General features: G+C 43.2%; 1 protein-coding gene across 2 annotated transcripts; it reads left to right on the top strand.

Moving 5' to 3' along the window:
• Positions 1 to 332: 332 nt before the first annotated feature.
• Positions 333 to 58425, top strand: CORO1C (coronin 1C). Of its 2 annotated transcripts, none has more exons than XM_069961401.1 (11): positions 333 to 519; positions 30395 to 30594; positions 43242 to 43364; positions 43660 to 43789; positions 44361 to 44542; positions 46189 to 46308; positions 49684 to 49788; positions 53320 to 53465; positions 54670 to 54727; positions 55050 to 55295; positions 55930 to 58425. In XM_069961401.1, the coding sequence occupies exons 2-11, from the start codon at positions 30400 to 30402 to the stop codon at positions 56065 to 56067; spliced, it is 1443 nt and encodes a 480-aa protein (XP_069817502.1). In that variant the 5' UTR covers positions 333 to 519; positions 30395 to 30399; the 3' UTR covers positions 56068 to 58425. The 2 variants fall into 2 exon arrangements, with proteins under 2 accessions (XP_069817502.1, XP_069817503.1); XM_069961402.1 differs by lacking the exon at positions 333 to 519 and adding an exon at positions 14620 to 14822.
• Positions 58426 to 72089: the final 13664 nt, after the last annotated feature.

The following is a 72089-nucleotide window of genomic DNA, read 5'->3' on the forward strand; positions in this document are numbered from 1 at the left end:
ACAGCACTGACCACCTACTGGAAGGTGTGGGGCAGATGGTAAGTAGTGTCCATGCCCTAATGTGCACCAGCATTCAGCTCCAAGCTCAGGAGATCACCAAAAATAGCAATGAGAAGGAGAATGAGCCCCTGGTGAGGAGCAGGGGGCCTCCCAAGCGCATATACCAGCTGGGTGCCTCCTGTAAGGAGAACCTGAGTGACACAGAGGATGGCACCCTGGATATACAGGAGGATAATGGACTCCATGCAGCTGTGGAGGAGGTGACTTTATGGAACATAGGAGCTGCTGCTCACAATGCAAAGCCCCCACAAGACACTCCTCCCAGTCCCTGTACTGAGGGGGCTAAGGGGGTCTTCTCAGAGGAAACCTACTCCCAGCAAAGCAACTCTTCAGAGGAGAGCAAGTCCAAGCAGAGTGGTGGAGAAGAAGACAAGGTCCTCTCTGTAGCAGATGCCAGGAGAGCCTTTGAGGCTTCAAGTTCTTCCAAACGCAGAACAGTAGCTTGTCACTCCAAAAGGGGTAAGTGCCTAATGTCTTATAGGGGGAGATGATGTGCTGGGGGTCAGACCCATACATGACACTGGGGTATACTGTCAGGGCTGTATTAACAGCTGCTGCTGCCCTAGGCACTAAACTTAAAGGCGCCCCATCTTGGGGAGCGTGGGGGACAGTGGTTTTGCCACATGCATTTCTCTACATGTAGGACCATTGTCTGAATTGTGTTTTTCATGGTTTTTAACTGCTTAAAACAAACAAATTTCCACATTGAATCAATGATTAGAGCAGTCTGCATACTGTCTGAAGGAATTCTCACCACAGTATTGGTAGCTCCAGCTCCAGACCTGACCAATGCCACCATACCCCCCCCCCCCCCCCCCCCCCTTAAAAAAACACCAGATTTACTGACAAGTATGAACGGGAGGTGGGAAACTAAAAAGATAAAAACAAAAAATAAGTTGTTACCTTCACCCTGCTCCCTGGTGCTGCCCCCCTGCAAGGTGCTGCCCTAGGCACCGGACCACGGGTGCCTAGTGGTAAATACGGCCCTGTATACTGTACTTTTGTTGCATGCAGGTTGTCTTATTGATGACTGAGGGCAAGTCCAGAAGAAAATCTCACCTATCTCCAGACATACAGGCAGGCAGGCATGTATACACAAGAACTTTATAATGCACCTCTTCAATATCATATTGAAGGAGAAACTTGCCATTTGTGGTAATGGATGTCTGTGCCAGATACACACATAAAAGGATGCAAGAGACAATGCTGCAATTGTAAAGAAATCTCAGGAAGAGACTTTGTAGTTTTACTCAACTAGTACTGAAGTTTGAAATCCATACAAATTTTTTTTACTTTTTATGAAACTTATAGTCATTGCCTCTGGTGGAGATCTATAATGAGAAAAGGCAACTCCTTTAAGTGAGGGTTCTAAAATCACTTATATTAGCTTATAAAGTGCGTAGCTGTAAGATGCCTTTAAAGGGTTAATGTGGTGTTAAGTCAAAGAAAGCTTGGGATAGTCGTTTGGACAGCTCCATCCATATTGAGGAGGTTACCCTCCTGATAAATATATAGGCTTCTAAAATGGCCACGTCAATATGGTTGTCAAATAGATGGCCACTCTATATACAGTGGTACCTCGGTTCTCAAACTTAATTGGTTCTGGAAGGCAGTCCGACAACCGAGCAGTCTGACAACCGAGCAGTGTTTTCATATAGGAAATAATGTAAATGTGTTAAATTGGTTCCAGCACCCACCAATAATTACCTACAGTACACATATATTACATTAATAAGTGCCCAGAGTAATCACAACTGTACACTACAGAGCAGCACTATATACTGTACAGTACATTACAGAGCAGCACTATATACTGTACAGGACATTACAGAGCAGCATATATACTGTACAGGACATTGCAGAGCAGCACTATATACTGTACATTACAGAGCAGCACTATATACTGTACAGGACATTGCAGAGTAGCATATTTACTGTACAGGACATTATACACAAGAAACCAACAAGAACAAAACCAACAATTACAGTACAGTAGTCACTAACTCCTCACTCATCCTTTACTGTATAGATGGTGGTGCACTGACTGTACTACTACTGTACTGTATATGCACTCCTGCAATCTTACACAGTACAGTACAGGATGAGAGATGGTGGTGCACTGACTGTACTACTACTACTACTGTACTGTATATGCACTACAGCAGTCTTATACAGTACAGGATGGGAGATGGCGGTGCACTGACTATACTACTGTACTGTATATGCACTCCAGCAGTCTTATACAGTACAGGATGGGAGATGGTGGTGCACTGCCTGTACTACTACTGTACTGTATATGCACTCCAGCAGTCTTATACAGTACAGAATGGGAGATTGTGGTGCACTGACTGTACTACTACTGTACTGTATATGCACTCCAGCAGTCTTCTACAGTACTGTACAGGATGGGAGATGGTGGTGCACTGACTGTACTACTACTGTACTGTATATGCTCTCCAGCAGTCTTATACAGTACAGGATGGGAGATGGTGGTGCACTGCCTGTACTACTACTGTACTGTATATGCTGTCCAGCAGCCTTATACAGTACAGGATGGGAGATGGTGGGGCACTGACTGTACTACTACTGTACTGTATATGCTCTCCACCAGTCTTATACAGTACAGGATGGGAGATGGTGGTGCACTGCCTGTACTACTACTGTACTGTATATGCACTCCAGCAGTCTTATACAGTACAGGATGGGAGATGGTGGTGCACTGACTGTGCTACTACTGTACTGTATATGCACTCCAGCAGTCTTATACAGTACAGGATGGGAGATGGTGGTGCACTGACTGTAGTACTACTGTACTGTATATACACTCCAGCAATCTTATACAGTGCTATACAGGATGGGAGATGGTGGTGCACTGACTGTGCTACTACTCTACTGTATATGTACTCTAGCAGTCTTATACAGTACAGGATGGGAGATGGCGGTGCACTAACTGTACTACTACTGTACTGTATATGCACTCCAGCAGTCTTATACAGTACAGAATGGGAGATTGTGGTGCACTGACTGTACTACTACTGTACTGTATATGCGCTCCAGCAGTCTTCTACAGTACTATACAGGATGGGAGATGGTGGTGTACTGACTGTACTACTACTTACTGTATATGCACTCCAGCAGTCTTATACAGTACAGGATGGAAGATAGTGGTATACTGACTGTAGTACTACTGTACTGTATATACACTCCAGCAATCTTATACAGTGCTATACAGGATGGGAAATGGTGGTGCACTGACTGTACTACTACTGTACTATATATACACTCCAGCAGTCTTATACAGCACTGTACAGGATGGGAGATGGTGGTGCACTGACTGTACTACTACTGTACTGTATATGCACTCCAGCAGTCTTATACAGCACTGTACAGGATGGGAGATGGTGCACTGACTGTATTACTACTGTACTGTATATGCACTCCAGCAGTCTTATACAGTACAGGATGAGAGATGGTGCACTGACTGTACTACTACTGTACTGTATATGCACTCCAGCAGTCTTATACAGTACAGGATGGGAGATGGTGGTTCACTGACTATACTACTACTGTACTGTATATGCACTCCAGCAGTCTTATACAGTACTGTACAGGATGGGAGATGGTGGGGCACTGACTGTACTACTACTGTGCTGTATATGCGCTCCAGCAGTCTTATACAGTACAGCATGGGAGATGGTGGTGCACTGCCTGTACTACCACTGTACTGTATATGCACTCCAGCAATCTTATACAGTGCTGTACAATATGTGAATCCTCACCAGTGCTAAACTCACCAGGAACAACCCACCATCCACACTTGCAAAAACGTTCAGATACCGAGAAAAGTTTGAATTCTGAATGTTACTTCCAGGTAAATTTTCATTTGAATACCGCGGTATTACTGTACATCAAGACTGGGGGCCAGAAAAGTGTTTGAAAACTGAGCAAGAGTTTGAGAACCGAAGCAAACTTTAAAGGGGTTGTCCGGCGAAAAAAAATTATTCACAGAATAACACACATTACAAAGTTATACAACTTTGTAATGTATGTTATGTCTGTGAATGGCCCCCTTCCCCGTGTTTCCCCCCACCCACGCTAGACCCGGAAGTGTGGTGCATTATACTCACCGCATGTCGTGTCGTCCACGGTCTCCGATCCTCAGCAGTGACGTCTTCTTCGGGAGCTTGGCGGATCTTCCCGAGTGCCGGCCACCCTCTGCAGCGTCATCCGAAGCTCAGCCGCGATTGGCTGAGCATAACTGTGCTCAGCCAATCAAGGCTGAGCGGCTGATGACGCGGCCACGTCATCAGCTGCTCAGCCGCGATTGGCTGAGCACAGTTATGCTCAGCCAATCGCGGCTGAGCTTCGGATGACGCTGCAGAGGGCGGCCGGCACTCGGGAAGATCCGCCAAGCTCCCGAAGAAGACGTCACTGCTGACGATCGGAGACCGTGGTCGGCACGCGACAGGTAATGTATAGCGCACCACACTTCCGGGTACACGGGTGGGGGTGGTGGGACACGGGGAAGGGGGCCATTCACAGACATAACATACATTACAAAGTTGTATAACTTTGTAATGTGTGTTATTCTGTGAATAATTTTTTTTCGCCGGACAACCCCTTTAAATGAAAATACTGTTTGAGTTCCGAGCAGTTTGAGAACCGAGGGACCACTGTACATGATTTTGGGTAATGCTGAAACCGTGAGAGCATACTGTATGTGGTTCATTGCTTTTTTCTTTATTGTTTATAGCATAAGAAATCCTACATGCGTTGTACATTCTGCTCATATGCCTTCTTGTATATGGGTACAGCTTACTATTATATGAATGCATTAGAGTTTTCCTTAGGAGGCTCCTGTGTAGGTTCTGCCTAAAATATCAGACATAATAAGGTAGCAATACTATCCTAACAATCCTGTCCAGTAATATAGAGTGCAGCAGATCCAGCACCACCATTTTATTTGTCGTTCTGCTCCTCTGGTGATGTAAATGGAGTCTGACCCGTCTCCACAGTACAGTGGCGTTACCCATAGGGCAGGCCTGTGTAATGTATCCATGGGCTGTGTAATGCATCCATGGGCTTAAGGTATAGGAATACAAAGGCGTTATATGACTGATGTCCCAGATCAACACACACAGACAGTGATAGAAAAACTTACTGGTGCATTATGATTATTAATAACAATAATAATAATAAGTATCATGATTTTGGTAATTGCAACAACTACTTCATGTGCATGTTACCTGCTTATTTCTAAGTGATGTTGTTGTCTTCATGTTATTATTAAAGTTAACCCCTTAAGGTCAAAGCCAATTTTCGTTATTGCGCTTTTGCTTTTTCCACTTTATGTTTAAAAGTCCATAGCGCTTGCATTTTTTCACCTAGAGACATATATGAGCGTTTACTTTTTGCGGAACCAATTGTCAGGCATTATTTTTCCATAACATATGCTGCGAAACCGGAAAAAAATCATTTGTGCTGTCAAATTGAAAAAAAAAAGGAATTTGTTTTGATTTCGGTGAGTTTTGTATTTTTGCCGTTCGCCCTATGGTAAAACTGACTTGTTATGCACGTTCCTCAAGTCGTTACGATTACAACTATATGTAACATGTATAACTTTTATATTATCTGATGGCCTGTAAAAAATTCAAACCATTGTTATCAAATATATGTTCCTTAAAATCGCTCTATTCCCAGGCTTATAGCGCTTTTATCCTTTGGTCTATGGTGCGTCATTTTTTGCACCATGATGTGTTCTTTCTATCGGTACCTTGATTGCTCATATATAAATTTTCTGGATTTGATGCGTCCAAAAATGTGCAATTTTGCACTTTGGCATTTTTTTGCGCTGACGCCGTTTACCGTGCGAGATGAAATTTATATTTATGAAATGGGAAAAGGGGGGTGATTTGGACTTTTATTAGGGGAGAGGATTTTTTATTAATAAAAACACTTTTTTACTTTTTTTTTATATGAACTAGAAGTCCCCCGGGGGTGTATATACACAGCAAAGATCCATTTGATCGGTGATAGATTGCTTTGGCCTGCTGCAGGCCACAGCAATATATTGCCGAGCCGGGATCAGCGTCATTGCAATGCTAAGGCCCGGCACGGGCAGAAGAACGGATCTCCCCCCCCGATCGCATCGCGGGGGGGAGATCTGTCCCACTAGACACCAGGGATATGAAGTGTAAAGCACTTCAGTGCAGCTGTCAGATTTGCTGATAGAGGCGCTCCCTGGCTTCAGATCACAGCCAGGAGCTGCGCCGTTCAGAGCGGCGTCCCGGCGGGGCCCCTCTCTGAACTCCCCCCGCGGCACCATGACGTCCAAATACGTCGTTGGTCGCTAAGGGGTTAAAGGTAACCAATCACTACAAAATTGCCCCCCGCAGATATAAATGCATGATTTTACAGCCCCTAGGACTGTTTTGAACCATGTAATGTAAGTATTTGTTGTGGGCGTAACTTATATGGCCCATAGGTAAATTTTACCTATGTAGTCCTGGGGGTGGTCCTATGTAGACCTATGTAGTCATGGGGGCGGTCCTATGTAGACCTATGTAGTCTTGGGGTGGTCCTATGTAGACCTATGTAATCATGGAGCGGTCCTCAGCTGCTGATTATTGACTACTGGCAGGAAAACGCTCAGGTAATCATGCGTCGGCACTCAGGGACAACTTCTCTGTGATGCTGCAGGCTTCTATACTCCAACGCTCCCATGTGTTACTGTAGTTACAAAAAACTTTTGACAAGTCATAGAGACATAAAAATAAAGGAATCCTACAGCATCCAGGAGTAGGAGTTAGGTGTGTTTATTCACACATCAGGATACAAATACAGCAGCGACGTTTCGACCTAATAGTCTTTATCAAGAATGCTTGATAAAGACTATTAGATCGAAAAGTCGCTGCTCTATTTGTATCCTGATGTGTGAACAAAAACACACATGAATAAACCTCTGTTCTCAAACCTAATTGGTTCTGGAAAGCAGTTTGAGAACCAAGCAGTCTAAGGGGCCTATTCCACGGAGCGATAATCGGCTTGAATCGGCCAGATTCGGACGATTATAGCTCTGTGGAATAGAGACAACGATCAGCCGATGATCGTGTCATCGGCTGATCGTTTATTTAGGTTCAAACCTAAAATCATCGGGCACCGTCCACGCATCGCTGCATGGAATAGGGATGCGCGGCGGGTGACTGACATATTTCAAAAGAACCATACTTTACCTAAACATGTTGCAGGGCTTCTCCTGCGCTCCTTCTTCCTCCCCGTCCCACGCGCAGCAGCAGCTCTGGTGCGGCCTGTCTGAGCTGACAGACCGCTCAGCCAATCACTGGCTGCGGCAGTCCTGGCCAGTGATTGGCTGAGTGGTCTGTTAGCTCAGATAGGCTGCACCGAAGCTGCTGCTGCATGCTGGACGGGGAGGAAGAAGGAGCGCAGGAGAAGCCCTGCAACATGTTTAGGTAAAGTATGGTGTTTAAACAAGGGCTGCAAGGACATCGGTAACGATGTCCCTGCAGCCCTTGATAAACGATTATCGGGCCGTGGAATAGGTTGATCTGCTAGATCGGCGCTCATTTACATTATTGATCGGGCCCCTATCGGCCCATGGAATAGGACCCTAAGAGCCGAGCAGTGTTTTCCCATAGAAAATAATATAAATGTGTTTAATTGGTTCCAGTACCAACCAATAATTAGCAATAATACTACAGCACTCATTTATACCATTAAAACGCGCTCCAGAAATCTTATACAGTCTTGCACTGTACTGCATGTTATGGCTCACCAGTGCTAAACTCACCCACGTCCATGTCTGGAAAAACGACACTTCAGCCACACTTCAGGGGGGTGGGGAGACACTAGAGGAGGACAGGAGGAGTCAGGATAACAGAAGGAGGAAGGGAAAGACAAGTGCATGTAAAGGGCCTATTACACGGGCCGTCTAGAGGAGCAAACAAGCACTCTCAGCGCTCGTTTGCTCCTCGTTCCCCGCTCGCTGCCGCCGCTATTCAAAGCTGCTGCTGCGAGCGGGTGAGTGCGGGAGGGGCGGCGGGGAGCTGCGGGGGGGCTGCCCGGGTGATCGCTAGATCGTCCGGGCAGCCCATAGGATATAGCAGCGTCTGCTGCCGACGCTCCTATTCAACGGAGCGACGGCAGCAGATCGCTGCTATATCAGTCGCTTGTTTTTCAACATGTTGAAAAACAAGCGACTGCAACGATCAGCCAACATGAACGATGTCGGCTGATCGTTGCACTCTACTCCATAGGACGATTATCGTCCGTAGCGGCCAATATCGGCTGAATACGGACGATAATCGTTCCATGGAATAGGGCCTTAAAATTGTGCAATGCTGCAAATGCATGGGTTGAAACTAATGATGAGCAAACTTGCCAAACGTTCGGGTTCAGCAACGTTCTTCCGGGCCCAAATGTTCGACACGTTCGCTCCTCAATAGCATGAGACACCAGCACCTACACTTGGATACCGAGCAAAGTTCAAGTTCGGAACATAACTTAAATTTTTGTTCGAATATCGAACCATTAGAACTTGGAAGCTTTTGAAAACTGAGGTACCACTGTACATATAAAATAATATTTAAGAATAAGAATTTATGCTTAGCTCTCCGCACACCAGCGTCCTCCTACAACTCATCTCGGGGGGATTGCCCACTCAGCTGCGCTGAGCTGATAACTCCATTAAAGGGGTATTCCCCTGCAAATTATTTTTGCATTAATACGTTGCCCACCCATAGCTTTCCATCTTTCCAATATCAATTTATTATGGATTCTGCACAGTTTTGCTGTTATATAGGTGCATTCACCCCCACCAAACACCCCTGACACCACTCCCTGCTCCTGGTCCCCGCCCTCCGTGTCAGGATCATGTCTCCTCCGTCTCTTCAATGGGCTGGGTAATCGATTCTAAAGGCCCTATTACACGGGTCGTCTAGGCTATTCAATGCGGCTGCAGCGAGCGGGTGAGTGCTGGAGGGGCGGCGGGGAGCTGCAGAGGGGGGGGGGCTGCCCGAGTGATCGCTGATCATCCGGGCAGCCCATAGGATACAGCAGCGTCTGCTGCCGATGCTCCTATTCAACGGAGCGGCAGCAGCAGATCGCTGCTATATCAGTCGCTTGTTTTTCAACATGTTGAAAAACAAGCAACTGCAACGATCAGCCGACATAAACTATGTCGGCTGATCGTTGCACTCTATTCCACGGGACAATTACCGTTCGTAGCGTCTGATATTGGCCGAATACGAACAATATTCGTTCTGTGGAATAGGGCCTTAACCCAGCCCATTGAAGTGAGGGAGGACACTGACAGCTGCTGCTGATCAGTATCTCCCTCTCCCTAGGTCACCTGCGTGCCCCCCTGCCCCTGAGCTCACCTGCGGCCCCCCACACTGTGCCCCAGCCCCCCACACCCGTGGCCCCCCACACTGTGCCCCAGCTCACCCGCGGCCTCTTCCCCCCGCCCGTGCAGCTCACCCGCGGCCTAGCCCCCCTCCCCCCAGAACTCACCCGGAACTCACCCCCCAAATTCCGCTATGTCGCTGCCTCAACTCTACCCCAACACTACCCCAACTCAACTCTGCTATGTCAGTACCTCAACCTCGCTATATCACTACCTCACCTCAACTCTGCTATATCTTGTGGCTATAAGCTCTGCTACATCATGAACCAATCAGGCATAAGCATTGCATGATGGGAGATGTAGTTTTCTGGCCGGCGCCATGTTGGATATAGATCGGCTTTAAAAAAAAAACAAAAACTTGTAACTATGAAACGGAAGCAGCTAGAAAGTTATGTTACAGTGGAATACCCCTTTAGATGTGTAGGGTAGGGTACCTAACTGTGTCCCCTTCTCTCCCAGCATACTGTATATAAGTGTTTCATGTCATATAGAATTAGAAACCTGGTGTAATTTATATTTTACATCCAAAATTCATCTCTTGGCCACAGCAGCTCTGCCTCTGTATGTGAAGGGCCCCTCAGGCAGTCATTATTGGATTAAAGGCGTCCATATGAGCTGCTGTCTCAAGAGGCCACAAGACCAAACTGCTGGCTAACTGTAATATCCGAAACACAGTACAGATCATCTGTGTATGGATTTACCTCCACGTTAGTGGCAGAAATACCTTTAAAGGGGTAGTGCGGCGCTAAACATTTATTCACTAAATAACACACATTACAAAGTTATACAACTTTATAATGTGTGTTATGTAAGTGAATGTCCCCCTTCCCCTTGTTCCCCCCCACCCCTGAAGTGTGGTGCATTATACTCACCGCATTACTGTCGACCCCCGGCCGCCATCTTGGGACAATGACGATTGGCTGAGCACAGTTATGCTAAGCCAATCGCAGCTGAGCAGCTGATGACGCGGCAGAGGGGGGCCAGCATGAGGGATGGCTGGAGCGGTTTGGCCGGCCTCCCGAAGATGTCGTCATTGTCTTAAGATGGCGGCCAGGGGTCGACAGTAATGCAGTGTGTATAATGCACCACACTTCCGGGGGTGGGGGGGAACACGGGAAAGGGGGCCATTCACTTACATAACACACATTACAAAGTTGTATAACTTTGTAATGTGTGTTATTTTTTGAATAAATGTTTAGCGCCGCACTACCCCTTTAAGGGTTAAAAAAGAAGTAATCATTATAATACAGTTTTATTTGCAATATTCTAGAAGACATTGGATAATATGTTGTTAAAGAGGGCCTGTCACCCCCCTGTGCCGGGGTGACAGGCTCCCGACCCCCCGTTAGAGCCTCTATACTTACCTCATTGCGCTGTGTCCCCCTTTCTGAGCCGGTCGGGTGACTGAAATTTCAGCGCCCGAAGAGTCCGATGCCCATAGAGAATGACGGAGCATAGGACTCACCATTCATTCTCTTTGAGCATTGGACTCTCCTGTGAGCGCGCCGCCGGGCTTCGGGCGCTGAAATCTCAGTCACCCGACCGGCTCAGGAAGCGGGACCCGGCACAATGAGGTAAGTATAGGGGGCTCTAACGGGGGTCGGGAGCCGGTCACCCCGGCACGGGGGGTGACAGGTTTCCTTTAATCCTAATAACCTGTACAATCTATGTATAATATTATTCGTGATGAGGGGGAATTGTGGGATAAAATGGACTATGGCAGGTATTTATTTTCTGCATTTCCCATAGTATAAATTAAGGGCGCCCTCACACATTTTTTTTGTGTGGCATTTTTCAGGGCTTCATGCATTTGTGTTTTTTTCTGACATTTTTTCTAGTGTTTTTTGGCTTTATGTGTGAATGATCTTTTTTGTGGTTTCTGCATTTTTTGTGTGCTGAACTTTTTTTTATCCTCTCCCATTACATGACCTGCATGCTGGACCACAAAATGTGACAAAAACGCCATAAAAAAAACGCACAGCAATGGCGTTTTTTACACAATCAGAACAATCCCATTGAAATCTATGGTAGAATTTTTTCCCCCCAAAAAACGCAAGACAGAAGAGAAAAACTCCCCCTCCCCCTAAAAAAAAACAAAAAAACGCCATGGGGGAGATTTATCAAATATGGTGAAAAGTGAAACTGGCTCAGTTGCCCCTAGCAACCAATCAGATTCCACCTTTCATTTTCCAAAGAGCCTGTGAGGGAATTAGAGCTGGAATCTGAATGGTTGCTAGGGGCAACTGAGCCAGTTTCACCTTACACCATGTTTGATAAATCTCCCCCCATGTGTGTAAGTAATATCATAAACTTCCATTAACTTCCAGCTAACATCTGGCCATGGTGTTTTTGCAAAAAAAGAAAGAAAAAAAAACAACGCGATGTGCAAATAACGGCCGTTGTTATGAAATACGGCCATTGTTTTAGTGTGAACCTAGCCTAAAGGTTAATGCAAGTTATTGCCCAAAGAAAATAATAAGGGTATGTTCACACTGAGTAAATCAGGCGGAATCCCACCTGCCTCAGTGTGACACTGCTTCTCTATGGCAAAGCACGCGCTCCTCTGCTGCTGCCGCCCTTCGCTCAAAGCGGGGAGCGGCGGCAGAGGAGGAACGCGCGCTCTACCATAGACACTGAGACAGGCGGGATTCCTCCTGATTTACTCAGTGTGAACATACCCTAAGTGTGGGTTGCTGTTGCGCTTTCTGTTTTTCCCCCCAAAGAAAGTAAGTAAAATTCTAATTTCCTGGGTTCTTAAAGGCCTTTTACACTGGGCGATTATCGTGCAAAAAATCGTTAAATCTTTCGAATTTAAGTAATACTCTTCTAGTGTAAATGGGTCAACAATCAAACTACTAATGAAAATTTGTAATATGTGGTTGTTCGGATCTTTTCAACTGACCTCAAAATCTTTGTTAATCATTCTCCTCTTTCATAGTTCACAATGTATAGATGCGAACGCAATCACGACTGCTCATAGCGATTTATTTTTTTGTCTAAATTCCTTTCGGTTAAAAGGAAAAAAAATCATTGCTTGTCATTCGCTAAACGAGCGCCTAAGGCTGGGTTCACACTGCGTTTTTGCAATCTGTTCAACGTATCCGTTTTTTAATTTGTTACTTTTAACGGACAGAAAAACGTAGTCAAAACTGCTTTTGTGTCTGTTAAAAAAGACCGCATCCGTTTCGATCCTTTTTTTTAATAATGGAAGTCAATGGAAAAACGGATCCAAACGGATGACACACAATTGCATCCGTTTTTTTTGCATCCGCTTTTTCCATAAAACATATACGTTAAACGGATTGCAAAAACGCAGTGTGAACCCAGCCTAAGCGGTTTATCTGTACGTGTAAAAGGACCCTTACTGTCACCTGTTAGGTGATTTTAATTAAGCCGCCCAGGATGGAAATTGACTTCTGTGGTATATAGATTTTATATGACTTGAAGCAAATTTTCTTAATAATCCTGTTTACCCGCCCACATGGGCCAATTGACAATTTTTAGGGTAAGCTGGACTCTTTAAGTGAATCTGTCATTCCCTGAATGCCTACCAAGCTGGTAGCACCGCTAGATAGCACTGTCATAATTTTCACAAAAAAAAAAAAATCTCAAGTCTTCCAGTATTTATCAGTTGCTGTATGTCCTGCAGGAAGTGGTGTATTCTTTGGTGCTCTCTGCTGCTGCCACCTCTGTCCATGTTAGGAACTGTCCAGAGTAGTAGCAAATCCCCATAGGAAACCTCTCCTGCTCTGCAGACTGGAAAGAATGCACCACTTCCTGCAGGACATACAGCATCTGATAAGTACAGAAAGACTAGAGATTTTTTAATAGAAGTAAATTACAAATTTCAGGCACTTTCTGGCACCAGTTAGTTTGAAAGATTTTTTTTTTGGGGTGATCTACCCCTTTAAGGATAGAATGGAGGGGAGCAAGGCCCCGTTCCCACTGAGGAAAGGTAGCGGAATTCCGCGACGGAATTGTCCGCCGCGGAATGCCGTTAGCCTCCCGCTCATAATGGGAGGCGCGCGCTCCTGCCCTGTCTGCGCTGAAGAATGAACATGTTCATTCTTCAGCGCGGACAGGGCAGGAGCGCGCGCCTCCCATAGACTCCCATTATGAGCGGGAGGCTAACGGCATTCCTCAGTGGGAACGGAGCCCAAGAGTGTTAGATGGAAGGCAAGAGAGGAGGATGTTACAGTAATCCAAGTGGGAGATAATGAGGGCATGTACCTGCAGATTAGTTGCATCAGGGTTGGGAAAAGAGACGATTCGGGCAGTGTTTTTGAGGTGGAGAAGGCAGGGGGTGGTCAGGGCCTTAAAGGGGTTATCCAACGCTACAAAAACATGGCCACTTTTTCCTCTCTCTTGTCTCCAGATTGGGTGGGGTTTGGAACTCCGTTCCATTCAAGTAAATAGAGCTTAAAGGGGTTATCCAGCGCTACAAAAACATGGCCACTTTCCCCTACTGTTGTCTCCAGTTTGGGTGCAGGTTTTGAAACTCCATTTCCATTGAAGTAAATGGAGCTTAATTGCAGATCACACCTGAACTGGAGACAACAGTAGGGGGAAAAGTGGCCATGTTTTTATAGCGCTGGATAACCCCTTTAAGGTGCGGTATAAGTGTAGTTGTTTCTATGAATCTCATTCAAATCAATGGGACGGTCGCAAAAATTCCTGCTCAGTGTGAATAAAACCCTAATGGGGGGCTTGGTGGGCACTGCTATGGGTAAACCCTGGTGTTTCTGTGAGACATTGTGACTATATGAGGTTATGGCCCACACACTATATATATATATATATATATATATATATATATATATATATATATATATATATATATATACTGAGGGCTGTGCACACAACTGGAAATTTCCATTGAAACTTTTCTTCAATGAAAAACTATGATTCATCCAATTGGTTCCTATTTCGCAGAGTCCCCCTTACATACGGGCCATCCCCGCCTGTCATTGCGTCTGAGGCGTCACCTCTACCGCACCAGCATGAGAACAACTGGGACTATATTACGTTACCTCCCCAACGGGCGGCTCACCGCGCGGAGGATAACAGCGCTGTAGATCCGGCTGGGGTCGCGCCCGTCCGTCCGTTCTCGGCCTCTGATTGGCTGTGCGCTCTGCCTGTTCGGAGAGGCGGGAGGGGGTGTCGTGTGAGCTGCGTTTCCGGTTGCGAGGACTGCTCGGTGCGATAGCGCTAGGGAGGAGGAAGAGTGCGGGGAAAGCCGAGGCTTCAGCTGCTGACACACCGGTCACCACTACCCCAGTATACAGATCAGTGCAGGCAGCGCCTCACAGAAACGCTTCGAAGACGGAAGACGGACAGATAGGTAAGACCCCCGGGATGAGGGAGCTCGTGTGCGGGCTGTGTGCGCCCACCGCCGTGATCAATCACTGGCAGCCACTGTCCTGTGCGTATCCGCAGTGTGTGTACGGGGCGCTGCGGGCGGCAATGCGGGCTCCAGATGTGTCCGGCTGTGCGGCTTCCACGTATCCCATAGATCACAGTGATAGATCGGGAGGTGGGCGAGGAGCACCTCATGGCGTCACCCGCAGCGGCTGGGGGGAGGCACTCTGGGGCCAGTGTATGTGTGTGTGTATATATATATATATATATATATAGATATATATATATATATATATATATATATATATATATATATATATAATATGTGTATATAGCGGCTGGGGGGAGGCACTCTGGGACCAGTGTGTGTGTATATATATATATAGCTTCTGGGGGGAGGCACTGCTGGGGCCAGTGTGTATGTATATGTATATATATATATATATATATGTGTGTGTGTCTGGGGGGAGGCACTGCTGGGGCCAGTGGGTATATATATATATATATATATATATATATATATATATATATATATATATATATATATATATGTAGCGTCTGGGGGGAGGCACTGCTGGGACCAGTGTGTGTATGTGTATATATATATATATATATATATATATATATATGTGTGTGTGTCTGGGGGGAGGCACTGCTGGGGCCAGTGGGTATATATATATATAATATATATATATATATATAGCGTCTGGGGGGAGGCACTGCTGGGGCCAGTGTGTGTGTGTGTATATATATATATTTGGGAACTCCATCCTGCTTGCAGTCCTGGGGGCAGCGGCTGCAGGGTGCCTGGGTGGGGGGCAGTGGCTGCAGGGTGGGGGAGGGCCGCACCATTTAGGATCTGTTCACACAGGGTTGAAATGCTGCAGATTTATTGCAGGCTGTGACCTTCCAAATACCTCATATGTGAGATCCACCACATACCTGCAGCATTTCAGTCCGGTGTGAACATAACCCTTATACTATGGCTGATCAGTTAGGATTGTACTGCTTAGTGATGTGTAATATTTATATACTGTATGGCTGCCTACTACAACTCCCAGCATTCCCTTCCCGGAGTGCTGTAGTCTTCCAGTAGCTGCACTGCTGTAGGGAGTAGCTGTACATGCTTCTGGTCAGAGTCTATGCTGACAATTGTCCGATGTGCTAAGACTATGGGTGAAACACGTTGTGCACCTTGTAAGACGGCTGGGCGTGTTATAGGGCTGACTGCTATGATGTTAACCCCTTGGAGCATCGGTGATTGTTAGAAGGGTGTGGGTGCCCGGGAGGGCGTGGGCTCCATGTGACTGTATACTGTCCACTTCTACACACAGGGCACTCCTGTAAGTGTCTATGGGGCGGCAGGTAATGCCCAGTATCTGGGTCTGTGCCCGCACCCTTTGACCTCACTTGCAGATGGTTGTAAATACTTTGTGTTTTGTGTAGGATGACTCTGCTTTTCTGCACAGTTCACAATATAACATTCAGGGCAGTAATAATAATACACCAGCTTTTCTAGCTCTCGCCTATTGTATATACAGGGCTGACCTTCTGTTGGATATGACGTCCCCCGTGTGCATTCTTTGTGTTACGTTCAGTTTGTTCCCTGGGGAAGAAGCCTTATGCACAGTGGGGGACTCAGGGAAACTTGTGCAGAGGAACTGTTGCTCACAGCAGCCAATTGGATTCCAGCTTTCATTTTTGAAATGAAAGGCGCAATTTAATTGGTTGCTGTAGGTGACAGCTCCTCTGCGCAAGGTTTGATAAATCTCCCCCAGTGTTCTTAGTCTCTCCACATTGGCCTTAGGCCTCTTACTCACTAGCCCCTGTGTATTACTGAGGGATATAAACTCCCAAAATGGCTGTCTACCGATGTGTAACACTTCCTTTCTCTATATACAATCCCCAGTCATGTTTCAAGGCTCTTCATGAATTGAACATTGATTTGATCGGCTGCTACCACCAATAGGTGGCAGTGAGGAGTAAGCTTTTTCCCTTTTTGAAGGAGAAATAGTGTGCACTTCTTTTCCCATGGAGCGTAAGACCCCCTTATGCTAGTTTGGTGGTCTCCTCAGTACCACTTTACCACACCCATAGATTTGAATGGAAAAAAATAATCAAAAAAGCCCTGCGCCCTGCTTTATCTAAGTTGTCATTACAGAGGTATTCCAGGAAAAATCACAGGATAGGGGAGAGTAGGAGACTGCAAGAGGTGACCTCTGCCCCCCCCCCCCCCCCCCCCCACCTCGGCTTCTGTATTATGAAGAGCTGTAGGTACGGCCCAAGTCATTCCTATGGAGCCAATGGAAAGAGCCGAGTAACATTGCTCTTCCTGCGTACTCGCCTCTTTCCATCGCTCCATAGGAATGAATAGAGCAATGGGTCACATGCTCTACCTGCCGTACGTGCTATGCTCTTAATAATACAGGAGTCGGGGCCTGTACAGGGATGGGGGGGGGGGGGGGTTACAGAGGTCTGGAAAAATTTGTTTTTTTTTCCTGCGATACCCCTTTAAGTTTCATGATGATCTGTTATGTATCAATTTTGATTTACTTAAAATCTGACTGGAACCCTGACATACAGAATTAAGGTGTTCCCTCTGCCCATAGGGATCAGGCTGCTGTGTCACTACTTTTCCCACATGAAGGTGTCATATTGTCAGGGCGTCCTGTCTATAATGATGTGCCCAGTCAGAATGCCATGATGCCCTCCACGTCCTGGATCTTTGATACTTACATCTCTAGCTGCTCCCGCTCTTCTTTCCTGCTTCCTCTCCAGAATCCTTCTCTTTTTGTGACCTGTTAGAGTATACAGAGAATAATTTCCCTAAAATCTTTTTTTTTTCCTTTTGAGAGCAGGTCACAATGGCCAGCCCCATACTGTGGATGATATATAAAGAGGGTTATCCTATGTATCTTTCAGGTATTTTCAGATATTTATATAGAAAACCCTCCCTCCGCTTCATATGATGACCCAGAAAATGTAATTCCCAAAGCTGCCTGTAGATTCTACACATTGGTCATTGAATCCTTCCAGTAATGTTATGTATGTGGGGTAGACGTGGGTCAGACCTGCCCGCTCCTATTGTTTCCATGGTGTCTGACATATGTTCATCATAGCATTGTATTGCTATGGGGAGGGGGTGCCTGACCTGATAATTCATCTTAAATCTATGGTCACGGTAAGCAATGGGCAGTGTATGCAAAAAGTGGAGCAGCCCTAGCATCCGGAAATGATGGGTATGAAAGGAGACTGCTCGCATGTATTCACTGAGCCTGAAAATGTGTGCGGGGCGTTTGGCTACCCAGAGCCAGGGCATCTGTTCCTTTTATTCTGGCTCATCTGTGAGCGAACCTTGTCTGTACTAGCAGAGGAGGAGGAAGACTATGGGGGTGACGCTGCTGATGTCTTATTTTATAGATTTCTGTATATTTGTATTTCTACAGAATGGTTTCAGTAAAGCTTTGTAGCATGGTCTGGTGGAAGACCTCATAAATCCTGGTAATGGGGGAGGCGATTTCACCATTTGTGACGTAGCTGGCCACCTGTATCTGGTTACTTGGGGTGGTGATCCAGTAGTCAGATTCCCCAAAAGATTTAAGGGTGGGCTCGCACGTAATGGCATTGCAATGGATTTCACGTTGCGAATTCGCAGCAAAATCTGCTGCGATTCCCTTACCGTCCGTTTCAACAGGTTCACAGACTTGCAGCATTTCCATTTCGCTGTGAGTATGTAAACGCCGTCTCCTTTAACTTACATACTTTACCGATCCACGCTTCTGGGGCTCCTGGCTCCCTGACATCCCGCTTAGCCAGTCAGTGGCTGCAGCAGAACCGGGCACGGATTGGCTGAACAGGATGCAGGAAGTCAGGAGCCCTAGAAGCAGGCCGGAGCGCGGATTCACTGCGCCCTCACAGGTTAAGGGGGCAACATTACATACAGCGGACTGGAAATCCTGCTGCACATAGGTATACCTGTTGAAACTGACAGTGCCGGGAATTGTAAGGGATTTCTCTGCGAACTCGCACCGTGAAATCTGTGCATCTTGGAGGGGACTCTCTCAGGGGCCCAATAACAGCAGTAAAATCACCCTGTCACCACTCTAAAGAGCTAATGTGCGAACACCATGCAGGTTTGTAAGCATCTTTAGAGACAACAGGTACGCTTTAGGGTTTTAAAGAAAATGTTGTCTAACCAGTGTGCACACTACAGAGGTATCTAACCTGCTGATATCTCCCTATAGCGCTGAGGCTGAAGGTGAGTTTTTCTGCTCCATCCTCAACGCTGTTTTCATGTAGTTTATTCATATGCTAATACAGCGTTTTGGTGCACAATCCGCCCCAGCTGGCCCATCCCCTCTAATGAATATTAGTGGTGGCGTAGCTTCTGTGCTCATTAGTTGCACTCTGGATGTATATTCATCAGGAGGGAGGAGCCGGCTGGGGCGGACTGGTGCAGTAGCCCCACCCACAAGGCACCAAACCGCATCATTAGCATATAGATGGAACTATAAAGTACACAAAACAGTGCTGAGGATGAAGATAAGAAACTTGCCTTCATCCTCAGCGCCCCTTTCGCTATAGGGACATATCGGCAGGTTAGATGTAACAGATGATGGCATACCATATTAGTGGCAGTACATTGTGGATAGTGGTGGCGCTCCTTCATACATAGCCTGAGCATGCATGTGTCTTCAGTAGGAAGAAGCAGTGGGGTCTCATGGTCCTCATTCACATTTGATGGGGGATGGATTAAGCCCACTTTCATTGAGTGTGTACGGGAACCTGTACTGTAGGCCGGTTACTCTATGTGCTGCTTGCGTTTTTAAAAACTCAGTGCGATATTCCATGGGAAACAATACAACATATTGGCACAGCCACAGCTTTCTAGGATGGATTTGTTTACCTGGCTGCTCGCAGTTTTCTTGCTGTGTTCTAAGCATTTACTTTCCTGTAAGATGCTTAAAGGTTCACACCCCAGTGTGATTTCTGAGCCACCACATATGTATCTTCCTAAGACCTTTATTGGGATTGACCGGCACGACTCTGCATCCTTCATTGTAGTCCCTAAAATGACCCATTTGGTAAGTTTATCATTTGCTTCATAAGTCACATGATCCAGTCATAGACATAGTGTACCCTGTAAGGACTTGTGGAATTTTACACATGGAAAATGCTGGTATTCTGACAGTCATCTGGTTTCAATCCCGTCGCTTGCTGGCTGAGTAAAACCAAGGCGGGTGGGACTCTTCAGGACAGTCACTCTTGTCTAATAACATGGGAGGATGTAGCACCTGTCTGGTGTCGTCCTGTCTAGGATGGTTTTATACCAAGATCAGAGGATCAGGGGGATGTTCAGCATTTGCCTTTTTGCACGGCCGCTGTTATGCCTGTAAGTAATGTGCTGCAGGGCAACCAATTTATCATACAGTTGCACAATGTTTAGTGAATTGGTTGTTTGTATGAGTTAGTATATTCTTCAAACATACCCGTCGCTACATCACCGGGGAACGGCCATTCCTAAATGCTTAGTAACTTCCCGAGTTTAGCTCCACTTTGGAATAGCTTGACTTCTTACCTGTTATGTAATAAACCATAACTTTATAGAGGTCCTATCACCACTGCTCCCTGTCTTAGTAAATGTTTGCTTCCGTCTTCATGGAATTACAATTCTGGAGCATTTTTCCCGTAACTTGCTATTGTTTCCTGTTCATTCATATTTATTTTCACCTGGGTATTACCATGCTTTGTGAAGGGGCATGTCTTTATCGTCTGGCACAGTCAGCTTTGATAGGATAGTTTTGGTATATGACATACCCTCCACCTGGTTATACCCAGCTGTCCATTTATGCATACATCTATGCGGCTGTGTCAATACAGTACTGCATCATAGTGATACATTGCAAAAATATTGCACCAAAAGATTAACTGTATTAGTTGAGATGGGAATATGCCTTTAAGTAATAATCTCATAGGAATAATAATATACTTGATTACCAAAATACCAATAATCATATTTTTAAGAAGAAATAGTGATGATGTACTATGAATAGGAACAAGTGATTGGGATCTTGGGCTAATGCACACCCTTGACCCTTGGCCCCATCATGCAGTCATTGGAGAATGCAGCCTACAGCTCCCGTGCACTTCCCGCTGACCATCTAATGTGTTTGTGGGACCTTCCATCTTCCTCTTGATAGATGGTTCAGGGAAGAGAAGGATTAGACTTGTTGACTTGCAGGAGTCTGGCAAGGCTTGGCCCTTTCTCTTCATTCGGAAGTCATGCATTGGCAGACAGGAGGGAGAGTGTGTGTGTGTACAGACACATTGGAGGAAATGCACAAGCATTGAGCCCACAGCATGTGTATGGCCGTTATATGCAAATGCTGGAATGAATAGGCCATCCTATCTGTGCATTGTTTTCATATGTAGCGTGGAACCGTCTCTAGTACATTATTTGGGTATAGCATTCCTGCTGTATTGCTCAGTTGAGATATATAGATAGAGAATTTTTATCACTTTTTAATAGGTGACATCTGTTCCCTCTAAGTGGTTTTCATGTATGGGGATTACCTCATGCTAGAAAGCTGGTATGGAATCTGTGTATCTTCTGCACCAGTAAGCATTGGGTATTTGGTAGGGATGTAATTGTTCAAGTATAACATTCTCTGTTTGATCCATACAAATCCATCCATAACATGGACATGCTAAATGTCAAATTTAGGAGGCAGTCAGACAACATTAGGAGCCAATATGGAGCCGTATGTTTCCTAGTAACCCCCATATGGTCACCAATAGCCGTACAATGTAGCTGATCAGTCCCGGCAACTTTTCATGGCTATTGGTGACTGCATGTCGGAGTGGTTTGGGCTGCATGCCCTAACCTCAGCGGCATTCCACGGGCCGAGCAACGATGTAAACTAACGCCGATCCGGTAGATCGGCGCTCGTTTACTGGGCCTATTCCACAGCCCCGATCGTGAAACAAGGGCTGCAAGGACATCATTACCGATGTCCTTGCAGCCCTTGTTTCATACGTTACCTGTCCGGGCAGAGGTCTTCTTTTCCCGGTCCCGCGCGGCAGCATAGGCTTCGGAGCGGGGCTGTCTGAACTGACAGACCGCTCACCCATTGGCTGAGCGGTCTGTAAGTTCAGACAGCCCCGCTCCGAAGCCTATGCTGCCGCGCGGGACCGGGAGAAGACCTGCAGCCCGGACAGGTAATGTATGGTTCGGCTCAAATCGTCGGTCGCCGCCACGCACTGCTATTCAACCGTAGCGATGCGGTGGTGGCGAACAACGATTTTAGGTCTGAACCTAAATGAACGATCAGCAGTCGACACTATCATCGGCTGATCACTCTCTATTCTACGGAGCGAAAATCAGCCAAATGGGGCCAATTCGTCCGATTATCGCTTCTGTGGAATAGGGCCCTAAGAAGTCTCTATAGATATTATTAAAATCGTAGTTTTAATATTCATGAAAACTTTCATATAACTTTTTTACTTTGTCAGTATTTTACCAATGTGAGTGATCAGGTCTTCCAGTTGTTTTAAGGCCCTATTACACCAAAAGATGTCTGACAGAGATTATTTTACAGATTTTTTTCAGCCAAAGCCAGGAACGGATTTGAAAAGAGGAGAAATCTCAGTCTTATCTCTACAACCTGTTCTCTGTTTATAGTCCATGCCCGGTTTTGGCTGCAAAAATCTGTAAGATAATCTGTCAGACATCTTTTGGTGTAATAGGGCCCTGGCATTTTTAGTTTAATGGTTGTCCAGAGCTCTAAGTAAACATCTTGGAATCACAGAGAGATATCCGGGAGACAGCTCACCCTTTGCCCTCTCCCAGGTATGTTTGAAACATTCTTGTGCCCTGTTGACATAGCAAGTGTTACACCGTAGTGCTCTATGTAAGCATACTTGACTATATTGTCTTGACTTGTCCAAGTATGCAGCCAAGATGCATGCTGGATGTGTTCTCGGAACCGGAAAATACCAGCATGCAGCCTGGCGTCTGACGGTAGTGTCTACATTGAGGAGCCATGTTGGAGTCACTTTAGAGAGATGCGCTGCTTTAGAAATCTACTGGTAAGATTGATATATCTTGCCAGTGTTGCCTAAGGGGGTTAGGTCTGTAATGTCCATTAGATAAGGATGCAGAGGGGTCATGTATCTACTTATGTCTCTCTTACCCAATGAAATAAACATGCTTGCAGCTTTTCACCTGTACTTCTTATCGACTGCTGGATTATACATAGGACACAGTTTTGTCCCAAAGCTTGAAATGTTTTAAAATACAGGTAGAAGTCTTTGCTGTACTAAGGCCCTATTCCACGGAACGATTATCGGCCGATAATTGTCCCGTGGAATAGAAGGCAACGATCAGCCAACATCGTTCATGTCGGCTGATCGTTGCGTCGTTCAAACATGTTGACAAATGACTCATACAGCAACGATCTGCTGCCGTCTCTTTCTGGAATAGGAGCAGCGGCAGCAGACCTTTGCTGTGGGCTGCCCGGACGATCTAGTGATCACCCGGGCAGCCCTCCCGGGGAGTAGCGGCTGCAGCGAGCGGGGAACGAGGAGCAAACGAGCACTGAGCGCTTTTTTTGCTCCTCTGCATCACCCCGTGGAATAGGGGCTTTAAAGAAGTCCCATGAAACAAAAAATCGCCAGCAGGCAGGGGGGTGAGGGAACATAATAAAGAAAGTATACTTACCCATACAGGTGAGTGAATCTACGGGGGCATGTGGACAGGGGTAAGTATACTTTATTATGTTCCAGCACACCCCTGTCTCCCTCTTTACCTTTTTTTTTTTCATAGGACTTCTCCTTTAATATCTTTAACAGAAAACTAACAAAAAAATAAAACTTTCTGTCCACCCACGTTGCTTGGGTATTCCAAGTTAGCCATACACCTTAGCTGTTGGCCAAACGCTTATTCCGTTGGCAGCCATCTGTTATGACTCCCAACTAGTGATGTCACGATACCAGAATTTTGAGTTCGATACCGATACTAACTTTTTTATTTCGATACTCAATACCAGTTCGATACTTAGTAAAGTATAAAAAAACAAAACAAAATACAGTGGTAGAAATATAATACCCCTGCACTATTACAGTGATACCAATTTTTGGACTATTTTTATTTTATTGTGTTAAAAATAAAGTTAGTGATATCTGTCTAAGACAGCTCTGCTGCATCAGCTATCACTAAGACAGCTCTGCTGCATCAGCTATCACTAAGACAGCTCTGCTGCATCAGCTATCACTAAGACAGCTCTGCTGCATCAGCTATCACTAAGACAGCTCTGCTGCATCAGCTATCACTAAGACAGCTCTGCTGCATCAGCTATCACTAAGACAGCTCTGCTGCATCAGATACCTTGACTGCCCACACAGCTGCTATCTGCAACAATCACCAAAATTGCTGAGGAAGAGGAGGTCACACAGGATCGCACACAGACTATAGCCAGAGCAAGGCCACCCCCCCCCCCTTGTCACCCCCCACATCACTGATGTCTGCTCCTCACAGTCCCGTCCCCTCCCCCACCTGCCAGCCGGCTCTATCCTCACATGTGCTGCACATCCACCCGCCTCCTCCGTCCTCCTCTCCGGGACCTCCTGCTCTCAGTCTTCTCTCCCCACCCGCCGCCTCCGTCCTCCTCTCCGGGACCTCCCGCTCTCAGTCTTCTCTCCCCAGCCACCTCCTCCGTCCTCCTCTCCGGGACCTCCCGCTCTCAGTCTTCTCTCCCCACCCGCCTCCTCCGTCCTCCTCTCCGGGACCTCCCGCTCTCAGTCTTCTCTCCCCAGCCCCCAGACCTCTGTGCAGCTCTGGCTCCGCTGCATAAATCATTTCCCTGATAACAGAGTCTGGCCGAGCCGGACTCTATCGGAGAGACACCGGCAGCGGGGGGGTCTGCTACACACAGTAGCCACCCCTGCTGCATACGGAGTGGTTAGATGCCGCTGTCAGTGTGACAGCCGCATCTACACAAGTGCCGGCTATTTGAAAATGGCGCCGCTGGGAGCGGAGGGAGAGCCGCGCAGCGGAGGTGACCGCAGGGGGCACGGAGAGGCATACAGAGAACACGGCCAGCGCTCAGATAGCCGCCGGCCGCGTTCTCTGCACTGTACTTTATGCACTGCACTATTATGCACCGTAATATGAAGTATCGATACCAGGAAATCCTGGTATTGAATCGTTTTTTTGCCCGAAATATCGATAGTAGTATCGATATTTCGGTGCATCGTGCATCCCTACTCCCAACATCATACACATTTTATATTGGTAGAGGGGGGAAAGCTGCTGCCAGACACCTGTAGCAGCACCTTTATTTCACCTTGAGAAAAAAAGATTTGGATGTTGAAATCCAACTGGTCTGATCCTTTTTTGCTTCCCAACCTCATTGGTCAGAGGCCTCCATACACATTAGATTTTAAGTTTGTCTGACAATGTGTATGGCCAGCCTTTGTAAGGCGGTGTTCACACTTTTGTTCCAGAGGCTCTAGCACAAGTTCCATTTATTTTGTGAGATGAGCAGCAAAAAAATATTGCAAGCTGAAATCTTTTGTCCTTTTAAATCCTGGAAAATAAAGAGACACTAGATGATAACCTGATGGTCCCCATCTATGTCATTTAAGGATCTGTTTGGTATTCGTCTGTTCTTGAACGGGGCCCCAGCATAAGTGTGAACCTAGCCTAAAGCCCTTATTACACGTGGCGATGTTGGGTAATCGCTCGCTTGCTCCTTGTTCCCCGCTTGCTGCCTGCGATATTACATGCACAGACAGTGAATGGGTAAGTGCGGGGGATGTGTGCGCTGTATAAAGACAACGATCAGACAAAATCAAACGAATACAGCTGATCGCTTTGTGTAATAGGGCCTTAAAGGGGTTATCAAGTGCTACAAAAACATGGCCACACTTGCCCCATTCTTGTCTCCAGATTGCATTGGGTATGAAACTCAGTTCCGTTGAAGTAAATGGAGCTTAATTGCAAACCACATCTGAACTGGAGACAAGATAATATTATAAAAGTGGCCATGTTTTTGTAGCGCTAGATAACCCCTTTAACATATCTACATTTCAGATTTGTACCTGGATATGAAGGTTCTCCTATTTGTTCATGTTACTCATTGTATTCCCATTAGAGGCCCATAGCAGTGTCAGGTGATATTCACAGATAATATATAATGCTGTAAGGCTTCTGAATCCTGCTGTTTGACCCTAGCAGACATCTTGTTTAGTCTTGCTGCAGCGAACATAAAACCGTGTAGGAGAAATAAAGTTGAATATAGATGGAGCATGAGCGTTTTTTTTTTTTTTTTTAATGCAGATCAATGGTGATCTCCACAGCAGTGGTACATGAGTAGCATGTAAACGTTTGGAGGTTAGTGTTCCTTTAATCTGCCATGTACTCTCTCACTCCTAATACACTGCTTCCCAAGCACATCAGCTCGTGGGTTAAATATTGTGCTATGTATAGCCGGCTGGTGATTATTGTTTCAGTTGAATGCAAGTGAAATGTCAGAACATGAAAAGTGCTCCCAGCAGTTTATACAGCAGCTGCGGAGTATGTAGTGTTAGACCTGGAGAGAGAGAGACTACTTATCCTGTGCCTGGCCACCATTTAGAGGCATGACTATCATTGATTAACATTGATCAGTACTTCAAACTCAATATGCCAAAATGGCGCAAAATATGGTGACCTGTGAAATAATGTGGAACTGCTGGCGGCTACTATGTCCTGTATATATTGCAAAAAAAAGTTATTACAAAGGAAACCTAGTACCACAAACTTTTCATCCCCCTGTACTGCCCCCAGCTCTACAAAACATTTAGTCACTTCCCTATCTGAAATCCGCTTCCTCTGTTGTTCCCAAAAGGAAACTTATCATGAAGTTAGTACAACTACCATACAGCTACCAGCCACAGTCCTACTTCTGTGTCATATCTTTTGTCGCATTGCCTGTTTTCCGGAAAAACACACACTTGCACAAAATTAAAGAAACAAGTGGTATCTTTTAAAGCGTACCTGTCACTTGGTGTCTTTTAAAGAATACTTGAGTAATCAAACCCTGATCGATTAGTAGAATGGACTTTGAGTGTGACTTCTGCCGATTTGTTGTCCCGATTGGTCGCAGTCTGAACACTCAGTCCTGACCAATCAAAACTTTTGAGGTCAGAAGTTTTATATATATATATATATATATATATATATATATATATATATATATATATATATATATATATATATATATATACACACACATATATAATGTCTAGACTCGTGCTACAAATCCTGGTAAACATTATGGAATCATTACAGAAAGGAAGATGTGGTGGCACCCCATCAAGAGAGCTGACAACTAAAATACTGGAAAGGGTTATAAAACTCCCTTGGGCTTTCTTTACCCACTCAGGACCGGGGAATGTGACTGTACATCCATTTTTGCTGTGTGTTCCCACTCATGGACATAGTTACATCCTCGAATTGAACGAGCGCTGAAACTGTCAGTGATAGCCAGGCAACTTCTGGGACCTGAGCAATGCTCGGATCCTGGAATTTAACCCTATAGGTGCTGCAGTCAGAGTGATCACGGAATCTATAGAATTCTCCCTCTGTTCACCATCAGGGCTCTGCGAAGCGATTGCAGAGTCCCGATAGTAGCTATAATGACTGGAGGATTCCCTGAGACCACCTGTGTCATTGCCTTACGGCTGAGCCTGACCAGCCACTGTAGCTGAGTCTGATTAGCTATTCCTATGACAGACACAATACAATGTAATGCAGATCAGCACTGCACTGTACTATGCCATGTCATCAGGCAATCAGATTGTGAAGTCCCCAAGGTGGGACTGTAAAATAAAGTGAAATACACACACAATTCCCATATCCCCAATGCAAAAAATATATGTAGAAGAAAAAAGTGCACGTGTTGTTACGCACTTGGCGATACGACATTGCCAAAAAATGATCACATGATTAAACCCACATGGTGACCGCAGAAAATTCGAACTTAGAAAAACACTTGAAATGGGGACTTATTTCTCAAGAATATTGGCTAAAATTTATCACTAGCCTAAAGCACAATATGTCACGAAAAAACAATCTCTAGGATAAGTTAAAGCATCACGGCGCTACCACCGCATAACGTGAGACAGGAACCGGCAGAACATGATGCTACGGCTGCCATTGAAGACAATATTTAGGAAGTTAAATGCCTGTGATTATTTGTTCTTCCCCGGCCGTTACAGGTGGATGTTAGCCGGCACCCATCATGTATGGAGCCCGCTCACCATTCAACATTGTGATGTCCTTTCGTTTGTGTCATGTGTCGGGAAGGGTTTAAACAAACTTCCATGTGAGAACCACCATCTTTTTTATGTTGTATGATCACACGTTACTCTTGCCATGTCACCACTACATGAAGATACACACTTTTGTAGAAAGGATTGACATGGGAGTATATCCAACGTAATGGGGACAATCCTAGTGTCGGTGAAGCCGGATGTAGCACGCTGATATCTGTGACACTAAACTATGACACTGTGACTATTCTACAGTGTTCTCTAGCCAGTGAGAGGATAGCCGTATGTAGAATTCATGGGTAAAGGATTTTTTTATTGTATTAAGTGCCAGAGCCAAGAAAGAGTTACGCTTCTGGTGCTTACCCCAGAGAGAACGCTACGTCATGCTATGAACTAAACCTGGACATAAAAGGGTAACACTTTCCCTAGGTGGATTCCGGATTTTGTGTGGGTACTGAGAGCGGCTGTTACCCAAGATGGTAATCTCCCAAGGAGCGGTGTGCGGCCCGGACCTATTTTTGGCCATATTAATGTGTTTGAGTGTTAATCTCCCAGTATGTAAAACAAACCGCTGCTTCTCTTTTGTTGGCCTTTCTAAAAGCCTATGGCGCTGGCAAATAATCCAGCTGAAAACTGCAGATATTGCTGTTCCTCAAGTCTTTAGATGTCTTGTAGGTATCCAGGAATGCTGTCTAGGCCAGACACCATGGACTGTTGAGAACCATTTAAGCCCTTCATATTTTTTTTTTTTAAGTCTTCATTCATAAATATATCTTTACTATTGGCCACATATTAGCCAGCACCAATGCATCTCTCTTTCTGGCGTTGCAATGGTTACTCGTCCCCTGCGCCCATGCCGTTGAAGCGTTGCCAGCTCTAATTGGCTGCGTACCAGTGGCAGACGCTTCCTTTTTTATTCTTTTCTTCTTGAAGTCTCTGCAGATCTGATGTCACTACTGCTTTGTGTCATAGAAGGAACGCAGTCTAGAAAGGGTGCTTGGATGTGATGCAATCATTTTACCTTCACTTCACTTTGAACATTGACCTATAGTCTATAAAATCTCAGTTTTTGTGTATTATACCCACTAAGGCCATGTTCACATGGCGTTAGACACCGGCCGTTCTGTGACCCAGCCGTGTCACAGATCGGCCGCTGTCTGAGAAGATCATGATCTTCACTTCAGCTGAATTCGGATGTGGGTGCATCAGTGTGCGGCCGCATCCGAATTTCCCGCTGCACACAATAGTGTGCGGCCGGAGCCGCACGCTACGTTGTGTGAACTGACAGGTTCTCTGCTGCTGCTATTCAATGAATAGTGGACGCATAAAAGCGACATGTCAGTATTTTGCAGGGCCGCTAGTGATCTATGTGTATACACTCCGGCTGGGATTACCTCTAGCTTGAAGCAACTCAATGGGACACTATTTGTCCAGGTTATGCTATGATTTGCAGATCTTCTATTGAAATAGAAATTTGTGTGTACATGGCCATACTTGCTTGCAGATATAGTGCCATGTCCAGTCTGCAATCTTCTATACTGATCAGTTGGCTAGAAATAATGGCATCCAAGTTATGGGCTGTCACCCTTTAAGAACCTGCTAAGCCAGTGTCTTTCCCTATCTGCAGCTGTTTTGCAACATATCTTCAAATAATCAGCTTGAGGCAAAAAAGCACGAGGAGCATTTTGGATCTTAGAACCCTTTAATCTTAGGGTCACTTTACGTTACCCCTTGTCGTTTTGCTTTTCCTGTATACTCTGACAGGTCCAGACTTACATTGATGTATAAATATAATTAGTATGTCGGGTCACCAGACTCCCCTAGGCTTCCTCTCACAAAATTCTGTGCATATATATCCACATTTGTAGTAAATCTCAAATCTGGAAATTGGACCAGCGCTTATGACTAGGTCAGAGTCCACATGACTATATTCTCCAGGAGTCCTGTCAACTTTGTGGGTGGAAGCGGCTGACTTTGGAGACACAAGCTATAAAAGTTTTAATTTGGGTCATTAGCCACGTTAATGATAGAGCCCGCACCGCTTCAGCCTCCTGCTCAGGTTTAGTCCTGTCACACTTTGCCTTGCAGGTAGGTTTCCATGGACATAATACTGTACTCGCTGTACTGTACACCTTTTACAGGTCTCTGAAAAGCCGATTTAGTGTCTTGGGGCATATACTATGGTTTGTTTGTGCTTTGTATGTAACCTAACAATTTTATTTTTTGCATGTTTGTCTACAGAAACAATGAGGCGTGTGGTTCGACAAAGTAAATTCCGGCATGTTTTCGGGCAGGCCGTGAAGAATGATCAATGCTACGATGACATCAGGGTTTCCCGCGTTACCTGGGATAGCTCCTTCTGTGCTGTTAACCCTAAATTTGTTGCCATAATCATAGAAGCCAGCGGTGGTGGAGCTTTCCTGGTGCTGCCATTACAGAAGGTAAGTTGGAGAAACGTTTGTATGTATATCTGTTACCAGCACAACTAAGGCTGGGTTCACACTACGTTTTGTGAAAAACGGATGGAAAAAACAGATGCGTGTGTGCATCAGTTTTGATATGTTTTTCCTGTGAATTCCATTATAAATAAAATTGATCAAAACTGATGCGGATGCGTACACAAAAACGTAGTCTACCTCATTTTTGTGTCCGTTAAAAAAAATAAACGGATCCGTTTTGATCCATTTTTTTTTTTTTTTATGGCATTCAATGGAAAAACTGCTCAAAACAGATGCACACACATGCACCTGTTTTTTTTTGTTTTTTTTTTAACGGATTGCAAAAACGTATTGTGAACCTAGCCTAAGTGACTTGTTGTGAGCCTATTTACAGAATTATGAAAACAAATAATTGAAAAGGCCTTCCCCACTCCATACAATAGGGTATAAATGTTAGGTTGACCCCAGTGTGATTGCTGGAACCTCGACTGATGAGAATGTTCAGAGTGAGTATAGCTATGGTGTCACACGAAGGCTAGGCACATCTGATGGTCCTTCCAGTCTTTCTAGTATGTGAGTTGGTTTGTTCTATTTGGCATTTTGCTGTATGCTCGCCTATGGGGAAGAACATGCATGTATTTGTTTTTCTTAGTTTGCGCCTACTAATGTTAATCATATAGTGTAGCTTGTATAAACACGAGGCTGTTCACACCCTTTAATAAGAGAACTTTTTTTTTTTTTTTTTCTTTTTCCTCCTGAGCTGTTCTCTTCTGGTGCCCTTGTCTTGTACTTGCAATAGTTTCTTTTGGTGACGTGTTTGATCTTGGTGACAGACCATTGGCTATTTTAAGGGGCTACCTTATTGTGCGTTTACACAGAAAGATTTATCTGACAGATTTTGGAAGCCAAAGCCAGGAATGGATTTAAAAAGAGGTCAGATCCCAGTCTTTCCTTTATGACCTGATCCCTGTTTATAGTCTGCTCCTGGGTTTGGCTTCAAAGATCTGTCAAATAAATCTGTCTGTGTAAACGCACCATTACATTAGGTAGAGTAATCAGTGCTGGAAAAGGTTCTCATTCTTATTATTACTAGGTATTTGATTGTAAATCAAGCATGTAGAAATATCCTGACCTGTGTGTGCTATGTTGTCAGGCACTGGCGCTTTTACCGTCTCTTGAGTGCCGTCCTAAACCGTGACTCCATATGTAAAAGTGTGGTTTATGGCTGTAAAGTGAAGGATTTAGTTGTGTACAGTCACCAGATCATCCGGTTCTATAAGTATTTGATACACTGCTGATTTTGTAAGTTTTCCCAACTACAAAGAATGGAGAGGTATGTAACTTTTATTGTAGGCACACTTCACCTGTGAGAGAGAATCTATTAAAAAAAATAAAATTCAGAATCACATTTTTGGATTAAAATTTTTTTTTTTTTTTTAGCATTTTATTGCATGAAATAAGTAATTGATACAATAGAAAACAGGACATAATATTTTGGTACAGAAAGGTCAGATGTTTTCTGGAGTCCTTGACCAAGTCTGCGCACACTGCAGCAGGGATTTTGTCCCACTCCTCCATACAGATCTGTCAGGTTTCGGGGCTGTCACTGGGCAGTGTCGAGCCATTGGTTGCCCTGGCTGTGTGTTTTAAGGTCATTGTTATACTGGAAGACCCAGGCATGACCCATTTTCAATGCTCTTACTGAGGAAAGGAAGTTGTTGACCAAAATCTCACTATACAGCTGGTCCCATCCATCATCCTCCCTTCTATACAGTGCAGTCATTCTGTGCCCTTTGCAAAAAAGTACCCCCCAAACTGTGAGATTTCCACCCCCATGCTTTACGGTTGGGACTGTGTTCTTGGGGTTGTACTACTCCTACTCCTTCCTCCAAACATGGCGAGTGGTGTTGGCACCAAAAAAATCTATTTTGATCTTCTCTGACCACATGACCTTCCCCCCCATGCCTCCTCTGGATCATCCAAATAGTCATTGATGAACTTCTAATGGGCCTATACACGCGCGCTGGCTTGAGCATTGGGACCTTGTGTACCCTGCAGAATTTAAATCCATGATGATGGTTTTTTTGTTAACAGTATTCTTTGAGACTGTGGTCCCTGCTGTTTTCAGGTCATTGACCATGTCCTCCTATGTGGTTCTGGGCTGATTCCTGATGTTTTTCAGAATCATCCTTACCCCATGAGGCGAGATCTTGCCTGGAACCCCAGACGGAGGAAGATTGACAGTTACTTGTGTTTCCTCCATTTTCTAATTCTTGTGCCAACAGTTGCCTTCTCCCCAAGCTGCGTGCCTATTGTCCCGTAGCCCATCCCAGCCTTGTGCAGGTCTACAGTTTGGTCTTGGCCATGCTGGTGAGGTTTGAATGTGTGTGAAGGTATGTGTTTTGTTTTAGTTTTATATATATATATATATATATATATATAATATGTATGTATATGTAACAAGTTCAAAGAGGTGCAATTAATACAGGTGGGTAGGAGGCTGTGTTCACACATGGCGTGTATTGTTAATGCATTTTTGTCACCATTTCATCAAAATTGGGGCAATAGTGTATCATTAATGCAAAATAAACGCCATGTGTGACCCTGGCCTAACAGGACTGTGAGAGTCAGAATTCTTGCTGGTTAAGTGACCAAATAGGTCATGCAATAAAATATATATTTGTTTATAGATTGTCAATTTAAATCTACCTACAATAAAAACTACAAACCTCTCTATTCTTTGTAGGAAGAAAAAACCTGCAAAATCAACAGTGTACTGAATACTTATTTTTCCCTACTGTATAAGTCTGAGAAGGGAAAATTCTCTCCCCCCCCCCCCCCCCCCCCCCCCCCCCTCTCACCGTTTTTGCAAATAACAAAACAAGAGCATTAAACAGTCTTGGTCACCAAATTGCCAAGGATATAGTTGTTACTTAGGCCTCCTCCACACATCTGTGGGCTATACTGTGATGCACAGTCTGTGACTGAGGGGGGTCCAAGGATGTGTCCCTTTCGTGCCGTTGAAAATCTTGGAGCTGCCTTAAGAGACAATGGTGCAAATTTATAAAAGGGCGTAAATAGACCCTGGTGTAAACTGCACATAACAGTCATTGCTCAACTTTCAGCTCTGGTAAAATGAAAGCCGAGCTGTAAATTGTTGCTGTGAGCAGTTTACTAGGGTGCAGGCAAGTTCACACACTGGTTATAGCGTATACTACTGATCATATTGCCTGTATCTTCTGTGTGCAGATTTTGTAATGTGTTCTGTGCAATCCAGCTTGACACTGCTCTCCTCTGTGTAATAGCTGACATGGAGAAGAGTAGACTGGCTGCAGCTGTATCACATTCGAAAATTCGAACGATAATGGTTCCGTGTAACCGCATTATAAGTTAGGGGACAGAAGATGCATGTCTCTTCATAACACGGAGCAGGTGCAGCAATGTGATTCCACCCCACTTTCTGCAAAGCAGGAATCATCACAGGTGATGCTAGTATATAGATACAGTATAGCTCACAACTCTGCCCCTGTCTCCAATGTCTTCCACAGAGCATGCTCACAAATGTGTCCTATAGAAAGAATAGAGTCCATAAGGTTTGCTGTAAAGTATGTCACTAAATGCTGTTAAAAACAACCTGGGCAGGATGGCTGCCTCTGTAATATGCTGCTAATTAAAGAAAAATGATCAGAAAATAGGAACAGATAAAAAAAAAAATAGAACATGTTCCAGTTTCTGCCTCTAATCGGTAACAGGGAATCTAGGTGATGCATTCCCTATGACTGCAGTAGGAAGATGTATTGATAGTCACTGAGGACCTTATGGTTCCTAATGAAGCATGCTCTGTAATAAGTTTTATATGTTGGAACAAAAGAATACATGATAGGTGCAGTGGAATAAAACAGTAGAAGTACATGCGATTGCCATATACTCCGTTATTGATCAGATAATGTCCATGATAGGTCTCATAATTGCTTGACGCATGTGGCATTATATTCATCCATAGAATTGTTGGCAGCCTCAAGTGTTTATGGAAAAGCAGTTATGGCGGGGCTATATGTGGGAGTGGTGGGAGATGTTTCTGATATGCGCCCTTCCCCCTTTGTGTAATCAATAAAACTAGAGAACATGAGATGATATCTTTCTGGAGTTAGATCACAAATCAATAATGTGCATGAAGAGCTTTTAGCTGCCATCCCAGGAGACCTTTCAGTATAATGTGTAGCACAGACACACAGCACAGTTGTGCCTCCTGGGCTTGTTGATTCAGCCCTGCCCTGATAATACCACAGCGCTGGGTACATGTTGTGTGCACCTCTGCAGGCTGATATTACTCATATCACTGTGTAACCACATCTTGAGGTCCTCGGATGTAGTGATTGTGGGGAACACTCCTCAGGGTCGCTGATCATTTGCTCTTTAACAAATCTGATACCCACAGCTTCTATGCCACTGACTGGCTATAACAGGGATGGCACATCTTAATTGGTATTTTATATAAGGCATAAAAGGGAATCTGTACTCTGACAGACACTGGGATCCTTGTATGTTTTAGGATTTCTCATATACTATTGGATGCACCCCTAATATTAGTGTTTAAAGGAGAAGGCTGGTGATGGCTAAAGTCCTGCAGGGGGTGGGAGGAAATTGATTACAAGTAGGCACTCTCCGAGCGTCCACGGTAATGGTGCTGGGATCTCCGGGTGTCCGTGTCACGACCTGATTAATGTGGCCGCTCAGCCAGTTAGTGACTGGGACAGGATGCTGATCGATGACGTAATGACAAGTCGGGGAGAAAATGGCTTCTGGCGGAGGTTCTGTGGCCGCTACTGCGGGCACAAGGAGAGGTAAGTACTAGAGATGAGCGAATCATGAGCATGCTCGAGTCCATCTGATCCTGAACGTTTTGCATTTGATTAGCGGTGGCTGCTGAAGTTGGATAAAGCCCTAAGGCTATGTGGGGAAACATGGATATAGTCATTGGCTGTATCCATGTTTTCCAGAGAACCTTAGAGCTTTATCCAACTTCAGCAGCCCCCGCTAATCAAATACCGAACGTTCAGGATCAGATGGACTCGAACCCGAACCCAAACCCAGTTGGCTCATCTCTAGTAAGTACCTACTTGTCATCAATTTCCCCCCTCCCCCTGCATGATTTTAGCAATCGCCAGACTTCTCCTATTGAAGGGCTTTGCTTCATATGCCATGTTATTTAATACATACATGTGATCATCTGCTCGCTGAACATTTCTAACCTGTCCAGTAAATTTCCCAACTCATTGACAGGAGTTCCATAGACCTGTGGATGGTCAGTAATTATGAGGCCCATGTACTGTGCTCACCTTGCATTAAAGGTGTTATCCATCGCTACAAAAACATGGCCACTTTCTTCCAGAGACAGCACCGCTCTTGTCTCCAGTTTGGGTGCAGATTTTGTAACTGTTCTATTGAAGTGAATGGAGCCTAATTGCAAACTACACCTAAACTGGGAGACACAACTGCCGCTTTCTCTGAAAGAAAGTAGCCATGTTTTTGTAGCGCTGAATAATCTTTGTATGTACCTTGTACCTTATTTTTGGATGTTTGCAGGAAGGGACATGGCTTTACACAGCAGTAGGCGCTTACATTTTGCACAAAATACTGTGGTAAAATTAGCCACTTAATTGATGGTATATAGTCAGTGTCTAAAAGTTGTATCATATTGCTGGAGTCCCCATGATAAATCTGGTGCATCCTCAGGCTGGTGTTAGCTTATGCTGTGTAAATATGGACAGGGTTAGTAAATATGTTTGTGTAAATTAACAATAACTCATGCTGTAGTGTAAAGCCTGACGAGACCGGCCCACCAGTGTGTATGGGTTCTGCATTATCAGTCGGGTGAGGATCCCCAATTATTCCGTAATCTCAGTACCCTAGATATTGGGGGGAAATTTATCAAGACTGTTGTACAAGTATGCTTCTCCCTGATGTATCCCACATGCATGTTTCATATATTCCACCCCCCCCCCCATGGACATCCAGTTTTGTACGTGTACAGGTTAAGTAACTGGTGAATGCACCGTAAATGTCTGTTAGGTAAAAGTTTACATGCACTGTATTATATGCGTTGGGGTGAAGCCCTTCCTGTCATCTTTATATAAAGAACAGGAAATGTGCAAGGAAAGGAAAATATAGAAGTGGAATTGCTTGCTCTGCAAACTTACATTTGCCGGCTGTGCTGGCTCATGGAAATTCTCCATCACATGCAGAGATGTATATGAGAGCCGTATATACAATACCTTGCAAAATGACACCTATAACCCACCATTATGTGTTATACTTTGATATATTTTTTTGTATCTATGCCGTAGGCCACCATCAGGAGTTTCAGGGAGGCTTAAAGAGAAGTACCGCATGTAATGTTACTCTGGCTGTCATCCTGAGGGCCTAATAATTTATTGCAGTTGTGCGGCCCACAAATAGTAGAAGTAAAGGGCCCAATAAGTGGCTCTGGCTTCCTGATACTAAGTTGTTTAATAGACATGGTAGATTAGCGCCAATCTCGTATCGGGGTTGTGTAATACAGCCCTTAGAGCAGTGGGGCCTATTGGGCACCTTTTTGGATCACCTGTACAGGGGATTTCATAGACACAATAATTGCTTATGTTTAAAACTCTGATGTGAACAGAGTCTTATAGTGACTGCACACAGTACTGTGGAGAGTTTATCCCCGGTTTCTAGAGAATACAAGGCTTCATGGCGGCATTATAAGGTGGCACATGTTGCAGTGCAGCATCTCGCTTTCTGTCAGCCCCTGGAGTATGGTCACACATGTGGTTTTCAGCTGTGGTTCTTCAGGATTGTTTCCACAACCAGTTCACTGTTAGCAGATGTGTGTAATATTTGGGGTGCAGATAGATTAGGAAACAAGAAAACATGGCCCCAGGTCTCCTATTCTTTTCTGTCAGTAACCTCTGTGGCTCCAATAGTTCTCTAATACGCGGCTACATCTCCAGCTCTGGGCCGTGTCTGCAGTCAGAGAGGCAGCATGCTGTTGCCAGGATTCCCTGGAGGGAAGGAGTTAATGGAGCACGCTGCTGTGTGGATGCCTACGGAGCACACACCCTGCTGTCATCATAGCACGGAGACAATGCAGCCAATGAGCAGGCAGCGCAGGAAGCAGGGATTGTCTGCCTGTCAGGGTTCAAATCATCCATGGCCTTATATGGTAAAATTTACTGTCTGGGCTGGGGGAGTGCTGGCCAGGGAGGAGGGAGGCGAACACTCCCCTGCTGGATCACTCACGGGCTCTGGCTGTTTTACCGCTCAACAAATCAGTCTTCATCTGACACATCTGATGTAGGAACGCATGAACTAAAGAGAATGCCGATACCATCCCCGACACCGCAATCCTTGTCCTTTTTTAAACACTTGTTCTATCCACATCATACTTACACCCACACAGTGTTGGTTTATTTGCACATTGAAGTTATGATGGTGGTTTTTTTTTGGGGGGGGGGGGGTTTCCCCCCCATAGTGTGTTTTCTTTTGACTGACAAACCGATACCCAACCTGCTGGATTTTGCTAACTTCATTGAACACAGTGTAAGGGTCCTATTACACGGAGCGTTTTTTAATGATTAACGATAAACGATTGCAAACGAGATTGTTTATCGTTATAACCTGAAATCGTTCACCATATTACACAGAACGATGGTCGTTCGATACGATGGTTACTATGATTGTTATTGCGATCATTACTATGATAGTTTCTTCCTTCTGATCCCAGCAAAACAATGAACAATGTGCAATTACACTGAGCGATTAGTGAACGAATGGGGAATTACAGCAAACAATTACCGATAATTTTAGGTTCAGCTCTAAATCAACAATCAATAACACATACACTAACGATTTTTCGTTCGTTGCCTGCAATTACACAGAATGATTATCGTTTAAATTCGAAGAATGTAAATAAAGCTTTAAGTGCGCAGATTTAATAGTTACTCAGTGATGAAGAACATAGGATAGGGGATAACCCTGATTCAGCGAATAGGAACATGATGAATGGTGCACTCCGTTTATTCTCTATGGGGCTGCCGGACATTTCCAACTTCAGTGGTGTGAGAGAACATAGAACAGGCAACACTTGGTAACTAACTTTAGCGTCACTGGTATATGACCAACAACAATCAACAGCTTGTTCATACTCATAGTTTCCCTAAGGCATTTGGAAAAGGTGTGTCAGGAAATGTGCAATCCCTTTAAGGAACTCTCTGGCAGCATCAAGCTCTGACGCCACGTATTTCGGATCTGCTAATATGTTCGGGGTCAACTCCCCACCCGCGAAGCTTTGCTGTCAGAAACCTGTGTGGGTGACGTTTGCCTAATACGAGCTGCACAGCACATGTTACATGCCAGGCTGGTTTCCAAGCTCCAGACAGTCTCCAGAACAAGAACTCGAAAAATGCAGGCAGAGATATTGAAATGAGCGGCGTGGCTGCCAGTAAAGTGCTATACTCGGGGGAACCTCTGGAGCCGTGTTGTTCTGCAGGAATGCTGCTGCCGCCGCTGGCGTCCTCCCCTCTGGCTTATGGCTGGATAAACCCAGTCACTTATTTTCATTGTAAAACAAATAACGTCGCATAGCTTCAACTTTTACATGGTTCTCCCTGTTCTTTCCGCTCTTGTCGCTTGGAATAAGTTGATGTTTGGAAGGGGTAGTTCTAGGATTTCATGTTTTTTTGAATCGGTTGAGTAAAACTGCAGCTAAAATGCATTAAAAACACATCTAAAAAATACCATGTGTGAACAGTGCTTGAAGAAAAGGAAAATCAATGATCACTGAAGACACACAGACAGCCTACAGGGGGCACTCCAGCATCCTGATCAGTTCATTTTCAGCAGTGTCCTACCTTTGTCATATTATAGTTTGTCGGCAGCATTACAATGACAAGCTATACATAGTGATATCGCATGACAAAGCTAGACTGACAGGTAAACACATGCTCAGTCATATCAAATAATTCAATAGCTAAGGCGGTCATACTGACATCCTACCGGCAGGACTCCCTGTGGTCCTACTGCCCTCACCTTTAATCTCTATAGGACAGTGTTTGCAGCTCCAGTCCTCCGATGCAGCCCTTTCCTATCTCCTCCGCCGTTCCCTCGCTCCTCTGCCGTTCCCTCGAGCACAGTACCGACACTTTCAGCATGTTCTTGTGACATGTCATCAGTGTCTTTCCAGTGTTTCTCAGCCTTATTAAGCCAAGTACCCCCATGTGATAAGATGTTCCAGCTGATGCAAGCGATTATAAATGTTGCCTTAAGGCAAAGATCACACTGTGGCCGTAGGCTCTGTATAAAGTCTGTCAGAAGTTGATTCCCAGGTCAGATCCCCCATAACAATGTGACTGACCTGTAGGTCCCAGTAACATCAAATAATAATGCCACCCATAGTCGGTAATAATGCCTCCTGTAGCTAGATGCAATGCTTCCTGTATCCAGAAATGCCGCCTTTAGACTGTAATGACCCCTGCACCCAGACATGCCTCTTTATAGCTAGGTAAGCCCCCTGCGTTCAGACATGTCCACTGCAGCCAGGTATGTCCCCTGGAGTTGGATATGCCCACAGCAGTTGTGTGGTGGGCCCTGCACCACCAGGGCGGTGCTGGAGGAGGGCGGGCTTGTAGCAGTCACTGAGGACCAGTCAGTGCTGCTCTTAAAGGGGTTATCCAGCGCTACAAAAACATGGCCACTTTCCCCCTACTGTTGTCTCCAGGTTGGGTGGGGTTTTGAAACTCAGTTCCATTGGAGTAAATGGAGCTTAATTGCAAACCGCACCTGAACTGGAGACGAGAGGGGGAAAAGTGGCCATGTTTTTGTAGCGCTGGATAACGCCTTTAAAGGGGTGCTCCAGCGTGGGGGCACTTTTTTGGGGGACCGGGGAGGAGGTGGCTGAAATAAGACGTCCACTTACCTCTCCGATTCCAGCGGCGGGTCCCGCATCACAGCGCTCCGGTGCCCGGTTCCCGGCCGCTTCTGGGTGTCAGACGCCGCCCGAGATGCTACATCTCAGGGCCACTCAGTGAAGGATGTGGGATCCGTTTGAAGTCCGCCCCTCCTCCACTGTCCCCCAAAAAAGTGCCTCCACGCTGGATAACCCCTTTAAGGCTGTCCACCCACTCTCCTTCCTTACGCCAGCAGCATTACCAAGCCCTGGCCGGTGGCGGTGATTGGGAAATTTTTACTTCCTCAACCTGCGCCCATCCCCCTGTGGTACACACAGCAGTCTGAGGAACAGTGCCTTATAGTAAGGTCAGACTTTCTCCCTGCTATTGTTGACTGGAGTCCCCATGCTGACTTGTATGTTGTATTAAATTAGGAAATGCGGTGTATGTAATGTGTGCTGCATGTACTGCAGTCGGTATCTGTAAGGTTGTAGTTCTGGAGAGCGATCCCCACAATATGTAACCTTGGCAGCAGGTAAAAATGTGCAGTGACCTGGAATGTAGTAGAACAGGTCACCTCTAATGCTCTTCATTATATAGATTCAAAGTGAATGGGAACTGCAATTTAGCTTCCAAGCTGACACTGTTAGGTGCTGTTAGGCCAGGGAGACACATGGTACCTTTTATATATCCAGCTGTGCTTCCCTGCTCATCTGCTCCTTTGCTTGGCAGAATCAGGGATAGGAGGGGGAGTGTGTAAGTATTCCAGTGAGCACCAATTAAAGTGACTCTGTGCCCACAATCTGGCCCGCCATGGCTACTATATAAGAGTCTATTGGGAGGTGCTGGCTACTATCAGACTATGGGGGAGGCCTAGCTACTATATGAGACTACTGGGGAGGGCTGGCTATTATATAAGAGACTATGGGGGAGGGCTATTACATGGGTTGGGGTTTAATCATATCATAGCAATTTATCATAGTGCACAGTGCTGGGAGACGCGGACAATGCACGCTGCTCTGACAGCCGCATTTGCGCTTTAATAATCATCAAGGTTGCCCTGTGACTTTGTCCACTTTTTAAATTTTGGCCCACAGTGTATTTGAGTTTGACACCCCTGGTCTAGGCCACGGCAAGTTGACACAGGGCTGCAATTTAAGTTTTTTAGGACAATAATCATCACCTGCCAAACGGACCCCAGGACAGATCTTGGATTAAAAGCAGCTATCTGAAGGTACAAGCGGTTTCTTGGGGGAGGGGGGTCAGATTAGAGGTACAGAGTCACTGTAAAGGTGTTAGGAAAGCCTCACTTTGCAGACACTTGATCTATTAAAGGTAGCACGTCTCCTTGACCTACCAGCTATCTCAGTGTCAGCAGTTTGGGATGGGAATCGTAGCTGACAGATCCACTTCATCTCCAGTCTTCTGCAGGGCGGCTGTGAATGGTCCGACATGCTGGAGAATACTTCTGCTCCACTGCCCTGAGAACTGCACATAATGTATGATTACTGCAATGACTATAAAACCCGCTGCTATTAGTGACCTTTCAGCATCCGACATTCCCAGTCTCTGCCGCTTTCTCAGTAGCATTGTACTGAAGAGGATGATGGGGATGTATGTCACTAGAATCTGCTCGTAAAAATGACATTATGATCTGAGCCTCATGTATAAACACCGCTATATAGCAGCAGTGTCATAGCTATAGTGTCATAGTATGTCCCATAGTAACCACACAGATCCCAGTTTGTTTTTTATAGAGTAGGTCTGACAATGTAAGAAGTGATCTAATTTATGGGCAGTATTTTCTATATTTATTCTTTTATGGGTGCTCTGAAAGGTTTACAATGGAAATGAGTTATGATGAGTGGAGCACGTCTGTGGGGACTTTGTGTTTTGGAATATGTTCCAACTTAAAAAAAAAACATACTTATATAATTAAAATCTGTCCACATGTATCCTGATAACCCATCTACCATGTGAGAACCATATATTGTGAAATTTCCTATTTACTGAACCTAAATGTCCTGACTAGAGATGAGTACTGCAGTGAGACAATCTATCCAGCGCTACAAAAACATGGCCACTGTCTTTCAGAGACCGCACCACTCTTGTCTCCAGCTTGGGCGGGGTTTTGCTGCTCAGTTCCATTGAAGTGAATGGAGCTCAATTGCAAACCGCACCTGAACTGGAGACAAGAGTAGTGTTGCCTCAGAAAGGAAGTGGCCATGTTTTTGTAGCGCTGAATAACCCCTTTAGGGTGCGTTCACACCTACAGGATCTGCAGCAGATCTGATGCTGTGTTCAGTTATTTAAATGAAATCTGCTGCAGAAAATCAGCTGCAGATCCTGTAGGTGTGAACGCACCATTAATAAGTAATTCTACTCTTCAAGTGTTCAGATTCCCTGGGTAGTGTCATACGAGACTCAGGGTCTCTGGGGAATTGTAACACTTGGAAGGTGGAACAATAGCCAAATCTGTTGCAGATTCATTGGATTTGGTGAATCTTGCTGTAGTCACTCATCTCGACTCAAGTTTGGGAAAGTTTTCACAGGTATATAATGGGACTACATTTCCTTGCCAACCAATGTCTACATTTAGTGACTGCCCTGTGCCTTATTTGTGTTTTTTTCCTAGTGAAGTTGGTCTTATGTTTTGTCAGATTGTGCTATTCTAATGTTTGTTTCTTTTTTTTTTTTTGTTGTTTTTTTTTTTTTTTTTTTTAGAGTGGAAGAATTGACAAGTCCTACCCTACAGTGTGCGGTCACACAGGACCAGTGCTGGATATTGACTGGTGTCCTCATAATGACAATGTTATCGCCAGTGGCTCTGAAGACTGCACGGTCATGGTAAATGCTTCCTAATTCTGTACTGAAGGAGGATAGGGTGTACGGGTATATGATCCCCCTAGTGGTACAATGTAGGATTTAAAAAAAATAAAAAAAATAAAATAATTATATATATATATATATATATATATATATATATATATATTTATATATACTGGTACAGTTACTTATTTTGTGTTTGCATAAACAAGAATAATTTTTGTTTCACGTCTGTACAAGGTGTAAATGAAACAAAACAAGCCATCCCAAAATGAGAAATTGTCTTTATTACAAATCTCTATCTTGTGTTGCTTAGGTATGGCAGATCCCAGACAACGGCCTAACCCTTCCTCTCACAGAACCCGTGGTAGTGTTGGAGGGACATTCCAAGAGGGTAGGCATTATTACATGGCATCCGACAGCTCGGAACGTGCTCCTCAGTGCAGGTATGTTGCCGTATGACTGATTCACTGAAGTATTCATGAATGAAAAAAGGGAAGGGATGGAGGGTTATGCTTTTTTCTCTATTCAGTGAGTATCTCATGCAATGCTAAACTTTAGCCATTGAGCTTGCAGCCTGTTTGTGGGTAGCCGTCCTTTGCCCCTGGAGCCACGAATATTTAGCTGTACAGTAAAGAGCAGTCTTTCCTGTATGCTGGGTGTTCTGTGTCTCCCCAATAATTGTCGGTCTATTTCACGAGCGCACTGCTTACATAAACAGTGTCAGAGTGCGTTTTGGATTCACATACAGACGTAGCTACGTGCATTCAAAACCTGATATGCTCTGATATATTGCCCCCTAGTGGTAGATTCTTAATATTGGTTGCTATGTTTGCGTTATATTCACACTAAAAATTCGAAAAGAAGGCAGACACACACAGATTTTACTTGATTACAACTAGAGGTGCTCATTATAAGTACAGAATTTTTTGCATGTTTAAGTTTTTTTGTTGTTGTATTGGAGAGTAAATATGGAACCAGCAAAGGAAAGTTTACAAATAAATTATTCTGTTACAGGTTGTGATAATGTGATTATTATATGGAATGTGGGAACAGGGGAGGCGCTCATCTCCCTAGAGGATATGCACTACGACATGATATACAGTGTCAGCTGGAACCGAAACGGCAGCCTCATTTGCACGGCCTCAAAGGACAAGAAGCTTCGTGTTATTGACCCCCGCAAAATGGAAATAGTAGCGGTAGGTATTTTGGGAGGGCTTAGTATATGGGGGCTTTGTTACTAACTGAAGTAATTTATTTGTAAGCACAGTATGATCCCTTATACAGTTTGACCAAAATGTATCCTAACTCCGGATGATAGTTTTGATCGTGTAGAGAAGCCGTAGATTAGTGTATTGCATGTGGGTGTTCGGCCTGGTCTTTCTTTATGCAAATACAGTATGATCTCTGATGTTTGGCCTAAGGCCCGCATACACCTGAATTTGTTTTGCTTAGATACAAGAATGACGCCTTGATGTGTAGTTGAGAATTCTACAGCTGATTTTGGCTTCTACAAAAATTTTTAAATTGATGGCCAATTTGGGTTCATGCAGGAACATGGGCCCTAAGGGTACAAACACACACACCGTATACGCAGCAGATTTGATGCTGTGTTCAGTTATACAGATCTAATCTGCTGTGTATCGCAGCAGTAAATACGCAGCATATACGGTGTGTGTGTGTGTGTGTTTGTACCCTAAAAGACAGGAGTGTCTGCTACACTGAATGCCTCACTACCCAGATATGTTAGCTGGGCCTGTCACTGATAACCCAGCATACATGTCAGGCCACTTATCAGTTCCCTGTCAGGACCGAATGATTGCTATAAAGAGAATTTACAGCGCTTTACATTAAATTAGATGGCCTCCACCTGCTAAGTCTGTGCAGAATCTTTGCACAAATTGATTCCCCCTGAAAACATCTAACACATTCCCAGTGACTATAGGTGTCCAGCAAAAAAAAAAAAAAAAAGTGTATGCGAGTTGCATTTTTTTCTTTTGGGTTTTTTTTTTTTTTTTTTTTTGAATCCACATTTTTGGGCGAAATCTTTCTCAAGTCAATTTACTTATTTCTGTCTATCAGCTGTAATAGGTAACAAGCTCACTTCCTATTTGTGACGTAAGGGTAGTAACAGGAGCATAATATGGCCTTTTGTAATTTTGGATTTGTAATTCTTTTGGTTTGAGTTCTTACAACCACAGTCACTCTGGGGCGCATGCCCATAATGCCGAAAGAAACATGTGTCCGTATTCTGCTCGCCTGTAGTCAGCCTTGCGCTAAGGATTAGCCCCATTTAACAATAGAGAGGCTAATTCATGTGTGAAGGTGCTGCACCTCCGCAGCAGAGATTCCCAGTCTTAAATATGTGCACTGGAAATAGACGTTTGATATGTGAAAATTGTTTTGCCACTCATGGGCTGAGCGCTGGCACTTTTAGGGTATGTGCGGACTACGGAACCCCGGCTGATCACCCACAGCGGATTCTGCTGCTTGCGCCTGTAGTGTGCACATACCCTTACACAGGATGATCAGCAGCCGAATGAGCATTTCTAGGAATGCTTGTTGCCAATAATCAGCCCTATAAGGGCCCTAAGGTTTAGTGATGCCCTATTCTATTCTAATGATTGTTCTCAGATTCATTGTAACATTGCTATAAAAACACTCAACTACACCATGTGGTTGCTGCGGTTTTGAGTACAACCTTTTGATTGCATTAATATTCCAGTTAGATTCTAAATGCAACTTACAAGCATGGTGACTGTACTGTATTCCAGTTCTTTATTTACGAAATATGCTAAATTTTGTTGCATCAACAAGGATTTGTGTTTTTGTTTTCTTGTTATAGGAGAAAGATAAAGCACACGAAGGAGCTCGGCCAATGAGGTCAATCTTTTTAGCTGATGGCAGCATTTTCACAACTGGCTTCAGCCGTATGAGTGAGCGCCAGTTAGCATTGTGGAATCCGGTATGTGATAAACGTTTTTCTGTTTGACTAAATTCTATTGTACTTGCCTTGTAACACATCTGTCTTTTTACACTCCACTAGGGAGAGAACCATTTTGTCTTCTATAGTAGTTCTGCTGGTACTCATGTTCGGCATAGATCAGGGATGGGGGATGGGGAACCTTCGTCCCTCCAGCTGTTGCAAAACTACAATTCCCATCATGCACAGACAGCCAAAGCTTTAGCTTTGGCTGTCCAGGCATGGTGGGGATTGCAGTTTTGCAACAGCTGGACAGCCGAAGGTTCCCCATCCCCCTGGTATAGATGCAAAAGAACTTAAAGATTACACTAATACACTTTTTATTTGAGTTACCCTTAACAATGACTACCTACCTAAAGAAAGAAGCAGTCTGCATAATACTTTTTATAATCCATATTGTTTTTAGTCAGATATATATATTTTTTTTTTTAAATACCACAAAACAAGGTACAAATGGTAAAAAAGCCCCCTCCCCAACCTTTACATAAACAGTAAAGAACTATGGCAAATTCCCATAAAGCTGTCAATGATCCTGTAAGTAACCCAATATAAATGTAAGGGAATCCATTGTGACATAAAAAAAAAAAAATATATATATAAAAAATATATATATATAAAAAATATATATATATATATATATATATATATATATATATATATATATAATATAAATATATATATATATAATATAAATATATATATAATATATATATAATATATATATATATATATATATAATATATATATATATATATATATATATATAATATATATATATATATAATATATATAATATATATATAATATATATATAATATATATACACACACACACAATAGGTGATTCACATTCTCAGTATTGCTGCTATCACACGGACCCTTAAATCAAGTGGCCAAGTGAACATGCAGTCCCTAAGGCAGGGATGAGGGTGGGCTAGGCCAGCAAAGCCAGTTGACTCTAGCAATAGAGGTATTATAACTTCTGGGGGGTGATAATACAGACAGTATTTAGCTATTTTCCAGTAACGGACTAATGTGCAGCAGAGCCAAAACACACGTAGCAGACTGCCATCTAGGACTGTGCATCCTGCCTCACTCCAGTCTGACATAATAACAAGGGGATGGTACGATTGACACTGTGGAGCAGTTATAGGTGAGACAGACAATATTGTTTCCCAAGAGATAGTTTAGGTGTAATTATTAGAACATCCTCCCAGAGGCCATCCCCAGTGGGTTCTATATCCGCCTCCCATCTGCCCATAATAGTTGATTTTCTAGAGATGGAACATGTAGGTGGAGGAGTGTACTGGAGATAAACCCCTTTTGAAGGTGCCCACAATACCGACAGGGTGCACATAGGTTTGCTACTGGGTGAGAACTGCCCCTTCTACCTTGTGGTGTAGTCGCAGGTACTTATACTTGTAAAAGTGCAATTGGCGTATAGGATATTCCATTTACAACTGTTAAAATCTTCTCAATTTACTATTACGATAAGTGTCTAGAGATGAGTGAAATTACGGTAAGCTCAGCCGAATCGGATCGCACGGCTGTTGAAAGCTTTAGTCTGTATCCTGGCAAAGTCCAGGATGCGAGTCATAGATCTCCTAGGGCTGCTGGATCCATGTTTTCCAGGATTCAACGGCCGAACGATCTGTTTTTGGGTGCAGCTGAACTTACTGCAAGTTCGCTCATCTCTACCAGTGTCCAATTCTCCTAAGGATTTCTGTTTAAAGAATCCCTCTCCATTCAAAGCTGGTTGTGTAGGAACATATAAGTAACACAAATTTGACTGTGTAGTTATACATTTTTAGTAAGGGTGGTCCCTCAAGTGACATATTACTAAAAGCTATAAGTTCCTTTCTGTGTAGAAGAAGGGAGCGTTTTCAGGGTCCTGTACAGATCACAAAGGGTCCCAGAAATATAAACTAAAACCACCCTCACCAAGGTAGCAGATGATCCTGGCACAGGATATGTAGTACTGTACCACATATCATAGAGAGGCACTACCAGACAGACAATCACTGCATGTGCTTCAGTAATACTAGGGCTTTACCAGTTAAATGGAACTAACTGTATTTATTGAAACAGGTTAGAAAATGTACACTTCATAGTCTAGTAAGCATGGCAATAATGTTATTTAAAATAAAATACTCCATGTTTGCATATATCATCACTAGAGATAAGCAAACTTTGAGCATGCTCTGGTTAGTCTGAACCCAAATGCTCAGCATGTGATTACCAGTGGCTGAAAAAATTGGATGCAGCCCTAAGGTTGCCTGGAAAACATGGATATAGCCATTGCTATAGGCTGTATGCATGTTTTCAAGGCCTCCCTAGGGCCACGCCCAACTTCAGCAGCCACCGCCCATTAAATTGCGAGAATTTGGCTTCCGATGAACCTGTGCATGCTCGAGGATCGCTCATCTCTAATAATCTCTGAAAGTTGCTGAATCTTCTGTTTTTTACATTTCTTAGCAAAATATCACAGCTTACAGACTACATTTGGACATACAGCAAATTACACAGCCCTTTAGGCTGGGGTCTCACTACATTTGTGCAATCCGTTCTCCTTGTACGTTTTTATTTAAAAAGAGGCTGCATTTGTGTACGTCCATTTTGATCCTTTTCTCTATTGACTTCCGTTCTAAAAAAAAAAAAGATAAAAACACATCGTTTTTTTAAAGTACACCAAAAAGTAGCTGACCTTATTTTTTGTGTACTTTAAAAAAAGGGATGTGTTTTGATTCTGTTTTGTTTAATGGAAGTCCATGGAAAAACTGATAAAAATGGATGCACACATGCATCTGTTTGTTCACCCCTTTTTTTTTTTTTTTTTGCAAAAACTGATGGGAAAAAAACGTAGTGCGAACCCAGCCTTAGCCTTGGGTAGGATTGTTTTCTGAACTGGGATATTTCTTAGTGCCTTAGATATTCTCTGTAATGTTGTTGCAGTCTGATGAGAGAATTGAATATTGAAACGTAGTGTTTGCACAGTGCAAAATGAGAGTCCTTGGAGGTAGGTTGGTCACCACGTTTTGTGCATGAGAGAAAGCTAGGATTTCTGTATGCAATAAAAACCCAACTATCTATAGATTCTTTATGTAATGCACCATACCATGGTAAAATAAAAAGGAAAGCATGTGTTCTAGTACCTGTTAATAATTTGAGTGTTTTTTTTTAAAGATATTGTATTTCTCAGGTTTAACCTTTACTAATGGTGACTGGTCACCAGCCGAAGTGTCACTGTGTGTTGGATGACATTTTTAACAGTGTGTGTTTTAATATTAACAGTGTGAGATTAGTTGCCAAACTTAACCTGCAAGTTGTGTTTGTAACGAAATGTTTTCTTTATATACAGAAAAGTATGGACGAGCCTATTGCACTACATGAAATGGATACAAGCAATGGAGTCTTGCTACCTTTTTATGACCCTGACACTAGCATAATTTACTTGTGTGGCAAGGTGAGATTTCTTTTATATAAGTCAATGTATAATATAGAGAGTTTTCCCATGATAGGGGGATAAATTGTACTCTTCTGAATGTTCAGGGTTTCTAGTATGTGAGCGGCTGAGGAGTCGCTGTCTTCTACATCTAATACATGTGACCTTGTATTACATGGTCACTAGAGATGAGCATGCTTGACTTTGGTTCGTTTGACATTTGATTATCGGTGGCTGGAGAAGTTGGATGCAGCTCTAGGGAGTCTGAGAAAACATGGGTATGGCTTATGGCTGTATCCATGTTTTCAAAAGCTTCCAAGGGCCGCATACAATTTCAGCCACCGGTATTGAAATGGCGAACAATCAGACACTATTATGCCTGACTTGCACTCACCTCTAATGGATAGCCATTGATAAAGAGCACAGTTTCTTATTTTACCTGTACTGGTTTTGATGATGTAGTCCCAGCAGCTTAAATCAGCTGATCACCAGGTCAGACATATTTCGGAAAGTGGACCAACCATACTCACTGCCACAAATGCATACTTATAATGCAGTTAGTATGAGACTTCTGCAGGGTCTGTTTTCTTTTGTGCAGCTTACCCTGTGTATTCTGCAAATTCGCTCTCTTCCAAAATCAAGAAATCTCAGCCAAACTAGCATCTTCTCCAAAATGAGTCACTCCTATGTAGACAGTCATTTTAATTTCAGAGAAGCGTGCTGGTTAGGTAGAAAATCTTGAGATCCTCCTTTTAGTGTTACCAGCCTGTCACTTTTTGCAGGGACACATACAGAAGTGGTTACAAAAAAAAAAAAAAGTCCATCTGTTAACAAGATTAAAAAAGATTTCCCAGGCCGCCTTATGTTTTTAGTCTTGTGCAACATTAAGCGGTACTCTGTTGAAGAAAAAATTATTTTCATATCAACTGGTGTCAGAAATTTGTACTGTACTTCTATCAGCTGCTGTATGTTCTGCAGGAAGTTGAATATCCTTTCCAGTCTGACCCAGTGCTCTCTGCTGCCACCTTTGTCTGAGACAGGAACTGTCCAGAGAAGTAGCAAATCTCCATAGAAAGCCTGTAATGCTCAGCACAGTTCCTGATGTGGACAGAGGTGGAAGCAGAGAGCATTGTGTCAGACTGGAATTTTTAATAGAAGTAACTTACAAATTGGTATAACTTTCTGACACTGGTGGGAAAAAATATATATATATTTAAATCAACTGAGTAACCCTTTAAATAACATCTAAAGATACAGCTAGTCAGGTTTTTCTGTGTAAGGTTTAGAATAGTATCCTCAGGCACAAAGTGCTTCTCATAATGTAAACCGAGGTGGGGGGAGTGAGCCTAGCAATTACAGATAGGTCCCAGTAAACAAGGGTGTTGGCTAAACTCTTAGCAGTTCCTCACCACAGGGTCTAACCAGTCATCATTTACATGTCGTTGTATGATTGAAGCTAATTTATTTCTCTTTATGTACTTTGTACCCTGTATGAGTGAATATTCATTGTGGATGTCATTCATTTGTGTTTCATGTCTGTCATTTATATTCAGTTACCCTTTACAGTAAATCTATTGGCTGAAAACCCAGCTATTTTAGTGTTAAAGGGGTACTCCAGCGTTCAGAAACTTTTTATATGATGCTGCAGTTAAATAGAGAATAATAAATATGCTGATTTTACGTCACCTCACCCCCCTGGTGTCCTCCTGTGGTGTCTCAGAGTCCCCCACTGACTGCAGCTGCCGCCACTTCCGGGATAAGGTCTTCTCTTCAGTGACAGCCCGCTCAGCCGATCACTGACTGAGACCGAGACAGCACCACCACTGGGCATTAGGAGACTGATACACTGGGGAACCAGGGCAGCTAAAAACGTTTTTGTTTTTTTAATTACTTATGCTGGGTTCACACTACGTTTATGCAATTTTTTTTTTTTTTTTTTTTTTTTTTAACAAATCAAAAACAGATGCATTTGTGTGCATCCGTTTTGATCCGTTTTTCCATTGACTTCCATTATAAAAAGAAAAAACTGATCCTTTTTTTTTTTTTTTTAACTAACACAAAAATGAAGTCGACTATGTTTTTGTGTACGTTAAAAAAACTGATCCGTTTTGATCCCTTTTTTGGGAATGGAAGGAAATAGAAAACCAGATGCACACTAATTAGAGATGAGCGAACCTGGAGCATGCTCGAGTCCATCCGAACCCGAACTTTCGGCATGTGATTAGCGGTGGCTGCTGAAGTTGGATAAAGCCCTAAGGCTATGTGGAAATCATGGATATAGTCATTGGCTGTATCCATGTTTTCCAGACAACCTTAGAGCTTTATCCAAGTTCAGCAGCCCCCGCTAATCAAATGCCGAAAGTTCGGGTTCGGATGGACAGGTTCGGGTTCATCTCTAACACTAATGCATCGTTTTTTCAGAATGGGGGGCACGGACTCTGCGTTCGCCAAATTTAAAATGTTAAAGAAACCTATGCCAGCTCTGAGCTGCTGTAGGCTTCAGTGTGCGCACACAGGATTTGTGTACAGGCATTGCGCTGCTACATAAATCAAGGGAGCATCGGGGCTGTGGGGACATTTTTAAACCTGGTGCAAAAAATGCTGGACTTAATATATGTTTTCCTTTGTGGCTTAACATATGTTCCCCTTTAGTGTTTGTGGCTGAAAGTTTGAGCTTGACACGCACAATAAATACCAGGTCAGGATGCACAGAGTTCACTTGTGCCAGTTATGCTAATGTCAGCATGCACATAATCACAAAGTCATCAAAAAGGAAGAGGCCAGAAATCTTCCTGATCTAGATGCAAGTGAATGGAGTCCTGGTGGGCACATACGGCCTCTCACAGATGTTTCATATGTGCAAATATTAGCTTCCTGCTTTAGGAGAAACCTAATAGTTGAAAAGTCCTATACGATGGCAGGATTTTTATCGTTTTGTTTATGCCAAGTTTTGGATTTAAAAAAAAAAAAAATCATGTTTTGCACAGTGCCCATTTGTGCAAATACTTACGATTTTTTTGCAAAGTTTATGCTGCTGTCGCCGCTTTGAATAAGTGAGCGTGGCCTTAATGGCCCAGCAAATTTACTGGGCAAATGACTCTTCCCTCCAAATAGGTTTCTTTCTCTTAATTTTTACTTACTGATGTCATCCTCCAGCTGTTTGTTCTATTATCCCATTTACCCAGGAACTAAGTATCCACACCTACAGTTGTCAGCTACGTGTCAGGTTCAATGGGGATTCCTTCCAGTCTCCTCAAAGGGTCCCTGGTGGCTCTGGTGTAGGAAGGGAGGCTGATAAATGGCCTGGACTTTACCAAATTCTGTCGCGCACACCCCACACCAGAGACAATCGGTCTATGTTTTCGTTGTTCAAACAAATTTATAAACCTTTTTAGTGAGAATAGAAGGTAGTTGTTTGTGAGGGTATTTGGGCAAGAGGAAAATACTCCCAAGACTTATTAAAATAAAATAATTTTAAACAATCTGACACTTTTTTACCTTTTCATAATAATTGACCAATATGTTCTGATCTTAACTGTATTTCCATGACAGGGCGACAGCAGTATTCGGTATTTTGAGATCACGGATGAATCGCCTTACGTTCACTACCTCAACACTTTCAGCAGCAAGGAACCGCAGAGAGGAATGGGGTACATGCCAAAGCGAGGACTGGATGTTAACAAGTGTGAGATTGCCAGGTACTGACCTATAAGAACATTATCTTATCCCTTCTGTACAATTCATTACCAGTGTATGTGTTGTGGTTACTTCATAGAGAATTTGTTTTATGGGCCAGTGGGCTGCAGATGAGCAGAGTCAGCCTGCTGGAGTAACAATCCAGTGATCATACAGGTTCCCCACATGTCACCTGTTTGCATAGGGTGAGGTGTAGCTGATGACAATTTAAATGGGCCACAAGAAAGATCAAGTCAGCTCACAATCGAGCATTTGCTTGTTCATAAGCTGATCGCTTGCCCCTTTTACACTGGCTGACTGATAGGCAAGAGCATTCTTAGAAACGCTCAATTTCCCAGTTATTAACTTAAAGCTCTTAAAGGGGTACCCCAGGGAAAAAAATTCAAATCAGCTGGTGTAAAAAAAGTTAAACAGATTAGTAAATCTTAAGTCTTCCAGGACTTATCAGCTTCTGAATGTCCTGCAGGAAGTGGAGTTTTCTTTCCATTCTGACAGTGTTCTCTGTCTGTCAGTGATGGCAACTGTCCAGAGCAGGAGAGGTTTTCAATGGGGATTTGCTACTGCTCAGGACAGTTCCTGACATGGACAGAGGTGGCAGCAGAGAGCACTGTGTCAAACTGGAAAGAATACACCACTTCCTGCAGGACGTACAGCAGCTGAAAAGTACTGGAAGACTTGAAATTTTTAAATAGAAGTAATATACAAATCTATATAACTTTCTGACACAATTTGATTTAAAACTTTAATTTACAAAGGGGCAAGACAATATTTAGCACAACTGTAATTATTCTGAATTAACCTTTAACCTGATATCCTTTGCCCTAATGGTTGTCTAAAACTAGAAACATGGAATACTATGTTGAGTATAGCTAGTGCTATAAATTCACTGGCATTAGATAGGCGTCACTAATAAAATGCATTGGTTATCCATACAAGTTTATCAGTGTAAAAATTAGGCTTTATGTATCAGAGTAGTGCACACAAACCTGCAGCAGTGATCTATAGCGGACGTCCAGGTCATGAAATACATTGATGTCCTCAGATGACTGGCACTATTCCTGCTCACTAAGAAGCAATAGAGCATCCGTTTGTCTAGAATTGCCATTGCTTACTTGTTCTGCATAAAATGTTGCAACTTGAAATGCTATAGAACATTATTATGTACATACAGGTAATTGTTAAACCCTTTTTGTTGTTTTTCTTGAGGTTCTACAAACTGCATGAGAGGAAGTGTGAGCCAATTATCATGACTGTGCCCAGGAAGGTGAGTTATGGTGTAACCTTTTAGTTGCTCTTATTGTTTTTTAGAGACAAATCACTGCATTTATTTAAAGCTTCTAATGGTTGTTTACTTCTGATTTGTTGGACTCCCAACAATTCTGAAAATGAAGGGGACTCTTGCTGGTTTAACACTGAATCCCTTTCAAAGCTTTTCCTTCACAGATGTGCTCCAGGTCACTTTAGTAGGGGGCACAGCGGTAAATTGGCATCACATGACATGGAAGTCACAATTGCAGTGTAAACCCAACCTTATTTGTTCTAGCTGGGTAAATGTTTTAATAAAACTTTTTTTTTTGTTTGTTTAGTCTGATCTCTTCCAAGATGACTTATACCCAGATACTTCTGGCCCTGAGGCCCCCATGGAAGCCGAAGAGTGGTTTGATGGAAAAAATGCTGACCCAGTTTTGATATCTCTGAAAGATGGGTACATGCCAAGCAAGAATCGGGACCTGAATGTGGTGAAGAAGAATATTTTGGGAAGTAAGCCAGTTGCGCTAAAGAAGTCTGAGCCATCTAGTACCCCCAAACCGGCATCACAAGCTTCCAGTCCTGTAAGTACAAAAATTAGTTAAAAATTCTGCCATAGTATCTGTTCAGCTTCATATAGAAGAGTGCTGGGGTTTGTGACACTAGTGCTCTCTGCTGACGTCACTGGCCGAGACAGGAACTGTCCGGAGCAGGAGAGGTTTTCTATAGGGATTCATAGAAAACAGAGAGCGAGTTCCTGTCTCGGACAGAGATGTCAGCAGAGAGCACTATGTCAGTCTGAAAATAAAACAACATTTCCTGCATGACATACAGCAGCTTAATAAGTATGGGGAGACTTAAGATTTTTTTAATAGAAGTAAATTACAAGTCTATATAACTTTATGATATGAGTTGATTTGAAAGAAAAAGATTTTCGCTGGATAACCCCTTTAAAAATCTTAAATAATGCCAATTCAGGCCAAGCGCAGAATAATAATAATAATAATAATAATAATATTATAATTATAATAATATAATAATATTATTATTATTATTCAGTGTCACAACAATACTGCAATGTATGAGCAAAGGGCCCCTTCTTCCTATGTACCAGCCTGTTATTTTTTGGGTTGTATGTGAACACCTTATCACGTGTACAGTGTTTTCGAATCTAAAAAGGAAGATAATTCCCACTGTAACCTTTCTGATTAATTTTAGGCAAATGATGGAAAGTTGGATGATGTGATGAAGGAACTGCGTTCAATGAAAGACCTTATCAGAGCCCAGGGTGAACGGATCTCCAAACTAGAAGACCTAATCGCCAATCTCACCAATAATGATACGTCTGAAGACTAAGAAAAACCAAGTCTTAGCTGAGCTGGAGGTGCCCACTGCCAGATCACATTCCACACCCATCACTCTCCTCCGAGTCCTAGCAATGATCAGCATTCCAGCACAGACTGTATCCACCATTCCCATTCATACACAGACATTCCACCTACTCCCTTTCCATCAGGTGCCTCCACGCTTGTGCCAGTTCAGGAGCTGAGTTAGCTGCCAGTTACTTAACTTCTGAAGTGTCACAATCTATTGATACCCTAACCTTTATGTGGGCCTCATTCAAAAGGGGAAAGGATTAAAAAGAAGCCTCTGCTTAAAACCAACAAACTTTTTGTTAATTAAAAGCCAAGATTTTTACCCTCATCTTTCAAGTGTTACATGACAATATTTCCTGTTTCCAAGATCAGTATATATATTTTTTTTTATTTTAAATTCTGGTTCTGATATGAATTTTCTGGGTAGGGAGGGGAAATATGGAAGAGATGGACCCATGCCACAATCTTTTTTTTTTTTTCTTTTTTTTCTTTCTATTTTCTTTTTTTTTTTTCTTTTTCTTTTCTTGCCAAAAGACCTTGTTAAATACTTTGGGACCATGCATCGTATAGTATTTTTATTTTTAATGTAAAGGAGGAAGCACTGTGTTACTGTCTGGAATCGCAAGAAAAAAATGACCCATAAAAGCTTCATGAGTTTTATATAAATCTTTTTGCTATTGTGTGCAGTAAAATTATTTTGCGTGTACACCGGAAGTGATGGAAGGGGTTTATTAAAGAGAAACATCAGCAGGCTGGAGGACCCTAACCTGCTGATATGTCCCTATTGTGCACAGGGTGCTGAGGATGAGGGTACATTTTATTGCCTTCATCCTTGGTGCCGTTTCCATGCAGTTTGTAGTTGAATCAGTGGGTTTGGTGCGCTGGGGGTTCCCCCTACCACCCACAGTGTACTGATCCGGCCCGCCCCTGACATTCATTAGGGGGGGGGGGTAGTCCAGCCTTCAGTGCATCAAACCTCCTTACTAGCACAGGGATTTAACTACAAACGGCACAGAAACAGTAAGAAGCCTAACTTCATTCTCAGTGCCCCAAGCACAATAGGGACATATCAGCAGGTTAGATTGGACATAACTGCTGATAGTTTCCCTTTAAGTTTGGAAAGGGAGAGGCATACATGTAGCCTTTTCATCTTAGTCGTGTAATTTTGAGGAATGTTTTTATGTATTGTTTATAGAGCTGTCAGTATTATACCTAGGGAGTTGGGTTATAGTATTACAGTAAAACAAAAAACTCGGCAATTGGAAGCATTTATGAACGTCAATGGTTGTGGTGGTCACAGTACAATAACCACAGTAATACAGTACTATTTAGGTTTCCGAGGAAGAAGTATGATGGAGTCCATTCTTACAAAGCTTAGTTTGCATTTGGAGATCTCCATATTACTGTATTAGCCTGACATTGCTGTAGGGGTTATAAGGAAGCTTCTGTGCCAGTTTTACTTAACTGTAATCCAGTTTCCAAGGTGAGAGAATTGGCACTTTTATTATAGAGATTTAGAGGTGGCTGGTGGGTTAAAAATGAGACAAGGGGGTTTGGCAGAGACCTCCTAGACGTCACACCGTATAATCCATCTTCAGCATTACTATATGCCATACTGCTCCATAAGCCTTAGCTTCATGGTTAGTTTTAATATTTGTTACATTTCTTTGTTTTATACTGAAGGTAGTAGGGAATTAGTCAAGTTCATCCATATTTTAACTAACAGCACCCTGGAAATCTCAGAAACCAAAAATTAGCGGTGCTATTGTTCCGTTACCTGATATTTGTTAGGGTGTTTTGCATTATAAAGTATCACATAGAGCTAAATAGAATAAAATACAGGGTATGGTGGTTTATGATTACTATAGCTTGGTAACTAGGCTGTCGTAAGGTTTTTTTTTTTTTATAAATGTACATATATAAATAACAAAGTTGTGCTTGTATACTACACTTCAGTGCTATGTGCCATAGACATTTTGCTCCTTGGTAAGCATATCCGATAGCACCCCTAGATACCAGGCAGTACTACCATGACATCTTGCATATAAAGGTCTGTATCTGTAACTCTCATTCTTTCAATTGGAGAGTTGCAGGTAACCCCTTACAATGTCTGAGCCACGATTACAGACATTAAGATTGGATGTTATATATACTAGTCACTGTTTTTTCTCCAGAGATCTTAATTTAGGCCTATATATTTACGGATGCAGGTTTGTCCAATGAGATGCTTTCCAATTTACAGCTACAGAAAGCTGAAGTTCTATACAATGTGGGTGATAGTGTTTGGTCTATTTGCTTGTGAAAAAAATGTTGTATGAATAAAGTGTTCTTTCTTAAAGCCTGGGCCGCTAAATACAACATTGTATTGGATAAAAGATGAAAAGTTCAGTTGTGTGGTAAGTGGAATATCACTGGGGAAAGCCAAAATCATTATTTTATTGTTATGTTACATCACACATTCATACTACTCTAAAAATGGACATCGGAGGATGTGATATATATACTCGGGGTCATTTTTTAAACATTTGAAGAACTTTGATTCTACAGTATCACTGTGCCACTTTGATATACATGCCTGATCTGGTGCTACAGCACAGCTGACATTGTGGAAGAAAGCAGAAAAAAAACATCTCCAAGACTTTCAGCAAGCTCCTGAAACCATTGAAACCTCACGTGCCAAATTTTTTTTTTTTTATGGCCCTTGTTTGGCCATTTGTTAAGGACAATATCTGAGAGCTCAGGACAGGATTAGTGGTAGCTGTGAGCTTGTATGGGGAAATGTTGCTGATGGCTAGTTTAAAGTGATTCTGTAGCCACATTCTGCCCTCCCCCCAAAAAAAACTTTTAAACTTGCAGCCCTGTGTTAAATTGGCGTGGCCTAGAGTGTCTATGTCCTAGCCTTGTAACGCCTCTCCTTCCCGCCGCCTTCACCATAAGGAATGCCCCAGGCAGAATTTCTCCTATTCATCTTCCGTGTGAACACTGCGCATGTGTTGGATCGATAAGGCCCATGTGCAGTATTCAGGTGATGAGTGGGCAGGTAGAAGGGAGAGGTGGTGCAGGCCTAGGTCACAGACCAATAGGCCCCGCCAATTTGACACAGGGCTACACGTTTAAAAGTTGTTTTTTGGGACAATAACTACATCACCTGCATCACGGACCTCAGGACAGATCTTGGATTAAAAGCAGCTATTCGAAGGTACAAGAGTAAGTCATTATTCAAATAGGAATGCGCAGGTCCCAACTGAATATACAATTAGTAGTATAAAATCTTATTACAAGACTTTAAGAGGGTACAGAGTCACTTTAAAGGAGCTTTGTGGCTTAGGGCCATTTTACACAGCCTAGTGGCTTGATGTAACTGAGCACCGATCAACTAGATTGGCGCTCGCTCATTGAGACCATATACAGCCCTTGCAACAAGGTCTATGTATTAGCAATGTCTGCAGCCTTTGCCTAATAAGTGTAAATTAAAGGGGTTATCCAGCGCTACAAAAACATGGCCACTTTCTTCCAGAGACAGCCCTACTCTTGTCTCCAGCTTGGGTTGGGTTTTGCTGCTCAGTTTCATTGAAGTGAATGGAGCCTAATTGCAAACCGCACCTGAACTGGAGACAAGAGTCGTGTTGTCTCTGAAGGAAAGTGGCCATGTTTTTGTAGCCCTGAATAACCTGTTTAAACCTATACATACCTCTCCACACTCCTTATTGTCCTGCTAGCTTTGGCCAGATTCCCACAGCGTCTAATGTAACAGGCCGCTCAGCCAATTGCTGGGACAGTGCCACGGCCTGTCACATCAGACACTGCGGGGAGCGGGCCGAAGCTAGCAGGATATTGGGGAGTGCGGAGAGGTGTGTATGAGTTTAATTATATATAATCAGCCATCGTCCACACCATTCTATTACACGTATCGATGTTATCCTGGCAGCCAGTGGTTTTAGGTCAGGGTCGTTTGTTGTCTTTATTATACGGAGAGATAATTCAGCATGGTATTGCTTTGTGGAATAGGGCCCTTACAATTAATGCCCTCATCTTTCATTTGTTCCCACAGTAAGCTTAGCTGGTACTTCAGTACCTCCCATTCAAGTGAACAATTTCTTAAAGGGGTTTTCTTATAAATGGGGCTAGACTGGGCTAAATAAAATACGACAAAGTATAATAAAATATCCTATAGCCAAATTAGCTGGTAAAATACAGCACTTTATCTTACACCATGTACCTCACTGCATAGTCATACAAGCCTGAATGTAACAAATACGCCAGAGACTAGGTCGATGCACAGAATGATATCGGCAGAAAAATCAATCAAATCCCATAGTACATATTCGGTTAACAAGATGTGAATGTACCCCAGTGTATTGCATCCTAGAGACTTTGGGGGACCTTTATCAAACCAGCATACTCTGTGTGCTGTGCTGGATTTACTAAGACCCTTAGTATATCCGTCCAGCCTGATGCTGCGTTTACACGAAACTATAATTGGCCCGATCGTACGATTAACGATGTCGGAGTAACGTTTTTTTATCATAACAATCAGCGTTTAGACGGTACGATATATCGTACGGAAAATTTGTTTTGCGGTCCCTTAAGCCTATCTCACACATTGGTTAAATCGGCGAACGACTGTTCACACGGAACAATCTGCAAATTTTTTGCGAACGATCAACGACTATTTGAGAACATTTTCAAAGATCAAAATGAACGATTTCTTGCTCGTCGTTTGATCGTTCGCTACGTTTACACGTATGATTAATGTTCGAATTCGATCAATATCGCGCAAATTCGCACGATAATCGTTACGTGTAAACGCAGCATTAGAAACATAAATTAGGTGCAGGAGGACTCCATACCTCATCTGTGCCTTGCTGCGCTCCCCTGCCCACCATTTAGGTCAGATAAGGGGAACCTTCGGCCCTCCAGCTGTTGCAAAACTACAATTCCCATCATGCCTGGGCAGCCAAAGCTTTGGCTGTCCAGGCATGATGGGATTTGTAGTTTTGCAACAGCAAGTACTTCAAAATTATTTTTGTGCTTTGCGCCAAAATTTGCAATTATTTTCAAGTATTCGCCACCCGATGGAGAGGTAACTGTGCCTCTGTGTTTCTGCTGAGTGTTGCCATAGGAAGGCCGGATGAATATAAACAAGTTAGGTGATCATATGGCATGCCAACGCACACCTGCTAACCATGGTAAAGTTATGTGCATATGTCCTGTGTTCCAAGCTGGATCACACCTCCATACCTGCAATCTATTAAATGGGCACTGTCGTTACCAAGAAATAATTGGCAGGGGAGGTGAATATGCTACATCTTTCCAATTTTTACTTTTTTTAATAGAAAATATAAGGCTATAAATTTGGCCGCTAGGTGTCTCACTGGAAAACGACAGCCTGGGCTTTATAAGGCCATTTGGTCTTTAGAAACTGCAAAAAAAGGGCCAAGTACAGGAAGTGATGTCAGTTGTCCCTCTGCTCTGCACAGACCGCCTACCGTCTCAGCGTGAAATGCAGAGGCATAAGCGACACGATGGGGCACTAAACGGCTGCTGAAGCTGCAATATTAAGAAGAAAAAAAAACAACCATCCACTCTAAGGCATATGATGGACTAAATCAAATGGAGTACATGGGCACACTGTTTTGATATTGTCTGTCAATTGCCAATTTATATCTATGCCAGGGCTGTGGAGTCTGCGCTAGTTTTGGTTGAAGTCGGAGTGGGGAAAAATGTATCAGCTCCAGCTTTAAAGAATTGCTTCCAGTTCTTAATATGGCCATTAGTGCAATGACGGCCGTTATTTGCTACTCAGAACGATGGCTGAAGAAAATCGTGTGAATGTAGGCTTTTGCTGCCATACAGTATACAATAAATATTATTTTATGGAGCTGAGGGATTTGTTCTATTATTGCTATTTATAGCATTGCTTACTTTTCTGACCCAGTTCTGAAATTGACAAAAATCAGTTTGTTTTGTGAGTTTGTCATCCTGTCCCTTACCATGTCCTCTCACTACTTCCTGGTTGAGCAGTTGTTTAGTACTACAATTCCCAGAATACATTGGTTTCCCTTAGCTCCCTACCTACTTCCATTGCACACCATTTATCACAAGGCAGCATAGTGTAAAAACACATAATTCCACCATAAGGGTATCTTCACACCGAGTAAAACAGGCAGAACCCCGCCTGTCTCAGTGTCCCATAGCCCATCTATGGGAGAGCGCGCTCCTCCTCAGTCTCTGATCAAACAAGTGAAGCGGAGGAGGCAAATACTCGCATTCACTCACAGCAGGACACTGTGCATGGCCGGATCTCTCTGCCACGGAATTCTGCCATATTTGCTCAGTGTGAACATATGCTAAACTGTAGGTTCCCATCTTTCATTGCGGTTCAAATGAACCAGACCCAGATTACTGTTTTAAGGGTTTCCTTAGTATTTCACAGGTCATATAATTATACTCATGCATCAGGTATTATGACAGGTGTTCTTTGTATGGGAAATCCTCAAATCATGACCTGTTGGTGGCCATGAGGAATGGAACTGAGAAGCACTGTTTTATAGTGATCTACATTCAGTTTAGGGCTGTGTGTCTGGGCCTTGCACATTTACATCGATTGTCCCAAATTATAACTGTAACAATAACTGTGGTTATACTTTGCCCTTGTCTTTTATTTTTGATTATATATAAATGCACAGATCTTTGTGTCAATGTTACATGGATACATCTGAAGCAACTATGCCTAATGTTTACCGCCCAGTGCTTAGCTAAGTGCAAGAGTCATCTGGTTCACTATACTCAGCTGACCTACTGAATAATTCTATTATGTCACAGGATGCTGAGCACGTTCCTTGTTACCAGCCTGAACTTTACACTGATCAGCCAATCAGTGACTGGGACGGTCACTCAGCCAGGTAAATGATGGTGCAGCTGTCAGCTGGACCTGGGAGTGGTGCTACGGGGCACAAAGATAGGTAAGTATACTTTGTTTATTATGTTCCTGCACCCCCCTGCCTTTCCGATTTTTTTTTTTTTTTTTTTTTTTTATGTCGTGGGACATCTCTGGTGTAGCATAAATTTTTAAACATTTTTTTTTCACCAGATTACTCTTTAATAAGACCATGTTCCCATATTTAGCCTTTTTTTCTGCCATTTTTGCATCAACTCCTTCCCCCATCACCATTTTTTGGCACATTTATAACTCCTCACCTTTTAGGAGCCAATATTCTTATTTCTACTGAGAAACAGAAAATAAATTGTTAACAGAAAATGTGGACTGCAGTTCTTAAACTTGAGCTGTTTATCTTTGCTGTGTAGCTCAGTATGATTGCAGTGATGCCCAATTTATATACTCTTTATGGTTTACTAACTTTACAAAATGTATTTATTTTACAGCACACCTCTTGGACATAGACAACAATTGACAGGGCCTGTCCCATTGACATGAATGGGAAACAGTCCTAAATATAATTTGTCATTCCACCTGAGAGGAGGAGGCAGAGCCTTAATAGGGCTAGCTATACTGCGCCTCCCTTGATGTCTATTCTAATGCAACCATGGGCTTGGGGAAGCTATCTGCATTACTAGTGCTTCAGCTGTGTGAAGGATGAGACTAGACTCGTCACGTGGCATTTCTATAAAGGTGACAGAACGCCATTGCATTGGATAGGAACTATGATGAGGTCTTATTCTTGGAGAGAGACAAGTTCTTGGGTTCTCGTCTACTATTTACTACTGATAATTCTACCATATTCTTATTTTGCAGCTGTGTCTTTGGGTCCCCTAAGGCACCAGAGCACTAATGTGATTGTTACCACGTCTTTGTGTAACTGAAAGAGGACATAAGGCAAATGTAGCCACTTGGGTTGTTCTAGTCTTAGAATCGGTAAGTAAGGCTTATGTTAACCTCTCCTTTCTGACATGGTTGCCTAAGCCAAGAATTACTTTTAAGACATGGTTCTATGCGTTGTGTACACTGAGAACTAAAGATATGGATCTCAACTGAAAACTTCAAAGGAAATGTGCTCTGCTAATGTGTGAGATACCAAAATCCTTTACATCGGTATACCACTTCCTTTGTGTATATATAGTTCTAATCTAGAGAAACCTTTGCACAGCTCAATTTTGAATATAATCTCATAGTTCCATGTCTAGTCCCCTATGCTCTCTGTGCAACACTGAGATTCCATAACGGGATGGGAAGAAATTGAGGGCCGTTCCCATCCCTGCCATAGGATATGGGAATCCTTAATGAAAAGTGTCCATATATCAGTGGGGTGAATTTACCGGTTTTCTGATGAAAAAAAAGGTTGCAAACTTTGCCGTGCAATCATTTTGTGCAAAAAAAAAAAAAGGCTTGCAATGATGGACGTTGGTACATTATTTAAAGGGTAACTGTCATTTAAATTTTTATTGCAGAAATCAATAGTACAAGCGATTGCAAAAAACGCTGTAATAGGTTTTATTAGGCCTCTTTCTGTACTCAAAAAGCTGTCTTCCTACCTCCCCCCCTTAACCTCTTATCAGTGCATTATCAGGCAAAGCCGTCTTCATTACAGAGGAGCAAAGTGAAAACATATTTCTTGAGTCCATTATAACCTATAGAGGGGGATAAGTGAGCAGGAAGAGCAGAAAAGCAGCTGTACAGTATGGAGACTGTTTAAACACCTTAAAAGCCGGATTCACAGGTCAGAAAGTCAGTGCTAGTCTGGGATCTTGGTAAGAGAAGATTGCAGGATGTTGTGTTTGTACAGTCCTGCGTTTTTCCTCTCTGTGCTCACTCAGCCCCTCTCCATAGACCATAATGGAAACAAAAATCCTGCTTCTTCTGAAGTGAGGGGGGGAGGTAGGAAAACAGCTTTTTGAGTACAGAAGGAAACACTTTTGCTTAATAAAACCTATTACAGAGTTTCTTAAAATCGTTGCACTATTGATACTTATTGATTTCTGAAAAACGAAATTTAAATGATTTTTAGGTTTAGGCTGAAGGATGGCGCTATTGTCAACATTGAATTTTTTTGAAAAAAAAAGTGAAAGGACTGGAAATTTACCAGAATTAAAGCAGAAACTTATCCCAAAGTCAAATATATACCAAATTTATTGAGACCTGTGCCTCTTAATAAATTTGGCGTAACCTAAGCAAGTATACACAATATATGCTGGCATATGGAGTATAAATTCATCTAGTGACTTTTTTGATGGATGACATCTCAACAGTCCGACATATAATCTCCAATTTGCTGCGGTTTTTTTGTTTTGTTTTTTTGAAGGACAAAAAAAAAAAATCACAAAATGAAAAGACAATGGGGGAGATTTATCAAACATGGTGTAAAGTGAGACTGGCTCGGTTGCCCCTAGCAACCAATCAGATTCCACCTTTCATTCCTCACAGACTCTTTGGAAAATAAAAAGGTGGAATCTGATTGGTTGTTAGGGGCAACTGAGCCAGTTTCACTTTACACCATGTTTGATAAATCTCCCCCAATGGCTTCAAACCTTTATGTACAGTGTATAAAGCTGACCTCAAGCACTCTGTCGTAATGGCAGCACTTGATAGATTTGGAAACCACTAGGAAATAGTCTAGTTAAACTAATACCCTGTTTCTCCCAAAAAAAAATCCCTACCCTGAAAATAAGCCCTGTCTGGTTCTTGCAGGGTTTTTAGAGTAGGCCTTAAATAAGGGTATGTTCACACTGAGGAAAAATGATGGAAAATCCATTGCGGAATCTGCCGCTTGCACCCGCTCGCGGACTATGGCAGGCGGGCGCATCTCCGCCTATGTTATAAACTCCATTCTATGCATGGGCGGATTCCGTCCAAAGAATGAACGTGTCCGCGTGCGGCGGATTTTCCGTCACTTTTCCTCAGTGTGCACATACTCTTAAATAGTCCCGGAATCACGTATAAAATTAAACTGTTACTTAATTATATTAAAAGTATTGTAAGAAGAAACTACAAACAAAACACAAAAGGGCACACAACAAATACTGGAGTGTTGAGTCTCCACTTTCCCACTCCAACCGTGCTAACTAGCACTGATATACTGTATATGTAAGGAGTAGGATTACTGAGATAACCTGAGATACATAACTTAAGAAAGGGATTATCTCTCTGTCTCAACGCGTTTCACCCAGATATCACCGGAATCATCATCTCGGGGACGCTGGGGTAGTGAGTGATCCCTGAGAGGACAAATGCTATTTTGTCCATACTTTGCTCTGTGGCCATAATGTGGTACTCAATGGGTGCAGTGTGATATTGGACACTGTGTGGGATGTATCTGCTATGACTTTATAGATCCCTATATGCATCTCCTGATGGACTGGTTGTGTATATAGCAGGGAGAGGTATACAGGGTCCTGCTGGGTGTAAGGGCATACGAAATGATTAGCTTTGGATTGTGGGAACAGGTTTATTATAACTTACCTACTTATACCATCTATGTCACCCGTCACCTGTGACCCCTTGTAATCCCCAATCTATCCCTCCTAGGTGTCTGCCACATTGCATATTATTATCACTGGTACACACATTATACATATATACTTCACTGCACCATCTTGACCAGGTGCTTCAAGTGTTTATTGGGGACCACAGAATAACCTGCTGTAAGGTCTGGAAATACAGAATCAGCTGGTCCCCTTATATCCCATACCCCAGGATACAGGTATACACGTGTATCTTGTCTGGCTGGACATATACACAGTATAACCTGTTTGTTGTATTATATAATTTGTTGAAAATCTCCTATGCATAAACCATTGTATTAATCTAGAGTCTCCTGATGATCCCAGAATGATATCTGGGTAAAACGCATTGAGACAGACATAACTTGAGATAGAGAAATAAATTAAAAAAGGGATTATCTAAGTAATCCTACTCCTTACATATACACTCACCGGCCACTTTATTAGGTACACCATGCTAGTAACGGGTTGGACCCCCTTTTGCCTTCAGAACTGCCTCAATTCTTGGTGGCATAGATACAACAAGGTGCTGGAAGCATTCCTCAGAGATTTTGGTCCATATTGACATGATGGCATCACACAGTTGCCGCAGATTTGTCGGCTGCACATCCATGATGCGAATCTCCCGTTCCACCACATCCCAAAGATGCTCTATTGCATTGAGATCTGGTGACTGTGGAGGCCATTGGAGTACAGTGAACTCATTGTCATGTTCAAGCAGAAATCGAGACTCATCAGACCAGGCAACGTTTTTCAAATCTTCTATTGTCCATTTTCGATAAGCTTGTCCAAATTGTAGCCTCAGTTTCCTGTTCTTAGCTGAAAGGAGTGGCACCCGGTGTGGTCTTCTGCTGCTGTAGCCCATCTGCCTCAAAGTTCGACGTACTGTGCGTTCAGAGATGCTCTTCTGCCTACCTTGGTTGTAACGGTTGGCTATTTGAGTCACTGTTGCCTTTCTATCAGCTCGAACCAGTCTGCCCATTCTCCTCTGACCTCTGGCATCAACAAGGCATTTCCACCCACAGAACTGCCGCTCACTGGATGTTTTTTCTTTTTCGGACCATTCTCTGTAAACCCTAGAGATGGTTGTGCGTGAAAATCCCAGTAGATCAGCAGTTTCTGAAATACTCAGACCAGCCCTTCTGGCACCAACAACCATGCCACGTTCAAAGGCCCTCAAATCACCTTTCTTCCCCATACTGATGCTCGGTTTGAACTGCAGGAAATTCTCTTGACCATGTCTACATGCCTAAATGCACTGAGTTGCCGCTATGTGATTGGCTGATTAGAAATTAAGAGGTAACGTGCAGTTGGACAGGTGTACCTAATAAAGTGGCCGGTGAGTGTATATCACGGTTGGAGTGGGAAAGTGGAGACTCAACACTCCAGTATTTGTTGTGTGCCCTTTTATGTTTTGTTTGTAGTTTCCTCATACAATACTTTTAATATAATTAAATAAAAGTAAAATTTTATACGTGATTCCGGGACTATATACTTTTCTTCCACGCATTTTTGACCAGTACTACCTGCACATCATACCATATGACGCAGTTGTGATTTTTACCCTTAAAGCAGAATTTAAGCAGAAAGCAAGTAGAATTTAAGCCCCCATAGACTTCTATAGGATACCTCTAGCAGAATCCGCCCAAAGAATTGACATGTCAATTCTTTGGGCAGAAAGCAGATCAGAAAATTCTGCTCGGAGATTCTGCAGTGTGAACAACAGAGCAGAAATCCCATTGAACAAAATGGGACATTACTCTGTTCATGTTTTACAGGAGAAATTTCAAGTGGAAATTAAGAGCGGATTGAATTCCTCGCCTATTTCTCAGTGTGCTTATACCCTATTGTGTGATTGTTGTTCATGGAAGAAATAACTTCTACACGGAAAATAAGCGAAGAAAATAATGTAAGTGAATACATTTTTATGGCAATGAATGTGAATACATGTATGCTCCTGCTCCGCCTCAATTGTTTCCTGCGCTTTAGCACATTCTTCTATACCACCAGGTAACGGTGTGGGGGTAAGATGGCCTTTCCTGACAGCCACCATCCCAAAGTAAAGGCCAGGATTGAAAAAGAAAAAACTCTCCAAACCTTTAAAGTGTCTCTGTTGTTTAATTTTTTTTTTCCAGAAATCAATAGTACAGGCGATTTAAAAAAAAAACAAAAAAAAAACTTTGTAATTGGGTTTATTAGCCGAAAATGCATTTTTATAATGAAAAAGCAGTTTGAAGCTCTTCCTCTTCCTCTGTCAAACTTTCAGAATAGAGACAAGGTGATTTTACTGCTGTTATTGAACTCCCGAAAGTCTCCTCCATGGTGAATGTTAGAGAAGAACTACAACAATCCAGATTCTGAGTCCGAAAACAGCAATCATATGGTTAACGTATCAGACTGTAAAGGAAGAGGAACAGTCTACTGTAAAAGTCTCTTAGTAGGACGACAATCTTTTCCTACATGGAAACAATAAGTGCAAAAAGTCTCAAACCTAGTACATACAGGGCTGAGGTCCTCTGAGGTGTTCATGTCTACTCTGGGAGCCCGTAATGCCCAGGATTTCTGTACAACTTAAGGCTATGTTCAGGCAACGTACATTTTATGACAAAAACGGACATTCTTTTCGTAGTAAAATAGGTTGAAGTCAATGCAAACAACAGCAGTTGTTCACACAATATATTCAACAACGGTGGTTGTTTGCTACGGCTGTCGAAATATTGGTCATGTCAATTATTTCAGTCCGTTGTGCATTGATTTCAATGCAATTTTCACTGCAAACAACATTTACTGACAGAATTATTGGTCAGTTTCCTTAAAAAGTAGTTCCTGATCTGCCCGGCATCTATTTTGTTACCAGCCGTAATGCTCTCCCAGGGGGCTCCAGATTGGTGCCACAGTAGCATAGGATTTTGTTCAGTTTGTCCCTATGTTCTATATTAATATTTAGGCCAGTTTTAACATCACATAACTACTCTGCCCAGAATAGAAATGATTAACAGACCTATCTGTCCTCGCCCTGCCAAATACCCTGAAGCTGGGTAGTAGGGCAAACTGTATTGCAGTATGGAATAGGCTACGGAGCCTGTGCTCATGTCTGTCATAGGGACATATCCAGGTCTGAAGCCTAGGGATTGGCAGAAAAATAGCTCACAACATAAACTTTTCAAAAAAATGTTCTTTAGCTGCCTTAGTACTCATTTGAAGCGAATCTGTCACCCCCTGACCACCTCCCTAACTAGCAGCACCACTGGATAGATCCTAAATAGAGATGAGCAAACCTCGAGCATGCTCGAGTCCATCCGAACTCGAACGATCGGCATTTGATTAGCGGTGGCTGCTGAACTTGGATAAAGCTCTAAGGTTGTCTGGAAAACATGGATACAGCCAATGACTATATCCATGTTTTCCACATAGCCTTAGGGCTTTATCCAACCTCAGCAGCCACCGCTAATCAAATGCCGAAAGTTCGGGGTCGGATCGACTCGAGCATGCTCGAGGTTTGCTCATCTCTAATCCTAAAGAAGACATTCAGAACATACCTTTGTTAGCTTTGTCTGAGCGTTTACTTTCATTAAAAAGCCTTTATTTAGATCATGAATTGTGTCAAGGACGCGGGGCTTATCGCTCCCTGGTACTGCTACACGTCACTGTGCGTATGTTCAACCCTTTGTATAATCAGTGACACACACTGTGCTGGCAGCTCAATGGGGTGTAGCTGTGCTAGGGCCCAGGGACTCATAGGCCACGCCTACTTGACACTTGTCATGTCCCGAGGCCGGTCCTGCTGCTCACCTTGGGCACGAAGAGAGGTAAGTTCATACTTGTAATCAATTTTTCCCCTGCTGGCTGCTGTATCTGATGTCACCTTGCAGTTCTGTAACCTGTATAAAGCTGACACAAACCTCCTTCTGCTACACAAGGTTCTCCACTGACTTCTTATATTTTACTGGAAATTCCTTCAAAATCAGAATTATGGTTAGGAAACAAAGGTTTTTTCCAGCATTTAAAATTAAAGCGGTACAGCAGGTACATCACTTTAAGATTTTTACATCAATAGATCAGTGCCATTACAGGGATGTTGGTGCCGCAGTCCATTTGTTGGTTCCCGCGCATAGCGCATCGACCGAGTTGAACATTTCAAACAGCGGCCGTTCTGTGACACACCCATATCACAGAACGGCCGCTGTTTTTCCATGTATGAACATGGCCTTACTGTGTATTAGACTATTTTTTCATAACCAGTAAAATAAATGTTATGCCAATGCTTTTGCGTGTGCTTTCGTGGTGCACTTGGCAAACGTTTAAAAAAAGGGGAAAAAAACAAGTGTGAACAGAGCCTAACATGTATTTAAAAGCTTGCTCTAGTGATACATCTTAGTCAGTCCTCTTTTTTTGGCAGTACTTGAATACGTATGTCATCTAGTAGCCAGGGAGACAGGGATAAATATTTGATCTGTGTGGTTGTGCGAGGAGTGATGAATCGTACTGAAATGTGCATCTTTCCTGGAAGAAAGAAAGCATAAAACTTTACAATATCTTACATATACCAAAACAGGAAGCAGCCTCCTTATTACCTTCTCAGTATTTGTATATAATGGCATATAAAAAGGGAGAAAGTGAAGAGGATAGATCCTCCCTGAAACCTGAATGTGTTCTGTGACATCATGTAAACTGTAGTCACACATAGAAACAGCGGCTAGAAAAAGAAGTTTGTTGCAAATTTGTAAAATTATGATTTGCACAAAAATGATGCAACTTTTTGGCTCTCACACTGCTAAAGTTACTTCTAAAACTTTTAGGATGAAGTCCAATTTGCTGTGACAATTTAAAATTGTCAAAAAAATTTTTGCGCAAATAGATGCATTTCATATCCCTTCAGCCCAGACCCCTCTTAGAAACCTTCTTGTTACTAAGCTTTTTAATGTGGTTTTATTGACAGCTATTTATTAGAGATGATCGAACATTGGAAATTTTCCGGTTCTAACCTTCTTGAACCTTCGTTATTTGATTCTCGATGCCTTCCTGTTCCGTGGGGAAGGTGGAGACAGCCCAAGTACCGGCTGGAAAACAGGGATACAGCTTACTACCCAGGCTGTATCCCTGTTTTCCAGGCGGTACTCCGGCTGTCTCCACCTTCCCCACATAACGGGAAGGTAGCGGGAGTCAAGTGGCAAAGGTTCGAGAAGGTTCGAATTTGATCGAACCTGAAAATTCCCGATGTTCGATCATCTCTACTATTTATGAAGAACACACAATGCCCTGGCGTCAATATGATGTCTGCTGCAGGAGCCTAGTAGAGTAAAGGAATGCAGGAACAGAAAGAGATGAGGGTGAGATGACATGAGATGACCTGTCTGTCTACTAGCTTTATATAAGACCCCTATACAGGGGCGTATCTAAAGGCTGATGGGCTCTGGTGCAAAATTTTACCTTGCCCCCCATCCCCATCCCATCCGATGAGTGCAGTCAGAGGACAAAAAAGTTATATCAAATTACTTTATGGCGACGCCCTCTAATGTGCCACTGTGTCTTAATGAGCTGTCA

The sequence above is a fragment of the Dendropsophus ebraccatus genome, chromosome 3 (genome assembly GCF_027789765.1).
Source record: "Dendropsophus ebraccatus isolate aDenEbr1 chromosome 3, aDenEbr1.pat, whole genome shotgun sequence".
In the NCBI taxonomy this organism is placed as follows: domain Eukaryota; kingdom Metazoa; phylum Chordata; class Amphibia; order Anura; family Hylidae; genus Dendropsophus; species Dendropsophus ebraccatus.

Bases quoted from the DNA above. Each gene is read 5' to 3' on its own strand.
- CORO1C (XM_069961401.1), top strand. From the start codon at position 30,400: ATGAGGCGTGTGGTTCGACAAAGTAAATTCCGGCATGTTTTCGGGCAG. The intron at 43,365-43,659 runs GTAAATGCTTCC...TGTGTTGCTTAG, and splicing joins CTGAAGACTGCACGGTCATG to GTATGGCAGATCCCAGACAA. The intron at 53,466-54,669 runs GTACTGACCTAT...GTTTTTCTTGAG, and splicing joins AACAAGTGTGAGATTGCCAG to GTTCTACAAACTGCATGAGA.